We start from the raw sequence: 72,089 nt of genomic DNA, 5'->3' as shown, positions 1-72,089 counted from the left end.
GACGTTGGATGTCTTATGCTTGCCACTATGAATCCTAAGCTTCAGAAGCAACATGAGGACATGGTTGCTTATGAAATGATTGAGCACCTGAAAGAACTTTATCAGGGGCAAGCACGGCAAGAGAGGTTCGACATCTCTAAGACCCTATTCCAATGTAAGCTGGCTGAAGGAAGCCTAGTAGGACCTCATGTCCTTAAGATGATTGGCTATATTGAAAGCATGTCTAAGCTTGGGTTTTCATTGAGCCAAGAGTTGGCCACTGATGTTATTTTGCAACCGCTGCTGGATAGCTACAGCCAGTTTGTCCTCAATTTTAATATGAATGAAATTGATAAGACTCTGCCATAGTTGCTCAGTATGTTACGAACTGCTGAAGGCAACATGAAAAAGGTTGGACCTAATCCTATACTGATGGTCTGTAATAACAAGGGCAAGGGAAAGGCCAAAGTTCACACAAAGCCTAAGGGCAAAGGTAGGTCCAAGCCTAGAAAAGTAAAGGCTGCATTGAAACCTAAAGGTGGGGTGTCTAAGGAAGGAAACTGTTTTCATTGTGGTGTGACTGGACATTGGAAGCGGAACTGGCCTATCTATCTTGAGGAAGTCAAGAAGGCCAAAATAAGTGGAACGTCTGCTTCTAGTATTTATGTTATTGATATTAATTTATCAACTACTACTTCATAGGTGTTAGATACTGGTTGTGGTTCTCACATTTTTACTTCTGTATAGGGACTACAACGGAGTAGGACTTTGGCTAGAGGAGATGTGGACCTACAAGTTGGAAATGGAACAAAAGTTGTTGCATTAGCTGTAGGAACATATAATTTATCTTTTCCTAGTGGACTTGGTTTATGTTTAGAGGATTGTTATTATGTGCCCAGTTTGACTAAAAACATTATTTCAATTTCTTGTTTAGACAAAATTGGTTTTGAGATAATTATTAAGAATAATTATTGTTGCTTTTATCTCAATAATGTTTTCTATGGTTCGACACAATTGATTAATGGCCTTTACATTTTAGATCAAATGAATCTCATTTACAACATAAATACTAAAAGATCGAAAATAAATGACTCAAATCAAACTTATCTATGGCATTGTCGTTTAGGCCACATAAGTGAGGAACGTATGTCCAAGCTCCATAAAGATGGCCTCTTGGATTCATTTTTTTTGAACAATTTGAAGTATGTGAATCTTGCTTATTGGGAAAAATGACTAAATATCCTTTTACTGGTAAAAGTGAACGAGCTAGTGATTTATTGGGCCTAATACATTCTGATGTATGTGGGCCAATAAATACACAGGCTAGAGGAGGATTTCACTACTTCATTACTTTCACTGATGACTTTAGTAGATATGGGTATGTTTATCTCATGCGCCAAAGTCTGAGTCCCTTGAAAAGTTCAAGGAATTCAAAAATGAAGTACAAAATCAACTAGGAAAAACTATCAAGACACTTTGATCTGATCGAGGTGGGGAGTATTTGAGCTTAGAGTTTAATGATTTTTTGAAGCAATGTGGGATTGTCTCACAACTTACTCCTCCTGGTACTCCTCAATGGAATGGAGTTTCTGAGAGAAGAAATCGAACTTTGTTAGACATGGTTCGATCCATGATGAGTCATGCTGATCTTCCGACTTCTTTTTGGGGACATGCATTTGAGACAGCTGCTTTCACACTAAATCATGTTCCATCTAAATCGATTTAAAATACGCCATATGAGATGTGGACTGGGAAATGTCCCAGTATGTCTTTTATGAAAATTTGGGGTTGCGAAGCTTATGTGAAACGTTAGACGTCTACTAAGCTTGAACCCGAATCGGAAAAGTGTGTTTTTGTGGGGTATCCTAAAGAAACCAAAGGATATTATTTCTTTAATCCCACTGAGAACAAAATACTTGTTGCTTGGACTGTTGTCTTCCTAGAGAGAGAATTTGTTTCTAGAAAAGGAAGTGGGAAAAAGATTGAACTTAAAGAAATTCAAGAATCACAAAATATCACTGAACTAGAGATAGAACAACAGCAAGTTCCACAAGGAATTGAGGAACAAGTAACTGCTGTAGGAACACAACCACCGCGTAGATCTTTAAGAGAACGCCAAGCACCTGAGAGATATGGATTTCTCATTACAACGCATGGTGACGTTCTACTTATAGATCAAGATGAGCCTAGGACTTATCAAGAAGTGGTGACGAGCCCAGACTCTGAGAAATGGCTTGAGGCCATGAGATCTGAGATGGATTCCATGTATGAAAACCAAGTATGGACTTTGGTTGACCCACTCGAAGGGATTAAACCCATAGGGTGCAAGTGGGTTTTCAAAAAGAAAACTGACATGGATGGTAATGTACAAACATACAAGGGGCGATTAGTCGCTAAAGGTTTTCGCTAAGTTTATGGTGTTGACTATGATGAAACCTTTTCTCCTGTAGCTATGTTTAAATCCATCAGGATCTTGCTTGTTATAGCTGCATTTCATGACTATGAAATATGGTAGATGGACGTCAAGACAACTTTCCTTAATGGGAAACTTGAAGAGGATGTGTACATGACACAACCTGAAGGTTTTGTCAATCCAAAGGATGCTAGAAAGGTATGTAAGCTACAAAGATCCATTTATGGATTAAAGTAAGCTTCTCGAAGTTGGAATCTTCGTTTTAACGATTCAATCAAAGAGTTTGGTTTTATCAAAAATGAAGATGAGCCATGTGTTTACAAGAAAGTTAGTGGGAGCACTATCACATTCTTGGTATTGTATGTGGATGACATACTTATCATAGGAAATGACATACCTACCTTGCAGTCTATTAAGACTTGGTTAGGAAGTTGTTTTTCTATGAAGGACTTGGGCGAAGCCACTTACATCTTAGGAGTGAAGATCTATAGAGATAGATCAAGACGACTACTAGGTCTAAGCCAAAGTACATACATAGATAAAGTACTGAAAAGATTCAGTATGGAAGAATCTAAGAGAGGATTCCTACCTATGAGACATTGTATTTCACTCTTGAACGAAATGTGTCCTTCAACTCCACAAGAGAGAGAACGCATGAGTAAAATTCCATATGCTTTTGCTATTGGATCTATCATGTATGCCATGTTATGTACCTGTCCAGATGTCTATATGCCTTAAGTATGATGAGCAGGTACCAAGTAAATCCCAGTGAAGGTCACTAGACCACAGTCAAGAATATCCTTAAGTACTTAAGAAGAACTAATGATACGTTCCTAATATATGGATGTGAGGAAGAGTTAAGTGTAAAAGGTTACACTGATGCCAGCTTCAAAACCGACAAGGACGATTCTTGATCACAATCAGGTTTTGTGTTTTTCCTTAATAGTGGTGCTGTGAGCTGAAAGAGTTCAAAGTAAAGTACAGTAGCTGATTCTATAACAGAGGCCGAGTATATTGCAGCCAGTGAGGCAATAAAGGAAGCGGTTTGGATCAAGAAGTTCATTACTGAACTAGGGGTTGTACCTAGCATATCAGATGCTATAAAACTTCGATGTGATAACAATAGAGCCATTGCACAAGCTAAAGAGCCTAGATCTCACCAACGATCCAAAGATATACTTAGGCACTACCATCTTATTCGAGAGATTATCGATCGAGGTGATGTAGAGATATGCAGAGTACCTACAGATGATAACATTGCTGATCCCCTAACCAAGCCTCTGACACAGCAGAAACATGATCGTCACACTAAGTCGCTTGGTATTAGATATATAAGTGATTAGTCTTAGTGCTAGCGGGAGATTGTTAGAGTATTCCCAAAGATCAATCATGAGATGATTGTAATAACATACTTGATTTATCATGTTTATTAATATAAGGCGTTACCATTATTATTTCAGTTTCTTTTCTGTGTATAAATAAACTATTTTATAATAATGTCCTGAGAGTAATATGATTATTCTTAAAAGGTCCTTAGTCAAGTATTATTGTTGGATAGAACAACAATAATGCATTAAGACTAACATGTATTTGATTGATGATAAAGAGTTGTCACTAATATGGAATGTCAAAATTGATGCATGAATATGTGTGTTAGAGAATAACATATGGGACTGACCCGTTATGAGTATGTTTCTTGGATTATTACGTAATTGTCACAACATTAGTCATAGTGATTAATATGTATATGATCCTCAGACTTGAGATCATCATAATTCCAACATCGTGAGTTGTATATTTTGATACAGTCAAACGTACACCGTAACTGGTTGTTCTATAAAGGATGATGTTAGATATACCACGATCTATGTAGAGGGGTATGGTTGATCGATATAGAATAAGTCCCTCCTACATAGTGAGAGTAATATCTTAGGCCACTTGATTAAGTGAGACTAGAAATGCATGGCCATGCTCAAATAAGCTGATATGAGATGTCATACTTATTTGTATATCATAGTCTACTTAAGATATCAAGGAACATGGAATGGACTATGCAAGTGTGACTATTCCATGACTTGTGTCCAATCCAGAGATAAATGACTTAAGGATTATTGCATGAAAGGTTAATCATAAAAAGGTTATGTCGAATCACGATTTCTTGTGACTTAGGTAGCAATGATGCATTGCTAGGTGCCACTCATTGTTTGTAACATTGGAATCGTTCTAGTATTACTGCTAACGTTACAAGAACCTATAGAGTCACACCCTATAGTTGAAATGAATAGAATAAAACATAGTTGGTATTGTGTTTGGTTGTCGCTTGAATTAAATTAGTTATAGAATTAATTTAATTGGATAATCAAATATCGAACACATTATGTACAAGGTTGTTGTACGCATAATGAGAACATGAATTTGGTTAGTATATAAATTCAAATAAATATATAGTTTACCGAAATCATTATTATAATTAATGTAATTATAATTTTCGGTTTAAAGCATAGTTATATTTATTTAATTTCTAGAAACCTTAAAAATAGATATAAAAATCTCATTTTTTCTTTGCTTGGGGTCTAGCAGCCGTCAAAGAAAAGTTTTTCCAAAATAGTTTTGGGGATTCCTTCCTTTCATTGTCAACTAGGTGGATTACGTAGAGGCCGGAGTCACGATAGATTACGGCTTGGTTCAATAGTAGATCAGATTACTCGTTGTTGAGGCGTTGTTTTCTACTCAGAATAAAGATTCGGTAATTTCGAAACCTTTATTTCACCCCTATTCGTTCCTCACACATGGATCCATGGTTAGGATCGCCGAATGTTTTAATTTTTCGCTGCGCCGTAGAGGTGCCAGCGTTCTAACACACCTATCATAAAGTTTTTTTAAAATTCAATATTAATCATGAATCAAACATTTATATCATTAACATTATAACAATCAATTTCATGTTCATTCCACAATAATAAACCATTTAAGAATTATTCAAGTCTCTTTCTGAAGTTGATCGACTCATTTGTATTCATTTTAGCCTTCCCCAGGGCTCATTTCCAATTTATCCATACAAAAGTTCATGTATTTACTTTATAATGATCCACATATATAAATGTATATATTCACAATTGATTCCATAGCATTATACTATTTCATTTTGATATCTTTTATCAAGTCACAAACTCATATAAATTTCACATAACTCATTTCATTACCATATTTTATTGTCAATCTATTTCATTACATTTTCAAGCTTCCAAATCCAATTATTATATCATGCTCGATGTAACCATTCATATTTTTACACATGCACAACTGTCAAGACCCAACAACCTTGATTGGATGGTACTAAACAAGTTAGGTTGCAAGAATAATAAACCAACCATTAAGAAAACCATGGAGGCCATCACTCTAGTATGGTCAAACAAACAATCAACAACCATTTATTGAGAAATTCCTTTGGTATCCTGTGCGCTAATTATAAATACTTAGTTACAAATCTTATTCCAAACATTTATACTTTCAATCTCTTATTATCTTAAGTTGCATCATTTTTATTCCTAAACTTTACCTATTGTTGACTTAAGCATTAAAGTATAGTTCAAAACACAAGCTTCCATACCCTAAAAGTTTACATTTATCTTGTGAAAAACCTAAACTCTAATCTAAATTTACTATTCCCAAACAACTATCTCTAGGTCAAGTTTGCAACAAGAAACCAAGTGCAAGCCTAATCCAAAAGCCACAATTAGGTGTGAAGCTAGCAAATAAACATGATTTTTCGCCTTGTTTTTGGAATTCTTTGGTATTTCAATATTACTATTCCACATAATCTAACATTTCTTTAAATACTTTTATTTTTATTATTTCAATTATTACAATGAAATGTATCAAACAATATGAGGCACATAATCTAACATTTCATTTATGTTCTTTAATTTTTGCAACAACTAATACAATAATTAACAACAAAACTATAAAAATTGATTAGTTGGACAGTCGATAAATAGCACGGTAGATTAATTCATTCATTTTCCTATAGTTAACACGAATTTTTCCTTACTTTCCAATCAAAGGCATAATGTCACCCATCTTAATCATAGACTTGCCGAAATCAACCCAAAAAGCATCAAGATTCTTGCTGTAAGTCTCTACAAGTTTATCGGTTGACCCACCATTGAAAAGTGCTTGATCAGAGGTGAGTAGTCCCTTTTGCTTCACAAGGTTTTTAAAATATGCACTGTCAAAACGTGCAAGGGTTAGGTCAAAGGGAGTGAGATTAGTGTTCCCTTCGGTGCATGGGCAAGTTGCTCTACGCTCTTTGGCAAATGCAAGATCAATATCTGTTGCATTGTAAATCCTGTTCCTAAAGTAACACATTGTGACAATCCAATGGTGTGGCCACCGGAGAGAGCTACAAGATCTCTCTTGTTCAAGCCCTGGTTCTTGAAGTTGCTGATCAGTGCAGGGAGATCCATTGATGCGGATGGTAGGGTACTGTTTGCTAAATCCTTCCAATCTCTAATCGAGTCTCTCCTACCCAAACGAACCTTCCATGTCGGACCTCCAAGCTTCAACAATTTATTTTTCATTTATAAATGACTTTCTAGGTGTATGAATTGATAATTAGACAATAAAAAAACCCAAAGTATTGAATATTACCGCAACTACTGAATCTCGGGCAGCCACAACTAAGATATCAGCACAATAGACTATAGGGCATCCATAAAATCTATCCATTCCAGCCTTAATTTGGTCAACAACTTCAAACCCTTTAACAGAAATAAAATTTCCACGAACAATTTTTTCAGTTTCAAAAGATGTAGAATCCAAAAGAAGTGAACCGTCACAACCCTACAATAGAATGAGGAATAGTTCTAGATCGGAATATATGCATGGAACTTAGAAAGTACTAGTATAATATAATATAATATCATTGTTTCTAAAATGAATGAACATACATTAACGAGTCATTCATAGAAGTGAAGATGAAGTAAATAAGCACCCATGTGGTGCTCTTTATGGACAGCGACCTCCACTACTCTTTTGATGGTAGGTAAAGCTTGGGGACAAACTTTGTCATAAAATTTAGGAGATAAGGAGAAAACGGTGACTACAAGAGCCAACCAAAGGAAGGCGTGAGGAAGGAAATTAGTGGGGGAAACCATGGCTTAAACTTGCTTTATCATGATGAGGTTGGTGTTGTGTTATGTTTTTTGTTGTGACTTTGGGTGATGGGCGTCCTTGGTAATTTATAGATAAGAAACTTACGTATAGGCGAATGATCATGTTTTGGAGGGATTCATATATAATTTGTCAAAGGGCTCAATCACCGAAATTCGTTGTTACCTACAAGACGTAGGATTCTTGCATGCGTCTCGTATGTTTGGGGGCTGTAAACTTGATCCTACACTCATCAGCGTGTTGGTGGAAAGATGAAAGCCCAAGACACACACTTTCCATCTTCCATGCGGTATGTGTACAATCACATTGGAAGACATAACTTTACAACTAGATTTATCAGTGGATGGTCCAATAGTCACAAGGTCTACAATCATTCTCGATAAAGAGGGCCTTTGCGTGACATTTTCGGGAAAGGTCCCAAATAAGTTTGAAGGTGGCCAGATATTGATGAATTGGTTGTAAACCAATTTTAAGGAGCTTCCTCAAAACCTGATCGATGTCGTCAAAGAATAATACGCCTGAGCAATCATCTTGAGGTTAATCAAGTGCACTTTAATGCGCAATAAATCTCAAAATTTGTTGCATGTAAGGTGGCAACTACACCTAGCTAACTCCAAAGAATACGAACGGCTGAGTTGGGGATCAGCTATTTTGGAAAGGCTGTATTGAGAGTTATGTTGAGCGACACAACCAAATAAGATGTCAATCAGGGGTTGCTTGCTCTTACTACAGTTTTGGGCTTGGTGGCAACTACCGTTTCTACGTCCTCGAGTGAATGACCCATACATGTTCCTGCTGGTAACAATGTGAAAATCACGACATGATAAATATGTAGTTTGTATAGTAAACATTGTTTATTTATTATATGTTTGAACTAACATATCTGTTGTGGAACCATAGGCCGTGTTACGTGGGACTACCTGACCAACTCAAAGATATCAGGCAATTGTTAGATCAACGTTCAGAAGCTGAAGTTAGTTACTTTTCCTTTCCAACCTATAATGATTATGCAATGAATTGTAAAATAAAATTTTGTACATAAAAAAATTTATAAGTATGCACTACAGTTTGAATGGATGCCGTACACTGAGGAAGATATCATAGAATGCGTCGCTCTGGAAATTTTGGACAATTAGAGTATGTGGGACACGAAGGTGATGTTGATAGTGTACGCGATAGTGGAAATGCACGAATCCGATCGAGTTTTGCGGTAGTTTGGGTAGAGGCAACAAATTTTACCACCACCGCAAAACATGGATGAACAACACAAGGTGGACCTGTGGGGAAGAACGACGTGAACTGGTGAGACATTAACGTTGAGTACATCGACACTTGGGATCATAGGATAGAGTTTTTACCCATCCACGGATCCTTGTTCTCATCAGACACGATAACCTGTTTGGAGTACATGTCATGGTTTAGAGTCGTTGGCAAATCGTATCTGCTATCGGTTGAGGTGAGGAGTAGGCAACTTCGTCGAAAGAGGGAATGACGATAGCCATAATGGTGTAGGTCCAGACGCAACCGCACGACTGGTTCATCATCGGATCCAACTAAATTGAGACCGTCGCTTGTGTCTACGCAATATCCAAGTCAATTCACTCCGTTTATTCATGTTCATTTTACTAGCTCTGTATCTTTTTCACAACTACTACACTATGCAACACTGCACGTCTCTGGCAATACCCCTTCCATAGGTAAATAATTTTAGGGATCGACGTCCCCTGCATTTTTCACCCTTATCCCAATTTCAATGCCGACTCATGGTCCATCACTGATAATGACATCGATACCACCACTGATCTAGTCATCAATGCCAGTGTCGATGCCAGAGTCAATGTTGACGTATACGGGTTTTGCGACACCATACACTTCCATGTGTATAGTGGAAAGTGCAGCCAGCTAGGCGAGCTTTCTTGCCATGTTAACAAGGAAACTCGCTCAGCGGGGATTGCTTTCTCTAATATTTTTCTTACAAAGGAGATTAAAAGTACTTGACCTATCGTACTTTTCAGTCAATTTTAAGCATGTTTTTAACATATTCGTCGAAAATGCTAGTCGTGTGGCGCGTTTTTGACCAAGAAAATTTTCTACTTAGCAATCAAACCTTTCCCTTGCACCTATAAAATGGGTCTCCCACTCAAACCTTCATCATCCCTCAAACAATTTCTCCTCAAGCCTTTCCATTCCTCTACTATAAAAAATTTCTCAGTCTTAAAAATTTCGTTCGCTAAAAATATTTGGTTCATGTTTGAGGTGTTCTTGAGTTATCGGTGATGCGATATCACTTCGAGCCATACATATTTCATATATCATGCCGAGATGGAACCATTACCTCTGAAGCCTATCCTGGGAAAGTCGAGTTCTGTGGTAATTTGGCTTTGTACGGTTACATGTGGAAGTTTACGTGGAGGTCTCAATCGACGATCTTTATGTGGTCATGTATCTAGGTATAATGAGGAGCCAATTGATGGTCGTTATGCGATCATGAGCTCAAATTTTTGGATACTTGAAAATGTTGCCTTACAAATATCAAACGGAAGTTTAAAGGTATAATCATATGGAAAAATTGTGAGTCTTCCCACTATAATCGGTGTAATGTTTTTCTCCATTTCCAGGTAGTCGGTACCTTTAACATTCCTTTTTATTCGAAGGTTGGCACTATCATGGACGCAGGAGGACTCTTAGGCGGGGAGCAACTGTTTCGGTGGAGTAAAGGTGATGCTCCTTTCGGGCCGACGATGATTGCTGTTATTAAATAATCAATTAATAACTACAATAGCTACCGTGTCGACTTGAGTTTGACCTCTACTTCCGTCGAAACATCCATTATCCCTCTAATAGTCTTTTTGTTTCCATCTTGGTGTCATCCTTCCGATAAGAATGAAATGTTAAAGATATCGACTGCTTGGAAATAAAAAAATACATTGATTAAACTTAAAATCCCTCCGTTTATCCCTATTATTATGACCTCAATCTTATGTATGATATATATAAGGCATCATTTGCAAGGTATCCAAAAAGTTTGAATTCATAGCTGCATAACAATCGTCAACTGGTCACTGGTTATACTCAAACCCGTGACGGCATCACGACCACCGATTGGGACTTCCACCTAGATTTTGACCTTTTATCATATCAAGCACTGTGATCCCAAACCTTGATTTCCCCAAGGTGGGTTTCTTAGGTGATGGTTGTAACACCCCTAACCTATATCCGTTGCCGAAATAGGGTTACAGAGAATTACCAGAGATTTCAATTCAAAACAATTAAAAACTTTAAAACATTTAATTCTCATTATCAATCATAGCAAAACCAATCAAAGATATACATATTGTCCTCGAGGACCTAAAAACACGTTAGAAACAAGTTGGGACTAAATCAGAATCATATAGAATTTTTTGATAAAAGATGAAAATTTTCAAACTGCAGGGGTCACATGGCTAAGACACGCGCTCGTGTCTCAGGCCGTGTGGACGTTCGAAGTAGGGACATACGGTCATGTCCTAGCCCGTGTCTGTGCCTGTGTAACTCACTGACCTGGGTCACACGGCCAAGCCACACGCTTGTGTGCCAAGCCATGTACCCTTCGAAATGGCCTCACACGACCGTGTGCTAGGCCATGTGCTAGACCGTGTAACAGCTTGACTTGAAACCCTTTGTAAGCTACAGGGGACACACGGCCATGTCGCCTGGCCGTGTTGACGAAAAATAGGCCATTTCCAAGCCATTTTTCTCACCTCTTCAAGCACATACCTACAACCAAATTTCCACATATAAACAAGCCTTCCAATTACACTTCAAACATGCATAATCAAGCTATCCCAATAAGGTACATAAGCATTCAACCAATATGCCTAAAGACACTTCAATCACAACATTAAAACATGTATAACCATATGCATAATTGAACCAAAATTTACCACTTTGTTCACATATCAAATTCACATTCACAAGTATCAAATATGCCATTTAACATCTAGCACCAATAGCTATATATGTCATCTATAACAAATAAACCACAACACCACATTCAAACATATCACAAGACCATTTATAACATACATTTTTAACTACCATTCCATCTTCTATCATGCAAGCATCATAAGCCATGATATCAACCATTATAGGGCCAAATATATACATGCCAAAATTAGCACCATTTCACCATCCAAAATGCAATAAACACAAGCCAAAAACAAATGGCTAAATCATCAAACAATAACACCTATACATGCCATTATAACCAAAACTTAAAAACACCAAAATCTACCGATTTAGCCAATGGATAGTTTAACATGGGATAATCCAACCACAACTTAGCAAGTTCATATACTGTAAAACTTAACTTACCATTTCATCACATAAGTAAATAAGTTTAACATCGAATAATCCAACCACAACTTAGCCAAAACCTAAGCATTTACACCAAACATGTTAGCCATCTAAACATGTAACATATCAATATATCATCCATCTCAACTTTCATTATTCTGTATATCACCAATTCAGTGCAAATCACGTCTGTTCATGTATTAGTTCATATCAAACCCTTACCACTTTCTTTCATATCATGCCCATTGAACCATTTAGAATACCGTTGGATACCCGGGATAGCTCACACATAGTGTGCTTACTCATAACTGTAATCTGTCAATTCCTGTACTTGTATGCTCAAACGAGCTATGAATCAGAATCCGTAAGGTTATCTTCAAAAGCTAATTTCACCACATCTACTATTCCTTCAGCTACTACCTCTCATATCAAGTAATACTTCTGATCAATGTGTTTGGTCCTTTTGTGACTTCTAATTTTCTTGGTATTAGATATTGCAACACTGTTATCGCAATACAATACAATAGTTTCTTTCCATACTAGGAATGAGTTCAAGATTGTTTAACAACTTTCGAAGCAATATCGCTTCTTTCATTGCCCAAAAAGCAGTCACATACTCGGCCTCCATAATAGATTCAGTAGTGCAAGTTTTTTTACACTTCTCCATACTATGGTTGTACTGCCTTGGACAAATACACTTCCTTCCTTGAATCTTTACAGGTTTGGGAGTCTAAGTCTATGTATTCAATAGGAGTAAGGTTCTCCACAGAATACACAAGCATATAATCTTTGGTTCTTTTAAGATACTTAATATATGCTTTATAGCTTGCTAATGCCTGAGACCAGGATTCGCTTGATATCGACTAACCATTCCTATTACGAAACATATATCTAGACGTGCGCAAAGCATCGCATACACAAAGCTTTCAACTATTGAAGCATATGGAACATTACTCATATGCCCTCTTCTTCTACTATCTTAGGATAGTAATTCAAAGAAAGATGAAAACCCGATGCAGTCGGCTAGGCACTTAGCTTCGCATCAGTCATTACAAATCGTTCTAGTACCTTATCTATGTATGAAGCTTGTGATAGAGCTATTGTTTTATTGTTTTGATCCTTAAGGATTCAAATTCCAAGAATATAACTAGCTTCACTCAAGTCATTTATGCTAATTGTTGAGATAACCACATTTGATCAAATCTTTTAATCCATGCGTGAGATGTCTACTTAAGTCCATAAATGAATCTTAGCAATTTGCAAACTTTCTACTCCTTTCCTTTAACAACATACCCAATAGGTTGAGCCATGTAAATGGTCTCATCAAGATAAACATTTAAGAATGTTGTCTTGACATCCATTTGTCATATCTCGTAATCAAGAGTAGTGACAATAGATAAGAGTATGTGAATAGACTTGAGCATGACTATCGGAGAGAAGGTCTCATCGTAATCGATGTCATCTTTCTATGTGTAAACTTTCCCTACGGGTCTAAGTTTATGTCTTTTCACTTCTCCTTTCGTATTTCTCTTCTTTTTGTAGATCCACTTACACTTTATGGGTTTAATCCCAATCAGTAAGTCTACAAGTTCCCACACCGTATTGGATTTCATAGAATCCATTTCGACATCCATTGCCTATTTTTAGAGCTTGGAATCAACGTCCAACATAGTCTCTTCGTAAGTGAGTGGATGATCATTCTGATGATTCGCTTTCGTATTATAAATACTACCATAATGGATGAAGAAGTTCAGTTTCTTAGAAACTCTCCTACTACTATGAATTCCCCTATATTGTTGATTGTTTGTAGGTCTTTCTACAACTTTATCGAGAATTGAACTTGGTGATTGTTCTACAACTCCCAAAAGTTCCTCGAGTACCATTTTACTTTGGGATTAAAGTTATCCATGTAGCTTTCCTCAGGGAAAGTAGCATGAGTAGAACTTTAATCGTATTATCTTTCGAATTGTAGAATGATCCACCCTTTATTCCTTTCGGATATCCCATAAACATGCCCAATTCTATCTGTGTATCCAACTTCTTTGTATCCTTATCCAGAACGTGTGCTGGACAACCCCATATTCTAAAGTGATTTAAAATGAGTTTTTTTTCATATCATAGTTCATAAGGTGTCTTTCAAGCAGAATTAGTTGACACATTATTCAGAATATAGCAAGTCGTTTGTGTTGTATATCCCTAGAAGGAAGTAGGGAATTGTGAATAGTATAATATCAATCGAACCATGTCAAGCAAGGTTCTATTCCTTCTCTCAATTATGCCATTCTGTTATGGAGTACCAACATAGTCAATTGGAATAACATCTCATTCTCTATAAGTTACCCTAAGAACTCGTCAAACAAGTATTCCCCATTTCGGTCAAACCAAAGATTCTTTATGGATAAACCTAATTACTTTTCAACTTCTGCATGAAACTCTCAAAATTTATCAAAGGTTTTATTTTTGCAGTGCATTAGATACACATATCCATATCGAGAATAGTCGTCGTTGAAAGTCATGTAATAATCGTAAACTTTTTGGGCACTAATGTTCATGGGATCACATACATCAATGTGCACAAGTTCTAAAGGTTGGTTGGACCTTGTACCTTTCACATTAAAGTATCTCTTAGTCATTGTGCCTTCCAAGCAAGATTCACATTGTGAAAGACTAACTTCCTTAAGCATAATTAAAGTCACGAGTCTAGTGATATTTTCTTGGTTAATATGGTCAAGTCTTAAGTGTCAAAGGTACCCCTAATTAGAGTGAGAAGTTTTAAGCTTCTTATTCACCATTTCAGTTTGAAGCATCGAGTAGTTATTTGGTATGATAAAGTAGTGATTCTTTTCCATCCATCCATTACAGAATAAAGAATGATTTCTGTGAATAACAATCCCTTTATTGACTGTCACGGAATAGTCGTCATAAAATAAATATGCTATTGAAATTAAGTTCTTCTTAAAATGAGGTACATAAAACACATCCTTTAAAAAATCTTCCTAAAATTATCAAAATGTAAAATCATTTTTCCCATTGCTTCGGCTGAAACATAGCTCGCATCTCTGGTACGCAACGAGAGGCACATGTCACGTACACTTCTTGCTTCGCCAAACCCTTGTAAAGAAACACACACATGGTTAGTGGCTCCAAAATCGATAACCCAATTGTCAATTGATTCTTCCACTAAGCAAGCTTCAAAAACAAAGAGTTTCATACCTTTGCCCTTTTTGGCTAGATAATCCAAATACTCTTTTCAATTTGATCTGAAGTGCCCTTTCCTGTTGCAGAAGAAACATTTGATCTTTATAGGTTCTTTTGACTTCTTAGTCTTCTTCCTATCCACACGAGGTGGAACGAAAGACTTAGTCGCTTTCTTCTTTACCTTAGCTTTTTGCTTACACTTAGAAGATGATGGCTCACAACTAAGTTTTTCTTAGGTTTCTTCTAAACCGACTTACCACAATTCATCATCAATTCATAGGATTGTAATTCCTTCATGATCTGAGTCAAGATAAGTGCCTTGTTCCCCAAGTTGTAAGCGGCCCCAAAGTCTGCAAACTCCTTGGTCAAGGATTTAAACACTATTTCAATCTGGGTGTTTACGTCTAGTTCAGTCTCACTGTCCTTCACTTCCGTAAAGAATCCCATAAGCTTAAGCATATGTTATTTGAACAGAGTGTAGTGTTTTTGTTGGGAGTTCATCAAATTTGTAATAGCAAATTGTCGATCCAATGCGACTTAACCTTCAAGCAAATCCTCTAAATTTGTCATGATCTCTTTAGTAGTACGAAAATTCTCGTGTTGCTTTTATAGCACACTACTCATGCTTGCTAACATATAACATTAAGCAATCGAGTTAGAATCTCTCCAGGATTTCTCACTTTAGGCTGAGTTTTAGGTGGGCAAGGTTCGCCAATGATGAATTTGTATATCTCATAGTTGAGAACTATCAACAAGTTCTGTTTTTATTCTCAAATGTTATCCCAATTTAATTTATTCTTAGTAAGAATGCTAGTAAGAGGAGTAGGAGATATATTTAAACTGAAAACAATAAAGATTCACTAATTACTATATTTGTATTAAGAAATTGTTTTCATTTAAGCAACATATCAAAAATGCAGTATAATGCATGCGTCTTGTATTAAAACCTTGAAAAGCATTTTTTCTTTGCTATGATCATTCTCACACCCATCAATCATGTCGCCTTAGGGTATCATGATTAAATAGAAAGAACATGGATTACACATCTAATCAGTTTGTGAATCTTAATTCTCAAGACTCTACACGAACCAACGACTGTTTAACATTTGACAATCATCTCTAGCTTAAATATCGTTTCTTGGGAAACTATTTAATAGGAGATGATCTTGATTGTCTAACCATTAACTCAACAATCATCATAAACATGCTTTCATTTACGAGTCATATTGGGACAATATCACTAAGAGTCATGCATGACTAGTTGTCTTTAAAAGGAAATCACATCCAGTTAACCTACATGATAAGGTTTACCTTGGGGTGTGGCCAAGGTAGGAACCAACTCGAACCTTTGTTATGCTATCACTTATGGACCATGAATGGAGGCCGTAGGTCTTGTTCAAGGACATTTACCCACTCAATATTTTAAAAAAATGTAAGGATTTTATTCTAGATTTCAAGAATGATTCTACAGTAGTCCTACTGACATTTTTACCTAATATTTATGACATGCTATGATAATTTTATAATATTTACATTCATTTATTCACAAGAATCAATCAATCATAAAAACAAAAAAATTTTGATTCTCCATAGTTTTTCTTTAAGGGAAAAATTGAAGAAGTGAATGTGAACCATGCACCAGGTAGGGTCTTAAGAAAGGGAGGTGAGTCATATTTGACGACTTAAAAACCAAGTCTTTCCTTGCTAGATCAAATCCTAGACATGCTCCTTTTCATTACCACACGTCTTATTTTTTTAATCAATCAATTGTGAATCATCTCATACATATGTATCAAAATTGTAATATAACATAATATTAATATTATAAACAATTATAAAATAGATATATAGGAGATGAGTAATTAAAATAAAATTTCCAGCTAAGGTTTCCATGGTTCTATTTTTAGAAAATAAATGAAAAACAAAAATTATACAGTTTTTCACCACAAGGCATTCCTTGGGTCTTCAATTGCCATCGCTCCATCTTATCCTCGTCATGGACTCCTTTTGGAAAAATTACATTTTAACAACTATATAAAAATATATAATATCACATCCATTCCCATATATAACACAAAACATGCATAAGATCTAAAGAATGTTACTTTCTATGTAATCAAATTATTCAATAAGAGAAATTTATTTTGATTATCTAATTATACTTATAGATAGAGCACAAATTGACTCTGATGCCAATTGTTGGAAAATTAGATTTGAAAAACGGAGGGAAAAATAAGTTTAAGGGAAAAATCAGAGTTAAATTTTTTTTCCAAAACCAGAACTTGGTTTTTGATATCTAAAGTAATAACACTCGATCAAAATTGTACCTTTATGATTCATCTAAGATGAACGCTTCGATCGAGTAGTCTTCTCCGCTATCCTCAAGCTCACGTTTGTTAAGTGTGGCATCGTTACGAATTAGAAAATTTTCCACAAAATAACTAGTGGGGCAATTTAGCAATTTCTCTAAACTTCTAGGTCATGTGTAGATAAGAAAAATATATTTACAAATCTTCTACAATATTTTCTTTAGAGAATTTTCTATTTACAACTTACTCTTGAATTCAAGTGTGTGAAAAATAATGACCCATGACTCCCTTTATATTGGGAGAGTTTACAAAGTTCAACTATGATTAAACTTAACCTATTTAATATTAAATTAATAGAATACTTATCAAGATAAATATTAGATTAAATATAATATTAAATCTATTAAACTAATAGAATATTTTTCTATAAGATAAATATTATATTAAATTAAATTTAATATTAAGATAATCACTTTAATATTAAATTAATAAAATACTATTAAGATAAGTATTAAATTAAATTTAATACTAAATCTATTAAAATAATATTATTTTTGAAATAGTTAATCTCGAATCAAATTATTTGGTAGAGCCTTAGTAGTAGTGTGATCCATCCATTGCTCAACAGCCGAAGACCACCTATCGACCATCGGAATGTCGTCATCATCGCTGCTGGCACCGTCATGTTCGAAGGTGCGATACTCTCATGACACCTCGAGCCGATTCGATCCGAGCCTAGTGACAGCCCGACCAGTCCAGTCTAGCCACTAGTAGGACCGTCGACTCGGTTTCACATACTAGGCTTGGTTCAACCAGTTTTTGGGTCTCGGTCTTAATTTTGGATTCTTGAGCGCAATTTTTTATCTCAAGTCCAATTTTCAAGTTCAATTACCCATTGGGCCAATTATCCGACTTAAAAATTAATTTTCAAAAATATCATATTTATTTTAATTAATTTGATTAATTTACTTTTACTTGACCAAAATTAATTTTCCCAAAAATCACTTAGGTTTTCTAAATTAATATTTCAAGAAAATTCTTTAATCAAATTCTCTAGTTGAACAATTCTCACGACCACCTAATTTAATTCAACATCGAATAAATCGACTCAATTAAATTATTTCCAAAGTCGTAGAATTTTATTTTGATTCAAATGCACTTCGATCGAACTTTTGTTAAGCTAGTGAGGGGGACCAATCAGACATATACAATTAGGCTCGAGTAATTGCAAATATGTTCAGAAGCATCGTTTCGAAATTCACAATTTAGTTAATTATGAAGTCAATCCACAAGAAATATCATGATTGAAAACTCCTTACTGTATACTCTTTAGAAAGCAAATCATCCAACTACTTTGTCCAATGACCTTGTCGTGTGTGTGTTACCCTCATATGATATTCCTTGATTCCTTTGAGTTAAATTTGCTTACTCAATGTAATCCTATTTTTATCTCATTGTCACCATTGTGTCTTCTTAATGATTAATATGATCATTGTTAGCAAGTTACTGTGATGAATTACTTGTTTGAGAACAAGCAACCCGTGGCCACGTTCCATATTTATCAATCCACGCAATGTCAATGAGAGGATATCATTAACTCTTTAATAGAGCTATGACTTCTATTGTTTCTAGTAAAGCCATGTCATACATAAGTCATGTATCCAACATATCAGCCATGTAAATCACAACATGAATGTCACAAATGAATTAATTCACAAACGGATTCAGAATTAATTCATCTTAGGTTTAGTCCAATGTATCATTCTTCCAATGAATACATCTATGTCTCTACCTGTGGAGTCAACTGCTCTAATAGTCAGGACTAGCCATCTCCCCAATTGGAATTGTATACGATATAATACTCCTTCTAGGAATTTGAATCAAATGTTCACTTTGATTCTTTTACAGGATTACAGACTCATTTAGATTATCTACAAAAGTAAGTTATCTTTCTCGCAATGTAAACATTCTTACAGTGTCACTTATCATCAATTTGAACTTAAACAATCAATGAGCTAATATTTGCTTGTCACAATTTCGCTATACATGCAAAACACGAAAGACAAAAACACAAAATATATAATAGTGAAATGTGAAATTAACTTGATTTATTTTTTTCATCATAAAAATACAAAGAAAAAAATGATATGTTTACTACAATATGAACACATTTCCCAATGATATGGCCGTTAGAATCTGATCGTTACAATATGACTGTTGGAATCTGATCGTTGCAATATGGCCATTGAATTTTTTGGAGCACTTTTCCCCTTTGAGAATCCTATAAATAGGATTCATTTCTCCTTATTTTTTACAAGCAACAAAATTAGAGCTTCTCTTATTCTTTTTGATTCTCTCATCTTTCTTTTCTCTAATACTTTGGTATCTTACTAAAATTACATTAGAGGAAATTTTAACTAAGTGATTGGATTTTATGTGGGACCATCTGTGACCCCTCAACCATTCCTGACAATTGAATCTAGTGTAATTTTTCTGACCAATTTTTCTCAACCAGCTTTAAAGCTTTATTTTTATATTATTTCCCGATTCATTATGTAACACCCGGCCCGACCGCCGGACCCAAGAACCAAGATGCCACATCAACCAGTGTAACTGTCACATATACACATAACATACAAGCAAGGTCATTTATTAATAACTTAAATACTTACAGAGGTGTTCACAGCTAAACATTCAAAAAAATAACATTAGAAACAATTTAAAAACATGCTTTAGGACCATTTAATAGTTTCCCAAATAAAACCATGTAGGTATCAATACACAAATGCAGGTATCGATATTTTGGGAAAAAGGTATCAATAATGGTAAGAAAATCAATACCAAACTAGCATTCTACCAATTTTAAACAAAGAAAATTTACCTAAACATGAGCAAAGGTATCGATATTTTTACCCAAGTATCGATACTCGTTATTGGGTATTGATACCAAATTGAGCTACTGACTTGTCAAAAACACTTTTCAACTCTGAGGTATCGATATTTATGTCCCGAGAATCAAATTTTTTTGTGATAAAGTCTTGAACGAATAAATTAAGTTTTGAACTTAGCTGCTTGGATTTATATCTTGTGATTGGTCATTGAGGAAACCTAAGCCCATCTCCATTACGACCTTTGAATTGGACCAAGCTGCTCATATCATTCTCTTCTTTCTCAAAAGGATTCGCCTTCGAATTTACAATATTAAAAGGAGAAGGGTCAGCAACACTAAAAGTGGCACTTATATTATACTCATTGGGAAGATCAATTTGATATGCATTATTGTTAAAACACTTGAGTACTTGAAAAGGTCTACCACCATGTGGGTACAATTTCATCTTGTGTTTAGTCAGAAGTCATTCTTTTCTCATATGAAACCAAACCCAGTCATTGTGCTCAAAGATAACTTGTTTGCACCTTTTGTTAGCTTTGTTGGAATTCATCTCATTTGTTTTTTGTGATTCATTGTCTTCCTTTCTCATGTATGGATTTCACTAATTCAACTTTCTTCTCACCATCTAAACTAGAAATCTTTTTTATAGGAAAAGGCACAACATCAAGTACAATTAGTGGATTAAAACCATAAACAAGTTCAAATAGGGAATAGCCAGTTGTAGAGTGAATAGATCGGTTATATGCAAATTCAAAATATGGCAAACATTCTTCCCAATTTTTAAGGTTCTTACCCACAATAGCTCGTAGTAAAACACCTAAGATTCGATTAACTGCCTTAGTTTTTCCATTGAATTGTGGGTGACATGTGGTAGAATATAATAATTTAGTACCAAGCTTAGCCCAAAACACTTTCCAAAAGTGGCTTAGGAACTTTACGTCTTTGTCAGATACAATGGTACGAGGTATCCCATGTAGGCGTACCGCGTCTCTAAAGAATAAGTCAGCCACATGTTTAGCATCATCTGTTTTGTGACAAGGAATGAAGTGAGCCATCTTTGAAGACCTGTCAACAACAAAAAATATACTATCTCAACCTTTTTTAGTTTGTGGTAAACCAAGAATGAAATCCACGGATAAGTCTACCCATGGTGAAAAGGGAATTGGCAAAGGAGTATAAAGTCCATGAGGCATTACCTTAGGTTTTTTTTTGTTTTCAAGTAATACATTTAGAACATACATTTTCAACGTTCTTCTTCATGTACGACTAATAAAAATGTTCATGTAAAATATCTAGTGTTTTGGTGACACCAAAGTGTCCCATTAAGCCTCCACTATGTGTCTTACGAATTAATATCTCTCTCATGGAACATTGTGGAACACATAACCTGTTTAGGCAAAAAAGGAACCCATATACAAGATAAAGCTTGTTAAAGGCACCATTCCCACAATTCAAAAAAAACATTTGCAAAATTAGCGTCATTTAAGTATAAATATTTTATATCTTCAAACCCTAAAACTTTAGCATTTAATGTAGTTATCAAGAAATATCAACAAGATAAGGCATCAACAACAACATTTTCTATACATGTTTTGCACTTAATTGTATATGGAAATGTCTCTATGAATTCTACCCATCGAGCGTGTCTCTTGCTCAACTTACCTTTTCTCTTTAACCATTTTAGGGATTCATGATCTGATTAGATAATAAACTCATTTGGTAGCAAGTAATGTTGTCAAACTTGTAGAGCTCGAACTAATACTACAACTCTTTGTCGTAAGTTGAGTAGTTTAATTGTGCCCTAGTCAGTTTTTCACTAAAATATGCTATTGACCTTTTTTCTTGCATCAATATGGCACCAATTCCAATACCTAAAACATCACATTCAAGTTCAAAAATATTATAAAATTAGGTAATTAAAGAATCGGAGCAGAACATAACTTATCCTTTAAAGCTTGAAAATCCTTTTCTTGAGCTTCATCCCACTTAAAATCCACAGACTTTTTAATAACTTAGTTAATGGAAAGACAATAGTAAAGAAATCCTTAATAAAAACGTCTATAAAAACTTGCTAAACCATGGAAAGGTCTCACCTCGGTAATTGATTTAGGAGTGGGTCACTCCCTAATTGCCTTTACTTTGTCCTCATCTACATGAATACCTTGAGCACTTACTATAAAACCTAAAAAAAATTATCACAATAAAAATGCATTTATCAAGGTTGGCAAATAACTTTTTAGCTCTCAAAATGTCTAAAACAGATTTAACATGGAAAACATGATCATCTAAAGAAGTTGAGTAAATCAAAATATCATCAAAATATACTACGAAAAATTGACCCAAATAAGGTCTCAAAACATAGCTCATCAATCGCATTAAAGTACTAGGTGCATTAGTAAAACCAAAAGGCATGACTAGGAATTCATATAAACCGAACTTAGTTTTAAAGGTCATTTTCCATTCATCCCCCTCTTTCATTCGTATTTGATGGTAGCCATTTTTTCAATCAATCTTTGTAAAGATACAAGCACCATAAAGTTAATCAAATATATCATCAAGCCTTGGAATAGGATATCTATAATTAAGAGTAATTTGGTTAATTGGTCTACAATTGACGTACATTTTATACGTACGATCTTTCTTTGGCACCAAAATTACTGGCACTGCACAAGGACTTAAACTTTCACAAATGTGACCCTTCACCAAAAGTTCATCCACTTGCTTTTGCAACTCCTTCGTTGTAATACCCAAAAAAAAATTTACTACAGTAAGAAAGTAATATAATATTCCTGATATAGTAAAATAAGGAAATAAAGTGATAAAAAGGGTAATTTTGAGTTATGCCAACATTGAGAAGTATATTATGACATATTAATTCAAGAAAGGATTAAATCGCAAAAGTGAGAAAAGTTTTGTGGCCCAAGAGTAAATACTCAAAATTTAAGAGGTTAAAGTGTAAATATGAAAAAGTTACAGGACCAATAGTACAAATATTTTAAGGGTAGAATAATCTAGAAACCAAGGAAAATGGATGAATTAGGACCAAATTGAAAAGGTGAAGAATTTTGAGGGACTAAATCATAATTTTACAAAATTAAGTGATGACTCAAGGATGGAATTTTAAAAGAACATGAAGGGCAAAATGGTCAATTAGAATAGAGAGAAATCTAGAAGGCAATGATATGTTGGTGATATTTTAGATTAATTAATTAAATAAATATTAGTTTATTAATATTTTAATTTGATTTTTAAATGATATTTTATTATTTTATTATTAATTTATTTAGTATATATATATGTGGAAAGAAAGATGAAAAGCAACCAACCCATCATCTTCCATGCAACCAATGAGGAGAAGAGAGAAAGAAGGAAAGTTTTGCTTTCTTTACAATTTGGTCCTTCCTCCAAAAACTTACCATTTTCACCTAGAAATCAAATGAATTTCCATATCCATCAAGAGAGAAAGATAACAAGGAGACTATGGGGAGCTAGAATATCAAGTTGGATTCAAGAAATTAAAGTTGGAGGAGAGATAAAATCAAGTTAAAGATTGAAATTAATAGGACAAGTTAAGAACATTGAGATTTTAGTATATTTTTAAGTTTGATATTATTGAAATAGCAAGGAAAAGGTGTTATAGTAGAGTTTTCTTATATAAATTCTTATGTTCTTGATATATTAGTGAAGATAAATAAGTGAAAATGATGGGAAATATTATAGAGAAAGGGAATAAGGAAGTTATAAACTTAGTAATTAACATTTTGCACTAAAACAGTTTTAGACAGCAGCAGTAGGTTAACTTTGAAAAATCACCATAAATTGTGGAAATGAAATTAGAGGATGAACAAAATATGACATTAAATATTACTGAGTCTAGTTTCTCATGGAAGAAACTGTGTAAGTAATGGAATTGTAAATCATGATATATAATGTATTTTGTGAGATAAGGTCAGAATGATTTCGGGTTCCCCTGTTCTGACTTTGGAAAATCATAAAAAATTGTACAAAAATAATTATGGGTTATAATTTATATGTTTAAAATCATTAAAGAGTATATTTTCAACATAAATAAACAAGGATATCATCCACATTTTTTACAATGAGACAATTAAGTTTTAGTGAAGAAGGGTCAGAACTATCAGACAGCAAAATAGAGGTGAATTTAAAGAATAAACTGTACTTATTGGCTAAACCAAAAATTCTAAAAATTTTATGGTAAGAATATATGTGAGTCTAGTTTTATATAAAATTAATGGATCTCAATTTGGATTTCTGTAGCTAAAGATATAAATAATTTAGTGACTATGACTCAAGTGGACAGCTTTAAATGAATATATAAATAAATGGTAAAATTATAGATAATGTTACATATAAGCATGTTATATACATTAAGGATGTGGAATGGAGAGGAGGAGGAGGAAAATATATGATTATTCAACTAGCATGAGTTTTCATTAAAAATGACCAATTTACATGTTTTAGGTTCAGGGACTAAATTGAACAAATGTGAAACTTTAAGGGTAAATTTGTAAAAAAGTCAAAAAGTGACCAAATTGCATGAAATGAATTGTTTTATTATTTAAATTAGTAAATTGAATGAAATATTAATTTAGATCAAGATTGGGTGGAAATTCGAGAAAAATAGAATTTTTCCAAAATGTCCCTGAATTTTGCTATTTCTGCAATTTAGCCTGGTAAGTTCGTATGAACTATATTTTGTATAATTTTAATAGAAGTGAATGCTATTTGGTAATGAATATTATATATATATATGTGTGTGTGTGTTTTATTATTGGAATTGAATTATTATTGGTAATAGGTATAATTATTAGATGTTTTGAAATGATTATCGGAAGCTCGATTGGGTTGGAAGCTTGTTGGAGATATATCACATTATCCATTAGTTCTATTGGTAATTTTGGATGATTTGATTCTAGTTATAATGACTTGTATAAGTTAAATTGGTTAATGTTAGCTTATAGATGTTTTGATTTTGATTGGTCATAAATATGAATGCTTGATGAAATGAAATGTCTGAAAATTAATTTGTAAACTCCGGTAATGCTCTATAACCCTATTCTGGAGAAGGATATAGGTTAGGGGTTTTACATTCGTCTCCTCGGGATTGCTTCGATAAGCTGGTCGATTTGGAATTGTTAACCCATGTACTAAGTTAATTTAATGCTCAATGCCCCTCAAAGGTGGCAATCCTTTAAGTGCCTCTTCAAAAATATCTTCATATTCCTACAAAAGAGACACAAAACCACTAGGCAAAAAGTCATGAAGATTAGTCAAAGGTAAACAACTTTGCCTAAATCGAACAAGGATGTAAGGTTGTTTAGTGAATAAGGTTTGTCACAAATCTTTTCCACTCACATAAAAATTGTGAACCACTCTTTTTTTTCTCACAAGAGGATGAACTCACCATTAGGCCATCATTAATTTAGCTATTTTTACTAGAGGCTGCTTTTCTCTCAGCCTTTTTTAAATTTTGCATCTTACTGCCTATAACCTCCTTATAGAATTTCATCATCTTGATCATTGTGAACATCTTTCAGATTCAAAGGGGCCAAAATGTACTTCTTCCCTTGAAAAAAAAGGGAATATCGATTTAATTTACCTTGGTGAATAACATCACAATCATACTGCCATTGTCTACCAAGTAACAAGTGGGTGGCATGTATGTGAATGACATAACACCAAACTTCATCAATATAAGTCCCAAGTTTAAAAGTGAGCAAGCACTGTTTTACTACACAAACCTCCGAACCTTCGTTAAGCCATTGAAGATTGTATGGTGTAGGGTGTTTTCTACATGGCAAATCAAGAGAGGCAAATCAAGAGAGTCCACAAGGTAGTTGCTCACAGCGTTAGCATAACTTTTGCTAACAATAATAGGTGAGCAAAGTTTACCTTTAATTAAACATTTCAAATGGAATATATTTGTCATTTGAAGATCATGATCATCCCTCAATTGGATTTTGAGGGTGTGCCTCACAACTAGACAATGGACATCATTTAGTTGGTCTACCAACACCTCCTTACCATAAAACTCACCTCCATCATCAACATAACCAATTAATTTGGGCATATCTGGATCTATTTTGTCTGAATCAGAGGTATATTCACCATCTTCTTTGATCAACAAAAGTCTCATGTTGGCATAATCACGGCTATAGTGCCTACACCCTTTACAGTTAAAATATTAAATTTCATGAGCTTTTTTTTGTTTTAGTAAAGAATTAGTAGAAGTGGGTTGCTTAGAAGATGTAGAAGAAGGTCTTGTAGGTGCCCCACTTTTCCACTCAAAACGTTTAGTCTTATCATGTTTTGGTAGCAACTTATTAGTAACATAAGGAGGTTTCAAATTCTTGAAAGTAGAATTAGAACTCATACCTTTATAATATTGTGATGCACCAAATAGATGAGATTAACGTTGCTGAAACTGCTAGTCAATCTCAATTGCCTTGCGTACCGCGTCCTCAAGATCAATGTAGGTTTGAAGATTAAAAGCATTGACTATCGAAACGTTCAAGCCATTTACAGACAGCACCATAGTAGTCTCTTCATCTTCTCGAACATTTTCTCTATGCATAAACATCTCCATCTCCTTAAAGTATTCATCAACAGATCGATTACCTTGAACAAGGTGTTAAAGTCTTCATTTAATATCTCTTTAATAGTGAGGTAAGATAAAATGTTTTCTAATTATTTATGTCAACTGTTCTCACAAATCAACATCCATTCATGGTTCATTTGGTGATTCAACACAAGTTGAGTCCACCAACTCAATGCAAAATCTGAAAATGCTAATGTAGCCAATGAAACTTTCTCCTCCTCCAGACATCTATAACAATGAAACATGATCTCAATTTTAGCCTCTCAATCACAATATGCATCTAGATCATTCTTCCCTCGAAATAGTGGAATGTTGAACTTTGGTTTAGCTACAGAAGGCTGGAATCGATTAGGAATACTCAAAGTTTCATCAATGTGAGGAAATCCTTGTCTACCTGTATTAGAATGAATACAAAGTTGTTCATTGTCCCTATCATCATCACTATCACGAGCACGAGATTTTCGGTTTGAAGAAGTCTCCAAACATGCAAAAGCTTGAGTTATCATTTGAATTTGATTGGTAAGTTGATTGGAAAGCTGATTAATGTTCTCTTGTAGTTCTGTTCGACACTTAGTCAAATTGGCTTGTAGTTCCGTTCGTCACTTAGTCAAATTGGCCTCAAATGTATCACGTACCTCTTTCAATTGTTGATGTTGAAATTTGACCATCCCCATAATATTCTCAAATGTAACATCTTTTTCTTTGTCATCGAATGGTATCTCATCATGGTTTTTATGGTTACGAGTGTCACGAGTCATTATGAAAGCCTGGAAAAACACAACGCTCAAAAGAAATATTAAGCAAACCTCACCTTATGCACTCGGAAATAAAATAAAATTCTCAATAATGTAAGAATTAATCTCGTGAGTCTTTTAAAAATGTTTATATCAATCAATCAGAATGTATTAGAATCAAACTAATAAAGCAAACCTAGTAGCACTATGAGTCCAAAATCGGCTAGACACCAAAGAATTATGTTGCACGGAGAAAGGAATGTGCAACATGCTTTAACCTATTAGCAGAAGAAACAATAAAGTGTTAGAATGCATAAAGGAACAATAAAAAGAAAAATATAAATGAAAACCTAAGGCTAAGAGTAAATGAAAATTCCTGAAACCCGAATAACCGAAAATTTGTGAAGCAAAATTGAAAAAATTCGTTAAAGGTGTTCCTAATTTCAAAAAATCACGAAATTTAAACTGGAATATCCTCAAATAATATAGATTTGATTTGGAAATTTTTGGGATGAAATTCAACCCACAATTTTTTTTTTATTTTTTTATTTTTCTCATTTTTTTTACTTTTTAATACCTTTTTCTATGGGAAATAATTTTTATATTTTAACATAGTGCCAAGAAACAGTATGTAAAATTTTAGTTCATATGAAAAATGTTTACCGACTAAAAAATATCTTTTTCTGAACACTTTCTGGGTAAAAAAAATTATTTTGAGGTTGTTTGCCAGAAATCAATTTATAAGAAGAAAAGACATCTAAAACACCCCAAATTTGATGCTAAATGATACGAATGAGGCGGATGAATGCAGAAGCAGATCATAAAGTTTGTTCAGGTCGCAGATTTGACTTAGGGCTCTAGACATTCTAAAAGAAATTTGGATTTTGACACAACCTGAGCACAATCAAATCCAAGTCAAATAAAATAAATAAATAAATAGAACATTGGCTAGAAAAATCTAGATTAAGATATTGGAACACAATGATATGTAGAAGTCCTAAGAAGCCTTGGAAATACAAAGAATCCACAACCCCCTTCAAGCAGCTCTAATTTCCCCTCCAAGATAGAAACATTGGCAAGAAAAAGTTTGAAGATGATCCCCAAAATTTAAAAACAGTGTTAAAACTCCTCTAAAAGAAACTCAAGAACAATTCTTTAAAAGAAAAACTCAAAGAGAATTTGAATAATAATCAATTGTATGAATTGTGTACAATGTAAAGACCTTTATATAGGCTAGTTAAATAAATCTAAATAAAACTCTTAGTATACTAGAACTCTAATTAATCTAAATAAGAAGTAGTTTTAAACTTAACTTTCTTATTGAAATAAAACTCCTAAAGAACTTAAAATACTTATAATTATAAAAATAAAAAATAAAAAATTATAAAATAGTAAAGGTTGATAAATACAATATTGGGCTCATATGTAATTAAAATTAAGCCTAAAACCTGAACCCAATTTAAAATGCTTAAGCTTATGGGATTGATTGAGTTCCTTGAAAGGAAACACCTAAGCTTGTTAACATTTTCCACATGGGTTTGTTATCATATATTGAGAGTTTATGCCTACGAACAAAATCATTCTCTTCTATTTAATCCTCGCTCCAAAATCCATCGTCTTGAAGTTTCAACTTTTTTTCTCAAAATTTTTTTTTATAAAGTCTTGAACGAATGAATTGAGTTTTGACTTTAGCTGCTTGGATTTGGATCTCGTGATTGGTCCTTTAGGAAACCTAAGCCCATCGCCATTATGGACTTTGAATTGGACCAAGCTGCTCGTATCACCTATGGCATGCCAACTATATCCAAAGGTCTCAAAAGGTCACAAGGTTAAAGCATCCACAAATTTTCACAAATTTTTTTTTACTGTTTTCTGCACACTTTCACTACTCATTTACATTATAAACACATCATCATCACTATCATTTGGCACATTTAACATGCTCACAACTGATGCGTTTCACAAGAGCTAACATACACATATCACATGTCCCATTAACGCATCATTTTACTCAATCCACAACATAGTCACAATTTTTCAAGATAAACAAGAGGAGTAAAAAAGCTTACACTTGGAACTTAGGATAGGGGTTTAGGCTACTCCTAAGCTCCCGTATAACACTATGAAATGTGTTTAAAAGTAACAATTCCAGAACACTCACTATTCACATTGTTCACGCTTTCGCCAATTCATCAAAAGCTTAAATTAGCTTTTCTTTGCCTTTCGCTTTACTCGAAGAAGGTCCTAACGATTCTGAAGCTTCACACATAACAACCACATAATATACACAATTAATTTACAGCTATAAACACACCTCAATCAATTAAAAACGTAGGTCTAAGGTTAGTTTCTCTTGGAACTGAAATATTCGACTAGCTTAGCCGAAACACAAATATCTTAATCCTTACTCACTCACATTGCTCAAAATCGATGCTAATAATCTATTTACTCATCTAAGAATAATTCTCAACCTTCAAATCACCAAAAATTTCTCAGATTCGTGGTTCCAAATATTCGACATATATAGCCATTTTTAACGAAAACTCATCAAAACCTTCAAATCTTTTAACGAAACTTTAAAGTGAGTTTAAAAAACTTATAATCACATCAAAACAAGTTGAAAAACACATTGAATAGTAATTTCATTCAAAATCCTGAATTTCACCATTAATGACTCCAATTTTGACTTCTTCACGAAATCTTTGATTCAACGGGTTAAAACTTGATTCAAGTAGTTAGACTACACCATAAAATATTAGGAAAACAAATCGTTACCTTAATTGAGGGGAAAACAAAAGTTTTATGGAAAATCTGAGAAAACCCACAAGTTGAACGATAATAAAATTAATGGTGTTCTTGATGCGTTTTTCGAAATTCTAGGGAGGTTTAATGTTTGGAAGATGATGAAATCCAAAAGGATGGAAGTATTGGATATCAAAATAGGTGAATGATATTTGGGAATTTCAAGGGACGACAAAGAGGGTGTGGGGAGAATGAGTGTTGTGAGTTTCCTGTAGATGGAGGGGGAAATAGGGTATTTTTAAAACTTTGGTATTATTGCTTTAAAGTTACCCTTAAATTAAACCCTTTTATAGAACAGTCCCATTCTAAATTTAAAGGTCTATTCCATATTATTTTCATAAATTGGTTTAATTTTCAAAAAACCATAGACGAAGATATTTTCGGGCTACCACGTTACGAATTTCCAAACTCATTTGAAGCCATAATTCCAAAATTACCCTCGAAACTTCTATATCCAATTTCAGGATGTGACACCTCAGAGAGAGTAATATCAATTGTGTTCTATCTTCCTCATTCGGGTGTACGAATTTGGATGCATTGTGCTAACCTTAGGGGCAAATCCATTTCCGATTACACCGATCAGGGTGAAATCGCTTCTAAGGCAGTAGTTCTCCACAGTGTAGTATTTATTTATTTATTTTCCTCTTATTATTTGTACTTATCAGTATTAGCATCTTTGTTTTCCAGTAGTAATTTTCCAACAGTAATAACATGAAAAAACTTATATCATACATCTGTGTTTAAAATAGATAGACATAGAATTAAGAATAATTAATACAAGTTTAAACTTGAAGTTAAAAGAATTGGTAAAATTTATATAAAAACTAAGGTCTCTTCAAAATAAGCAAAAAACAAAAAACAAAAATTCTCTTTACCACAAATAAGTCGTGTAAGTGGTTAAAAGTTATCAATTACAATTAATTTACAACTAACTCATGACTAAATCATGTAAAATTTAAACAAACTATTTCACGTAATTAACTTCGACAAACCAATTCATTTAAACATGTTTTAAATAATGGTTCATAGGTAAAACTTTTTTTTTAATAATGCTTTTTAACTTATAATACAAAAACTTTAAATTATAAAAAAATATAAAAAATAAATAAATACAAATTTAAGTTTTGGTGTAAAATTAACATATGAATACATATAAACATAAACATATGTGCTCAAGGTGTCTTCAAAATTGACCCCTAATAGTATATAGTGAAGAGAGGAATATCGAAATTTCTTCTTAGAAGAAATCATTGAAAGAAGAAAAAGAAAAACAGTTAAAACGGAAAAATTGGAGCTGCCAGCAGCCAAAGCTTAAGACAGCCTCCAAGTACATAGTTTAATCAGTACATGCTCTCGCCGTTGATAACGAGGAACAACGCAGATAGAGAGACATAAGTACGAAATACATTAAAGAATGGTATGAATTTGTTACTTTTGGACATTGCAAATTAATTAATGAATTTGTTAGTTAAAATAATAATAATTTTGTTTGCAGAAGTCAACACAACTCATCCATCGACAGTAAGTTATTATTACCCAAAAATTTATGCTTCTCTTTTTAAATAAAATAAAATTTAAATAATGATAACAACAATTGTAAATATTAATTCCTACTATTTGTGATTCATTATATCTAACAATCAACATGATTAAAAACTATAATATTTTAGAGGAGAATGGAGTAGCGGCCTCGTACGTTTTATTGAAGTTTAAAAAATGGTGGGCCAATATTTGTTGTGGCATGCTTAAACAGACAGCAAACCCTATGAGGTAGTAAACTAAAGCATCATTGATTTGCACAAGTTCAAAACTAACAAATTCATTCATGCATGCACTTCTTCCATGTAATTCCTGCCTCCTACGTACGTTTCTTATCTATAAATTACCAAGGACGCCCATCAACCAGAGTCACAACAAACAACATAACCAGGGCCGGCCTGGGGCTGTTTTGAGGTGCAGCCCAGACCCAAAGATAAAAATACCCAAAAAATATTTATTTTATTAATAATAAAAGCGGTTTAAGAGATAAAAAATATCTTTAAAATAATATTTATTTTAGATAAAAAGGTTCTTAAATATTATTTATTTTTTGGTATAAATAATAGATTTTTAGTAGGGTAATTATTCTGTCCAATATTAATGAAGTAAAAAACTCAAAACGCAGATCTAAACTAATGCCAAGTGTTTTTTTAATTATTATTTTATTATACTCTAAAAAAATAACATCAATCCAGATAGAATTATTTTTACTCCAGTAAAAATATATAAAATAATAAAATTTTAATAAATTCACAATTAAATTGAGATTGAATTAATTCATCATATAGTTAACTAAATTTCTTAAATAATAATAGTATGAATATATTTTTTTTCTTACCTAAATACAGAATTTATATTTTTTTGACGCATTAAAATAAAAAAATTATGATTTATTGTGATAACCATCATGCCATATCCACTTATAATTGGTTTTTTTATATAAAAATCTAAAAAAAAATATAATCTACTAGATTTGTACAACGGTGACCTATGTGTATCTAAAATAGATACTATATATATAATAGCTTAAAATATGCTTTTAAATCCTTATACTTTTTGTATATTTGAAATTTAATCCTTTTATATTTCATGTTTTAAAATTCGGGTTCAATTGTTAACTCCATCCAATTTTTCTAATAAGTTCACTAATATGATATTTTAAAATAAAAAAGATACTCACTTAATAGTCATATATAACGTTACACATTAGACCAAAATTCGTACGTAGTTTTGAGTTTTGTCCCTTTTATTAGTAGCAATGAATTTTAAAATAAAAAATCGAGAATGATTTTTTGGGAAAACATTGATGTTGATGTTATCATTAATGATTTTGCATCTCAAAATGCTTGTAGAGCCCATTTTTTATGAATTTTTTTTTGTGTTTTTGTAGTTGATGACATAGGAGTAGATTGAATAAAAAAATTATTTTTTTATTTTTTTAGAAAAATATATTATTCCCTTAATGCCATAAAACATATTATTTTAATGAAATTACTAGTATATGATTTTATTGTATTACAAAATGTCAAGAACAGGCCTTAGCATAACAAAACACCAACCTCATCAAGATAAAGCAAGTTTAAGCCATGGTTTCCCTCACCAGTATCCTTCTTCACGCCTTCCTTTGGTTGGCTCTTGCAGCCACCACTTTTTCCTTATCTCCCAACTTTTATGAAAAGTTTGTCCGCAAGGAGCGTCACATGGGTGCTTCTTTACTTCGTCTTCACTTCCATAATTGCTTCATTAATGTATGTTCATTCATTTCAAAAACAATGATCTTATATTCTATTATACTAGTAATGTCTAAGGTCCATGCATATATACTGATCCAGAACTATTTTTTGTTCTATTGTAGGGTTGTGACGGGTCACTTCTTTTGGATTCTACATGTTCTTCCGAAACCGAGAAAAATGCTCATGGAAATTTGAATTTTGTAAGAGGGTTTTTAGTTATTGACAAAATTAAGGCTAAAGTGGATAGAGTTTGTGGACGCCCTGTAGTCTCTTGTGCTGATATCTTAGTTGTGGCTACTTAAGATTCAGTAGTTCTGGTAATATTCAATACTTTGATATTTTTGACCCAACCCCTGCACGCTTTGACACCGCATACTTCAAGAACCTAATGAAGGAAAGGGAACTACTCACCTCTGATCAAGCACTTTTCAATAGTGGGTCGACTGATAAACTTGTAGGGACTTACAACAAGAATCTCGATGCTTTCTGGATTGATTCCTGCAAGTCTATGATTAGGATGGACAACATCAAGCCTTTGACTATAAACCAAGGAAAAATTTGTGTCAATTGTAGAAAGGTGAATTAATGAATCTGTTGTGCTATTTATCGACTGTCGAATTAATCAATTTCCATCATTTTGTTGTTAATTGTATTAATTGTTGCAAAAAATAAAGCACATAAAACAAATAAAAGAAATGTTAGGTTATGTGTCTCATACCGTTTGGTTCATTTCACTGCAAATTGAAAATTAAAAAAATAAAAATAAAAATAAAAATAAAAATATTTAGAATATTTATTCTTTTTCCTTTTCAACTAATTGAAGGACTAACGTTAAAATATGAAATGAATACAAAGTACTTTCTCATTTTTAGGAAAAAAATTGTCACATAAAAAACAATTTTTTAATGTCACATAAAAATTGATTTTTTTAATGCATTCCTTTTTTATTTTTAAAAGTTTGAAATTGAATTGATAAAATGCAGGAATACTTACCCTTATTGCTATTTCTAGCTAATAATAATAATCTAATGTGACCATACTCCACACCTTTTGTCATAATCACCAAATTTGTACTATCATCAACATCCATGAAAGTTCTATATAACCCTGACACTTCAAAAACCCGTATTAAGCTATGAGAGAGATGTAAGGTTGTGTCACCATGTTTGTTAACAATCTGTTGTTAGATTCGTAAACCAATATCTAATATAAAACTTAACAAATTAGGATTTGTCATGTAAAAGCATCAAAAATAAATCAAGAACAAAACTAGATTTAGAAATGCACCTAAATCTATCTATTTCTTGAAATCTTCGAATCTTATGGTTTTGACCTTCCAAATTACTACACAAGTAATTCAAAGAAGGTGACTCTCTCTTTTTTCACGATGAGATATTAGAAATGTTGCGTATGTGTAATTTGGGAACCTTAACCCTAATATATATAACTTTTGCAAATTAACCCTAATTTCTAATCAGCCCATCATCAATTAGAAATTAGTTACTAGAGTATCTACACATATTTGACCCATACATTATTTAATAACTAAAACCCAATAAACATTAACCAAATTAGATCACTTTTAATTTGGGTAAATAATATGTACTTACTTTTATTATATATGTGATGCACATATTTTCTAAAAATCTCCCACTTGCACCACATATATACTAATTACTCTATAATTATATGTAACACCCCAGACCCGACCTAAACGTTATGGTCGAATCCGACGTGTCACATTGAAGTGTCTTTCAAAAATAGAACTCGTTGGCAAAATTTGTTTCCAAAACTAAAAAAAACCTCTTTGTTAGTGTTTAAAAAACATCCAGTCAAAAAATGTGCCATGTTATCTGCTATTGTTATAAAAGGTTGATCTTAAATCGCGGAAGCTTTTGAAAACTCTAATGTTTAAGTTTCATGGCTTTGCAAATAGTTATCGTTTTGAAAACTCTTCTTCTACTAAACTAGAAGTAAAAATTTATTTAAAAGCAATGTAGATAAAAATTGTAAACAAACATAAAAAGGCCTTATTACAAAAATAAAACCCAACATAAACTTTAAATTTATTTAAAAGCAATGTAGATTAGTTGCAGTTGTGTGGCCACCTCCGAGTCCCTCATAGCGCCAAACCGCCTATGGCTGAGGATTACCTGTACAGTAAAAAGGAAAGCGTGAGTTTACAAAAATTCAGTGTGTAATCCCCTAACAAGCAAACAATCAATTAAACAGTAGATAAGTGCAATTTGAGCCTGAGCCCGTTATAGTAACAGTCCAGTTCAGTGTGGGCCTAAGCCCTTTTTCGTAATAGTAAATGATTGGGCTTGAGCCTATCACAATGCCAGTAATTAGTAGGGCCTTTGCCCAATTCCAGTAATAGTATCAATGGGGTCTTGGCCCATAACAGTAACAGATATCAGTCATGCAGTGAACAGTATGTAATATCATTAATCGATGCAGTAACAGTACAAAATCATTAATCAGTGCAGATATGCAGTTAGAAATCTTACCCAATCCAGCCTCTACACACCACTCTGTCCCGCCAAACACACCATGTGGGGATAAAATCAACCCACCCAGCCAAACACACCAAGATTAGCACCGGTTGCAGCACTAAACAGTATTGCAGCAAAGCTCCCAATAAAATAAATGGCATATAGCCATCAGTAGGTCCACAGTCGTCTTGGGCGACCCGTGCAACCTTATTAGTGCGGTACACTTCCTCCAAATATAACAACCCATCCCCATATAATATATCGTGACATAATATCATACGTGTATGCAAAATGTCATGCTCAATCATAGTCATACATATCATAGAGCAAATTAGTCATACAAAACATAAGGCCATAACAGTCATTTCATCTCCTAGGGGTATAACAGTCCTTTTACCCTATGGGGGTATTTCAGTCATTTTACCCTATTGGTGTATTTTAGTCATTTTACCCTATAGGGCTATTTTAGTTATTTTACCCTATAGGGGTATTTTGGTCATTCTACCCTATGAGGGTATTTCGGTCATTCTACCCTATAGGGTATTTCGATTATTCTACCCTATGGGAGTATTTTGATCATTTTACCCTTTGGGCGTATTTCGATCATTTTACCCTATGGTAATATTTCGGTCATTCTACCCAATGGGGGTATTTCGGTCATTCTACCCTATGGGGGTATTTCGGTTATTCTATCCTATGGGGTATTTCGACCATTCTGCCCTATGAGGGTATTTCGGTTATTCTACCCTATGGGGGTATTTTAATCATTTACCCTATGGACGTATTTCAGTCATTTTACCTTATGGGGGTATTTCAGTCATTTTACCTTATGAGGGTATTTTGGTCATTTTACCCTATGGGGGTATTTTTGTCATTTTACCTATTTTGGGGTCTAGGTGTAAATATCGACCTCTTGAAAGGTCCGGTGTCGCCTCGAGCGACTCAGGTAACCTAAATGGTCATAATAGTGTAAATGGGCCCAAGGCCCATTACTCGGCCCAAGTGGGCCCACACTTGTCATTTTACCTATTTTGGGGTCTAGGTGTAGATATGGACCTCTCGAAAGGTCCGTAGTCAGCTCTAGTGACTCAGATAACCTAAATGGTCATAATAGTGTAAATGGGCCCAAGGCCCATTACTCGTCCCAAGTGGGCCCACACGCTCATGTGGCCTGTTCAGCCCAGATTTCACCATGGCTATGAGATCTACATAGCCCAGTCTAGTGTTTTCCAGAAATCGTAGATTTCATCTATGTGGGCCCCACGAGCCCATTGAGCCCACACGGCCTATTTCGGCCCAATGTGGCCTATTATAGCATCAACCCATAAATATGCTCATGGAAGCCTCCATAGTCTATCGCCCATGATTCGTGGGTTTGGCTTACCACACGAGCGATCGCACGCTCGTGTGGTCTCAAACGTCGTATATTCGTCTTTTCGGCTTTTGCCGTTCTACAGTTATAGTGGGGTGTTTACACACTTGATTGTGAAAAATGCACTAAGATCCACGAGCACCAAAACCTATATTCATACAAAGCTTCCCATTAGTCGCTGAACAATAGGGTTAATCTCCCCCCTTTTTACACCCTTAACCAAAACTAAAATTAACACTTGCCTCGATTGTCAAATGTGGCTTAGCCCACTTATACCACTGACAAAGGTTGACTACAATCTCCTTAACGGATATCTGCATTACAAACGGATTTTATTAAACAGGTTTGTATATTCATGTGGTTTAAATCCACACATGATATCTTACAGAACCACAGAAAGAACTTGGCCTACACTTTAGAATGCTAGACTACATACTTACCTTTGATCGAGTGATGGGAGAAAGGTTTCGAAAACTTTAATATTACTTGATACTCCTTCACTCCTCGAGGAATTCAAACCGTCAGAGAATTGTTGTCAAGTCGGAAACAAAATTGAAGAGATGAAAACGGAGAGAAGGGAAATATTCGATAAACAGTTGATGAAAATGGATAAAGGAAGAAGAGCAATTCGGACGAAAGATGCAACACGAACTACTTCAACACTATTCGGTCAAGGTTTGGAAAAGTGGAGGAGAGGAAAGAAGCAACAAAGAGAAGAGGGAAAAGAGAAAAGAATTTGGAAGAGGAGGGAACCCAAAAAGTTATTCGGCCAAAACAGAAAAAAGGATAAAAGGAAGAGTAGCAAAAGAAAACCCGAGAAGTACTCGAAATCTTAGCGAAAATTTGGCACCAAAAGGAAAAAGAGGGAAAATATTTACACTAAACAGAAATGAAGAGTATACCAAAATGAGCAGTATACCCCCTTTGGCCAAATTTCCTGAGTATCAAAGTCTACTTTCGGTACACATCTCCTCAACCCTCACTTCCTTTGATTTTCTCCTAATATCTCTCCCTTTATCCCTCCTTAAATTATTCCACCGATTTCTTCTCAATTCCCCCAACAACTCCATTCAAAGAAAAATTTTGCATAAGCCAAGGCTTGAACCCCTGACTTCTCAAACACTTCCAAACACTCCTAAATCACTTAACCACTGAAGTAGACATTCATTTATGTCACTTCCTTGCACAACTAAATATTTATGTGCAGTCTCCTAACTATTCCCTTGTTCAAAACCTATTTCTTCTAGGCCCAAAATTCAGGGTGTTACAATTCACCCCTCCTTAAAGAAATTTCGTCCTCGAAATTTCCAATTATTAGATCAGTCGCATAGCACAGACTCCACCCCTACAGTTCCGTTGCACACTCTAGTTCCAAATTAGGTATATGGCCAAACGACAAGGACCCAACTCGAACACCTCCATGGCCTCTACCATAGCCTCTTGTACCTCGTCCGTGTGTGCCTCTTGTGCTCATATCAAATAATGTATTATCAGTTTAAGAAGTTTTATGTATCAGTTTGTAATTCCAGTAATTATTAATAGATGTCTTATGAAAAGCAATAATCAGAGTTTTGTTTTCGCAAATCAAGGTCTCCCTACAGTCTCCAGTTTCCTACAGTCTTTGTTTACTCTAACTAATGAGTTTCAGTACAGTCCTACTATCTATAGTAGTCTGTTAGTGTATTTCATTTTAAGCAGTCTACAGTATAAAGAAAACTTACAGATTCGACGCTGGAGACTCAGTGTGCCACACTTGTAAACCTTCCAAAACACTTCAAGAACAGTTTTTCAGAAATTCTAAATATTTTCAAAACCCATTCCACAGCCGTGTTTTGCAACTAGGCTCAGATATCACTAAATGTAAAATCTGACATGTCACATTGAAATGTCTTTCGAAAATAGAACTCGTTGGAAAAATTCATTTCCAAAATTAAAAAAAACTCTTTGTTAGTTTTAACAAACATCCAGTCAAAATGTGTGCCTTGTTCTGCTATTGTTATAAAAGGTTGATCTTAAATCGCGGAACCTTTTGAAAACTCTAATGTTTAAGTTTCATGGCTTTGCAAACAGTTATTATTTTGAAAATTCATCTTCTACTAAACTAGCAGTTTAAAATAAGTAAGTAAAAGCCCAATTAAAAATTTTAAACAAACATAAAAAGGCCTTATTACAAAAACAAAACCCAACATAAACTTTAAATTTATTTAAAAGCATTGTAGATCAGCTGCAGTTGTGTGGCCACCTCTGAGTCCCTCGCAGTGCCAAACCACCTATGGCTGAGGATTACCTATACAGTAAGAAGAAAAGGGTGAGTTTACGAAAGCTCAGTGTGTAATCCCCTAACAAGCAAACAGTCAATTAAACAGTAGATAAATACAGTTTGGGCTGAGCCCGTTACAGTAATAGTCCAGTTCAGCGTGGGCCTAAGCCTTTTTTCCGTAATAGTAAACGATTGGGCTTGATCCAATCACAATGCCAGTAATCAGTAGGGCCTTTGCCCAATTCTAGTAATAGTATCAATGGGGCATTGGCCTATAACAATAACAGATATCAGTCATGCAGTGAACAATATGTAATATCATTAATCGATGCAGTAACAGTACAAAATAATTAATCAGTGCAGATATACAGTTAGAATCCTACCTAATCTAGCCTCTACTTGCCACTCCGTCCTGCCAACACGCCATGTGGGGATAAAATCGACACACCCAGCCAGACTGTAACATTCCGATTTAGGGCTTAGTCATAATAGTGGTTTCAGGACCACAAATTCGATGAGGAAAAATTTATTTTTACTATATTTTTATGGCCTACAATTTCACGGAAAGATTTCTCGAAAATTTCGTTCAAAAATTTTGACGTTTGGGCACTCAATTTAGTCAAAAGGACTAAATTGTAAAAAGTGCAAAAGTTGAGTTTTATATGTTAAAGGTATTTAATTGTTATGGAAATATAAATTAGGGGTCCTTATATGGTAATTAGACCATTACTTAGTGATGGACAAAAATGGACTTCAGATAAGTGAAATAGGATTTTTTTTAAGTAAGGGCATTTTAGTCATTTAGTAAATAAATAGAATTAAAAGGGAAAAAGATGTAAAAATTGTGTTCATCATCCTTGCTTGCTGCCAAAACTTGAAGGAAGCCATAGCTAGGGTTTCTTCACTTTCTCAAGCTCATAGTAAATGATTCCAAGCCCCCTTTTTAATGTTCTTTACATTTTTGGAATCTCGGTAGCTTAATTTAGCTTATTTTAGCAATAATTTAACCTAGGGTTCATATTTGGAAAAATACGCATAGGTGAAATATGTTTATTTTTATTTTTTATGGTAGAATATGAAGCTATGAATTATGTTAAACAACTTTTGCTAGTTGATTTTAAGTGAAAACGAGTATATTGACATAATCGGCAAAAATACCTAATGTTCATAAGTAAGTGTTAGAGTAAGAATTTGATTTTGTCATAGAAGGGAAAAATGTCCAGCATGTTATAAAACATAAGAATAAGAGATGAAGTTTAATTTCCGAGCTTTTGGGAAAAAGTGTGAATATGCAAAAGTTTAGGGGCAAAACTATAATTTTTCCAAAATTGTGTCAAGGGCTATTTTGATGAATGTGAGTATTAAATAAGCTAAATTTGCTATTATAGATCAAGAAGAATGAAATCTGGAGCTAGACTGGGGAAAGAAAAAGATTGAGGACTAAAGTGTTAGATTTGGTCACATTTTTGTACCGAGGTAAGTTTACGGTAAATAAATGCAATATTTAAATAATAATTATTAATGCTACTATTTTCTAGCAATTATGTATTTATTTCATGAAATTATTTAATGTTGGCTTAAGTATGAGATGACAGAGAATTAGTGATAAAAGCCCCGTTGAAACATTAGGAGTGTATTGGATACAAATGTCATGACATTTGGGTAAAGAGATCCCATGTAAGACCATGTATGGGACATGGCATTGGCATCATTGAGATTATGAGAGGTCCCATGTAAGGCCATGTCTGGGACATAGCGTTGGCACCGAGATGAGAGGCCCCTCGTAAGACCATGTCTAGGACATGACATGGGCACGAATATGAGAACTCCCATGTAAAACCATATCTGGGATATGGCATTGGCAGTACAGGAAACATCCCATGTAAGGCCATGTCTGAGACATTGTTTTGGCATGTTATTATCAGATATGAGACCCAAGTATCATTATTATTCCAATGCGGCTCAACGGGCTAGAAAACAGATTATGTTCTATGGAAGTTCAAGTAAAAGTATAATTAGCAACTTCAGGTGAGTTATAAGAGTTAAGAATATGTTATGCTATCAGTGAGAACCAATATTTTAGCAGGAGAAGAGTAAGTTGTAATCTTAAGTTATCTAAATAGGTAAGTAAATAAACAAGTAAATGAGAGTAAGTAAAGAGGAAACTTAAGAACATGATACTTGCATATCATTATTTGTGTTAAATGTTGTTATTTATTTACTTGTAAACTTACTAAGCTTTATGCTTACTTCTTTTATTTCTTTTTCTTTCATATAATATTATCAAGCATAGTCGGGATCTTGAAGACGTAGGAGAGCGTTCACACTATCAACCATCACAACTCGGTATTTTAAGACGATAAATGTTTCAAGCTATGGCATGTATAGGGACTTAGTCATTTTGATTGTATATTCTTAAATTATGACCAAAAGATGATATGTAAATATTTGATGATGAATAGTTATTAAAATGGCTAAGTATGAAGATGTTTGTTGTTATAAAAGTCTAGGTGATAAATTATGAATAGAAATCATGAAAAAGTAAAAATTGGTAGTGAATCAGTTTTGAGACAGTAGTAGTGACGTGATTTTGAAAAATCACCAAGGATAGTAGAAAATTAATTAAAGGGTGTATGAGATATATAATTAAATCTTATTGAGTCTATTTTTATATAAAAATAACAGTGTAGAGAAAGAAGTTATGTATTTTGAGATATTTGCATTTTAGTTAGACAAGGTCAAAGTGATTTTTAGAATCTCCTATTCTTATTTTGGAAAATCATTAAAAATTGTATAAAAATATTTATGAGTTTTAATATATATGTCTAGATTCCTTATTGAGTCTATTTTCTATAAAAACAAGTTAGAACACCATATGAAGTTTTTACAATGAGATAATTAACTTTTAGTGACAAGAGGTCAGCACAGTCGATCAGTGAAACAGGAGAGAATTTAACTAATAAACTGTACTAATTGGCAGAACCAAAAATTCTGAAAATTTTATGGTAAAAATATTTATGAGTCTAGTTTTAGGGAAAATTTACAGATCTAAATTTTGAGTTTCGTATCTCAAGTTATAATTAATTTAGTAACTGCTGCGTAGGTGGACAACTTTGTTGTGAATAGTGAAATTAATTTCAAAAGTAAAATTTTATGCCCCGAACTTTTAAGTTAAGTCAAGTAACGCCTCATGCTCGACTCCAAAAATGGTCTTGGGTAAGGGGTGTTACACAGACACACCAAGATTAGCACCGGTTGCGGCACTAAACAGTATTGCAGCAAAGCTGCCAGTAAAATAAACGACATATAGCCATCAGTAGGTCTACAGTCGTCTTGGGTGACCCGTGCAACCTTATCAGTACGCTACACTTCCTCCAAATGTAACAACCCATCCCCATGCAATACATCCTGACATAATATCATACGTGTATGCAAAATGTCATGCTCAATCATAGTCATACTTATCATAGAGCAAATCAGTCATGCGAAACATAAGGCATAACAGTCATTTCATCTCCTAGAGGTATAACAATCATTTTACCCTATGGGGGTATTTCAATCATTTTACCCTATGGGGGTATTTCGGTCAGTCTACCGTATGGGGGTATTTCGGTCATTCTACCCTATGAGGGTATTTCAATCAGTCTACCCTATGGGGGTATTCCGCTCATTCTACCCTATGGGGGTATTTCAGTCATGTTACCCTATGAGTGTATTTCAGTCATTTTACCTTATTGGGGTATTTCGATCATTTTACCTTATGGGGGTATTTTGGTCATTTTACCCTATAGGGGTATTTTTTTATTTTACCTATTTTGGGGTCTCAGCGCAGATATCGACCTCTTGAAAGGTCCGCAGTCGCCTCGAGCGACTCAGGTAACCTAAATGGTCATAACAGTGTAAATGGGCCCAAAGCCCATTACTCGGCCCAAGTGGGCCCACACGATCGTGTGGCCCGTTCAGCCCAAATTTTGCCACGTCTATGAGATCTACATAGCCCAGTCCAGTATTTGCCACAAATCGTGGATTTCATCTGTGTGGGGCCCACGAGCCCATTTAGCCCAGATTGCCCATTTCGGCCCAACGTAGCCCTCTACGGCCTAAGCACATGAAAATGTTCATGGAGGCCTCCACAATCTATCACCCATGATTCATGGGTTTGGCTTACCACACGAGCGATCGTACGCTCGTGTGGTCTCAAACGTCGTATTTCTGACTTTTCAGCTTTTGCCGTTCTACAGTTACAGTGTGGTGTTTACACACTTGATTGTGAAAAATGTACTAAGATCCACGAGCACCAAAACCTACATTCATACAAAGCTTCCCATTAGTCGCTGAACAATAGAGTTAATCTCTCCCCTTTTTACACCCTTAACCAAAACTAAAAGTAACACTTGCCTCGATTGTCAAATGTGTCTTAGCCTACTTATACCACTGACGAAGGTTGACTACAATCTCCTTGACAGATATCTGCATTACAAACGAATTTTATTAAACAGGTTTGTATATTCATGTGGTTTAAATCCACACATGATATCTTACGTAACCACAGAAAGAACTCGGCCTACACTGAATGCTAGACTACATACTTACCTTTGATCGAGTGATGGGAGAAAGGTTTCGACAACTTTAATATTACTTGATACTCCTTCACTCATCGAGGAATTCAAATCGTCAAAGAATTATTGTCAAGCTGAAAACAAAATTCAAGAGATGAAAAGGGAGAGAATGGCAATATTCAACAAACAGTTGATCAAAAGGGATAGAGGAAGAAGAGCAATTCGGACGAAAAATGCAACACGAACTACTCCAACACTATTCAGTCAAGGTTTGGAAAAGTGGAAGAGAGGGAATAAGCAACAAAGAGAAAAGGGAAAAGAGAAGAGAATTCGGCAGAGGAGGGAACCCAAAAAGCTATTCGGCCAAAACAGAAAAAAGGATAAAAGGAAGAGCAGCAAAAGAAAACCCGAGAGGTACTCGAAATCTTAGCAAAGATTCGGCACCAAAAGGAAAAAGAGGGAAAACATTTACACAAAACAAAAATGAAGAGTATACCAAATTGAGTAGTATACCCCTCTGGCCAATTTTCCTGAGTATCAAAGTCCACTTTCGGCAGACATCTCCTCAAGCCTCACTTCCTTTGATTTTCTCATAATATCTCTCCCCTTATCCCTCATTGAATTATTCCACTGATTTCTTCTCAACTCCCCAGTAACTCGATTCAAATTCTTTTCAAACTCCCCTTAGTTGTGTTTCAGTCCAACTCCACTACCTACACAGCTCAAGCAGCAAAATAAATACTCCATTGCACAACCCAAGACTTGAACCTCAGACCTCACAGTTACACAACACGCCCCCTTGCCACTAGACCACAAGAACTTTTTGTGTCATATTTTAACCACAATAATTTAAGAACCCACTATCTAGATCCAAGGATTTTATTCACTTAAAATAAAAATTTTGCATAAGTCAAAGCTTGAACCCCTAACTTCTCAAACACTTCCAAACACTCCTAAATCACTTAACCACTAAAGCAGACATTCATTTATGTCACTTCCTTGCACAACTAAATATTTTTGTGCAGTCTCCTAACAGTTCCCTTGTTCAAAACCTATTTCTTCTAGGCCCAAAATTCGGGGTGTTACATTACATGTCATTATATAAACTTATGAGCTCAAAAATTTACTATCATATCCAAAAGGAATTCCAAACAATCACGTCCATTAATTATGTTAAAATAGAACCAAGGTGACTTTCGTTACATATATCATAATTAAATCCATCCCTAATCACGTATATTAACACAACCAAATGACATATATCAAATATTGATTTGCAGCATGAAAATTACATGCAATATGATCGAAACATGTCTATTTCCAATTAGTCCTCCTTAAGCCTTAGTGAGATCAAACCTTACCAAAATAAGAGTGTGAATAAACCAAATAAACATTATTTTTGCAAAAAAAAAAACTTTAAGTTGAAGTAACTGAAAATTTTTCTATAACAGAAAAACATTTAAAATTACAAACTCCCATTAAAATTGAATATCCTAGAATGACATTACACTCATATGAGCAGCATGCTCTAATAAAACCTTGGGTATAGTCTCTTTTACTTTAACAATCAAGAACTTAAAGTCTGTATGCTTTGACTTTGATATGGTCCTATTGTTATTGGAATAAAGGACTACCAATTGTTGTCACAATTTGCACCACAATGACAAAAGTTTGCATCAATATTTCATCAAAATCGGAGTTTGTATACCTAATGGTATCTAACTTATTAGACTTCCGATATGTGAGCATGTAATCTTTTATTCTCTAAAGATACCTCATAACTCTCTTGGCTTCTATCCAATGGTCCAATTAGTGTTGCTTAAATGTCTACCTAACATCCTAAAAATGTACGCATTATCCAAATGCGTACATACTTGAGCCTACATTAGCCCCCCAACAATTGATGCATAACGAATCTTTTCCATTTCCTAAATTTCAAGGTTACTTTTAGGGCATTGAGTAAGATTAAATTTGTTTCCTTTAATAACAGGGGTGTCACCTGGTCTACAACCTTACATGCCAAACATATTGAGTACTTTATCGATATAACTCTTTTGTGACAATCCAAGAATACCCTGAGATTAGTCTTGATGTATCTGAATTCCTAAAACAAAAGAGGTGTCCCCATGATCTTTCATCTCAAAATGCTTAAATAAAATCCTTTTGGTTTCGTGCAATAAGCCTATATTATTAGTGGCAAGCAAATTTTCATCGACATATAAAACCAAGAATATATACTTACTCCCACTGAATTTGAGATACACACAGTCATCAACAATATTCATCTCAAAATTGAATAAGACAATTACTTGATGAAACTTGTGGTACCATTAACGAGAAGCTTGTTTGAGTCCATAGATGAATTTTGTTAATTTGCAAATCATATTCCTTGGGGTCTCTTGACTCAAAGTTTTCTAGTTGTACCATATAAATTGTTTATTTAATGTCTCCATTGAAAAACATAGTCTTAACATCCATCTAATGTAACTCAAGATCAAGATGAGCAACAAACGTCATGATTGTCCTCAAAGAGTCTTTCGATGAAACTGGAGAGAAAGTCTCTATAAAATCAATGCCTTATTTCTGTGTATATCATTTAGCTACAAGATGCACCTTATACCTCTCCATATTACCATTTGCATTCCTCTTGTTTTTAAATATCTATTTACAAACAATTGATGTTGCACCTTTAGATAATAGGAAAAGTTCCCAAACTTTATTGTCTTGCATAAACTTATACTCTTCTTGCATAACATAAATCCACTTTTGAGAATTAAAACTTTTCATGGCCTGAAAAAAGTTGATTGGATCATCTTCCATCATTCCATTGTCATCCTCATGTTCTTGGAGAAATACAACAAAATCATCTATTCTCCTCTCTCTTGTGGAACTCCTTAATGACACTTCTTCTTGAGTTTGTTCTTTTGAAATAATTACCTCATCTTAAATAGGGAGTTTTTCAAAATTGTCTTCTTGAGGTTCTGGATTTACTTCTTGATCATTGATAGGTATGAGAACCTAAACATCATCAAAAGTGATACCAGGAATTGAGTTAGAATCTGATTCATTCTCAAAAGCAATGTCTCTAATCTTATTTCTCCCTCCAAACTCAACATCCTCAAATAATGTTGCAGTTCATGTCTCAAAAATATTCCTAATTGTGGGTTTATAAAACTTAGACCCCTAGGTTGCTCAGAATAACCAATAAAGTAGATACTCACTGTTTTGGAGTCCAATTTCTTTTAATGTGGCCTATAAGGCCTTGCTTCCACTAGACATTAAACGCTTCTAAATGTGTTATCGTTTAGAGTAAAAATCGTGCAAATAAAAAAATAAATATTTAAGTGTGGTATTTGCAAGCGTACATGTCAAAAGTGTAATATAGAAGTATTACAACGAAACATCGGTAAGTATTCTGAGGATTGTACCCAAGGGATTGCATATTGGAGAAACTATTATTAAATTAATTACAAAAAGTAATTACTAATCTAATCGAGTCACGAAGTAGTAGTGTTAATCCAAATTGAAATATTAATTAAACTATTAATTGACCTAAATTAACCTAATGGATTTTCCTATTCCTAGTTTTGACAATGCGAGCCTCTAGCTTATGATCGATTAAATCTCTAATTATCTAATTAAATAATTAATTATCCTTAATTGAGTTATTTATCACCCTTAGCTAAGAATACACTTTCATTCTCATCTTCACTAAGGATTACCACCTAAGTCACCCTTCCGGTCTCTTCCTATGCATACAAATACCCTCTCGATCTCACCGCTTGGCACAACTTAGACACGACAGGATACCCTTCGGGTCTCACCTGTCTAGATATTTTATCAGGGGCATCACTCCTATATTACAAATGTTAATACTTACCGATAAAAGAGAAGAGAAAAGAGAATTGTAGCCTCCCAAATCCGACCTATATGTTATGGCTAGATTGAGAAGGCTACATTAACCACCGAAATGGCTATGCTAACTTATGCACTTTTGAAGACCTTAAATAAACTCATTTTGAAGAAAACCGTAGTTTTAATTTGAGTTAGCTTTAAAGCATTAATTCATTGGGTCATGTATACTTAGGATTCATTTTATTGTTGATAGTGCTGTTTTAGAAAAATCATTTTCTTGCCACTCTTGTTTTTTTTAAAAAACTCAATGTTAAACTAATGCATTGGAAAAAAAAATCATTTTTCAAGTCATTTTGAAAACTTAGTTGCCTTATAGATTTGTTTTTCAAAAATGGCTCATTTGCAATACAGTAGAAACTAGGGAACAATATCAAATTTCACTTAAGTCTGGTATCATGCATTATACGATTATTATGCTTGAGTAATCCATGCATGCAAAAATCCCAAAACAAAATTTACCAAGACATAGACCAGAAGTTATTAAAAATTACAAACCAAAACCAATAAAGACTGATTAATACTTATTAAAAAATAATCTGAGGTCTAAGGTGATTCCTCGAATGCTAAGTCTAGTCCTAATTTCGAGGTTTACCTGAAAAGTTATACACTATTGGGGGTGAGCATATGAAAGGCCCAGTGTGAGTCAAACAATTATTTAAACAAAAATAAATGTCGAATATAGTGAAACAAATTAGCTTTAACAGATTAAAACATAACCATCATAGGAATTTAAAATCATTACATAGCCATTATCAAATTGATGTCAAATGGTGTATGATTTTGGGAAATCATTCATTCGAGTAACAATCATTAATTTTGATACCATTCAATACAACACAATATAACACATATCATAAATTAATAACATTCGAATATGTCATGAACATGATGCAACGCAAAAAGGATTCTACCCATACCATCCGCTACACACCACGTGTTCCCCAGAACCTGTCATCCGAACTCCAAAACATTATAGGCTTAAGCCCGTTGTGGTTAAAACAACTGATAACAATATGCAGAAAATTCTGCTAGTAAAAATACAGACAAGCTGCCAATAAAAATGCAATAAATCGCCATTCACCTCGGTACTCCAAGTGCAGTGCACTAACTATGAATAATACAGACTTAATATGCTGTCGGTACTCCACGGAACTCCTCTGTCAACCACAAAATCCCAACCCAATGCATATGCAATATGTCACACAATCTCATACATAATCCTATCTCAATATTTTTCACATTCATTTGACATGCTCAAAATGTCCTCAATAATCACATACTTTAAGTAAATGGAAACAATTTCCAATCTTTCAAATTACCATTGTGTTGGTATTAATCAATATAGTTCAATTTCACATACTTTACGAATTTTCATTGTGCATAAATAGCACCCTTTTCAGAAATCTATATAACAAATATCTCATGCATTTAAATCATACATAAGCTTAATATCTCAACACATTATATCATTCAGTCAAACATTCTCATATCTCATAACTCAAATATGCAATTACAAACTCAATCAAACATTCATACTATCAAACTAGAAATTTTGCCAACATGTCAATCCTTTAAGGCTCGAAACATACCTAGTTCAACCACTCACAAAATCAATAATTTGGCTATTAAGACAATCTAATAAGCAAGGTAATTTATCACATATAACATGATATTTAACATTTTAAAACAATCTTATGAGTATAGGACTCACACCTTACTTTTCGCTTCCTCGCAGCACACTAATGAATCTTTCAGTTTGCCTTAGTAATTCCTTAAACAAACCTAAACCAAAATTTAGTATAAATTCAATCAATTTACCATTAAACCATCCCCCAAACACCCACTTATGAGTTCAAACCAATCATTAAAATTATAACTATTTTATGAATCCAAACTAGCTAGATTCCTTACACTGTATCGATGCGAACCGTACGTACAATCGTTCTTTGCCTTTACAGATGATTTGGGGCGTTCGGGTCAGCACCTAATTCAATAATATACTGGAAAATTAGTATCAAATTAAGGATTAAATTCCTTAATTTAATGAATTCATAACCTTTACCCAACAACTATGTTGAAATAACAAACTAGTTATCCTTAATTGCATTTATGCTTCACAATTTGTGGGATCCAATTGGCTAATTGATCAAGACTGTCTCTCCCTAATTAACATGTGATTAAAGAATAATTAGGAGGGTTCAAGAACACAATTTAATTCTGTAAAAATATTGGCAAGACCAAAGAAACAAAACAACCCCCTTTCTTGCACATAGGTGCACGCACCACCATCCGTAGTGGTCAAAATTGGGGCTGAATTTTAAAATGGTTTGAGATCTCATTAAAATCTAGAAAAATACCTTTGAAATCATTTAAAACCCCTCAAATTCCTGATCTAAAATTTTTTGTTTTTAATTGACAAGATTAATCAAGAAATTGAAGAGAAAAGAGATCTTACCCAAGCTAGTTGAGAGAAATGGTAATGGCACTTTCGTGGAAATATTCGGGATCGATCTTGGGGTTCAAGATTTCATATTTAGGGCTGACTTAGATGAATATAAATGGTAGCAATAGATTAAAGGTGAGGATGCATAATCTTGATGTAAAAAGAACAAGAAAGAGATGGTAAAATGGGATGTGTAGGCGATGACAACAATGGGAGAAAGAAAGAAAATTGAAGAGAAAAGAGGATAGGAAGAGGATGAACGGCTAGGGTTTGGAAAAATTGAATTAAAGGCTGAAAATATAATGAAAAGTTGTATTTATACTTAGGTTTCAAGGGTATGGATGGCACACACAAAAAACAAGGGATTTTGCAAAAGTGAATTATTTCGCAAGGGAAAGGATTCAAACTTGGGACCTCATTTAATTTACATGATTTCTCACATTGCTTTTAACTATTAAGCTTTTTCCTCATTCTTGAAATAACTTTTCAATATTTATTTTAAAAACAAGGCATGTCATATACTAGGGTTTAAAAACAATAAAAATATTGCGAAAGAAGGGATTCGTACTTAAGTTTCAAAAAACGTTTCACTAACACTTATCCAACAAAGCAATATCTCATTTATTTCCTAAAAATGAATAAAAAATCTCAAAAAATTAAGTCATGACCACTCTCTCTCGATTCACAAACTCGATTCTACTAACCCTCGATTTTTAAGATGTTACAAGAATGCTCGTGAATAAATATATTGAAGCACGGTGTTGGAGTAATCTTCACTCAAAATTCTCTTCACATCAAAATAGAATATTTTGACTAAGCAAACATAAAATAAAAGAAAAATAAAAATGAATAAAATTGTCTCCATCTAAAACTGTGCTAATTTGTGTACGAGAGCCTCTTATTTATGGCTAAAATATGTGCAATTTATGTCCGATATGCCCCTGATACTTTGGGTGCAAGTAAGAAATAAAATCTATGAGAATCTGTGAAAATACGGTTGCTTATGTTATCATTACTTGTGACCCCTATTCAAGCTACGACTCAACATAGGTTGCTATCTCCCAACACAGAGGTCATGTCGCACCATAGACTTTGCATATCATGCCATAACAATCATTTTATGGCTTTAGACGCTCATGTCATCCTTTTACAGCTCAGAAATCTTGTGCAACACTCATCCCAAGTTCCTACGTCAATTGGGCCTAAAATTAAGCACCCTGCACACTTTAATACAAAAATTAAACCTACTAAGGCACATGTCGGCTTAATAGGTTACTAACACTAAAAAATGTTTCAAAAACACTTATTTTATTTAATTTTACTACTTAGATACTAACTACTAAAAAGAAATAATTAATTATAAAATGCCTAGAGAAAAAGCTCCTTAGGTACGAAAATATCCCAAAATAACTACTACATTTGACGTTACGTCAGACATCCCCAAATGCAAAAGCGCTTTAGACTAGGCTTTCGACCTGTCCAAATTTCATATGGTGTTTTTATAGTTGCTTTAGTGGGTACTCTATTTAGAATGCCAGATGTTGTCTTTAGAGGCACTGACCAAATAAGCACTTGCAAACTTATCATGCTTCATCCTTTCTTCCTCTTGCACGCAATGAGAAATGAGCTCATTTAGAGTTCATTTCTCCATTTTATAGATGTAACTAATTTTAAATTTGTTAAATTATGGAGGAAGCGATACCAAAACCATAAGACTAAGCAATTCCTCTAAAAGCTCAATCTTAAGTGCCTTAAGTCTTGAAATAATATGGAACATTTCCACAATGCACTCCCTCACATTTCCTTGACCCTTATACTTCGCAGGCATTAAAGAAGTCAGAAGTGACGTCATCTCAACAATATCGTTTTTGGAAAAAGGTTTCTCAATTTCGTCAAGAAAACTCTTGACCTAAGTAATCTCTTCAGATTTTGTACCCCTAAAGGCTTCTAGAATGTTGTGCTCATGATTATTAGACTCGTACATTTTGAACGATCCCAATTCTCAAAATCCCTTTTAGCATCAGGGTGTTTGCCATAGTGAGAAGTGCATGTTTTTCTTCCCTTAGTACAAGGTCTATGTCCATACAGCCAAGCACTATAAGTAAGTGTCTTTTCCATTCCTTGAAATTAGTCCTATTAAGCATGGGTATATAATTTATATTAGCAGATACTGTGGCAGCTGAAGATCCACTAGCTAAATATAGAACAATATAGATAAAAACAAGCTCACGTGAATATTCATAAGTAGACAATAAATTCAAAATAATGGCTAATCTCATCTCAAGATACCAAACACAACTTTAATATCAAGCCTTTGGATAATAAAATTAACAATAAGCAATACTCTTGTTGTAGCAATTAAACATTGACAATAAATTATGTCAAACAATGAATCAATCTTTGGACTGACTTATTGCTCACATAAAGTACCTTATTATTCTCACACATTTATCACCACAAATGTCGTTGAAATCCTACCAAAAATTAGCTTACCTTTGGGTGAATTAATAACTGTATGAATCACAAAAACATATAATCATCTTGATATTTTAAATAAACTAATCTACACAAAAGATGTCACTTTGGTGGCATTTTGTTTCAACTAGTTTATTTAAAATATTAGGCATCCTTAGTAAAATCTCAAAGCAAAAATCTAAATTTATTTGTTTCAAAATATTTCAAATTTAATCCAAAATAATTTGAATAAAGGTAAATCACATCTTAAGATATAGGGAACTCCATTAATTTTTCATCTTTGGACAAAAAATATTAACTTGTAAGTGATATATTATTGTAGTAATCAAATACTGACAATAAAAACATGTCGAACAATAAATCTTCCTTTGGGCCAATTTATTGCTCACATTGTAACATCTCAAATTTTATCTTAAAAGAATATAGAATTATTTCAAAGAAGAGTAACTGACCCAGTGGTTAAGAGAGAAATGAAAAGACAATGTAAATAAATAAAGGTCCCTAGTTCGAATGTCTTCCCTTGCAAATTGGCTTAATTTTTTGCTAAAATTTCTCTTCTCCTTATTTTGTGCTGCCCAAGTCACCCTAGCATTTCACCCTTTTTCTCTCTTTTTCCTCTCTCAGTTTTCTTCCCTTTTTCCATCATAATACCACCCATCAAGCCCTCTTTTCTTATCGTCCTTCCTTCTTCCATTGATAGTGAAGTTTTGGTTGATTTCCTTATCTCTGCTGCTTTTATTTTCATCAATTTTCTAGCTTTAGATATTCCCATTTTTTTCACTCAAAATTTGTGATAGCCCGAAATAGATCGGAATAGCGGTTTTGTAACCACAAATCCGAAGTGAAATAGTTTAATTTTATAAATTTTTATTAGTTACTGATTGATTGAAATATTGTGTGAAAATATGGATAGGAAATTTTAATGCTTTAGTGCTTAATTGAATTTTTAGGACTAAATTGAGAAAAATGCAAAGTGTGTCTAATTAGTGATTAAATGACTTAATTGAATTATTGCATGAAATTGGAAGTGTTTATGTGACAATTAGACCATAAATTAGTGTTATGGACACAAAAGGGTATTTCTAGAAAAATATCTAAGTAATGGGTTAAGGGCATTTTTGTCCAAATTGAATAAAAGACAAAATAAAGATGAAAACAAGTGTTCATCTTCTTAAAATCAGACGTTTGCTGCCAAAAAAATTCATGTCACCATAGTTAGGGTTCTTGAACTTCCTAAGCTCAATTGTAAGTGATTTCTTGCCCCGTTTTTAATTATTTTCGTATTTTTATGCTTATTGAAGCTTGAATTTCATGTTTCTACCATTTAATTTAAATGAAATTAAAGTTTAAAAAATTGACCCATTCATGATATAATTGTAAATTGATTAGTGATGTTAGATAATGAATGTTTGAAGTGTTAATTACAAGTTTTACTAGATGAATTTCAATGAAAATGTTGAAAAAGGGCTAAATTGTGAAAGATGGTAAAGTGTGCATAAAGTTGTGATTTTGTAAAATTGAGGGCTGTTATGAGCATGAAATATGATTTAGTGAAGTTTGAAATTTAAGAAATTTTTTTATTTTTACGAGCTTAGGGACAAAAGTGGAATTTTTGAAAAGTTATGGGGAAAAATGTAAATGTGTCAAAATGTTGTGTATGAATTGTATTTGAATGGAATATTGATAAAATGTATTAAATTGTGTTAATATAGATCAAGAAAGAAGAAATAGTGCAAGTGATCGGGGAAAAGAGAAAGTTATCGACTAAATTACAAAAATAGTCGTTTTGCATCCGAGGTAAGTTATATGTAAATAATAGTTATATTTGTATAAATTGTGAATTATATTTGATATGTGAATTAATATTGAATGTGGAAGGAAAATTGTTCATGAATTATTCAAGTGATAAAGTGTTGAAAATAAAGTGTTAAGTGTAAATTCCCGGTTGAACTTAGGAATAGAATTGGATACAAGTGACATGTCACTAGAGACCAGTGTTACAGTGTTACAGTGTTACAGTGAGTCCCGGGTGCTGGGTGATCTAGCATGTGTTGCAGACACCTGACAGCTTGTGTGAGCAGGCCCGTGGACATTTCCAGTGTTATTGATCAGTGGTAGCTTCGGCTACATTTCAGTGGTAGCTACGGCTACATATCAGTGGTAACTTCGGCTACAGATCAATGTGGCACTTATGTGCTAAATCTCTACGTATCCGTGTATATTCCAAGTGTTCAACGGGATTAATAATGAATTAAAGTGAATATGAAATGTTAAGTGTGAAAATGTATATGCAAGTGAATTGGTAAGATTGTGCATGTGTAAGTGATTGAAATTGCTAAGAAATGTTTTGATTAGTTATATGTTAAAAGTGTTAATTATTAAATGAGTAATTATTGTTTACATGTAACTTACTAAGCTATTTATAGCTTACACATCTCTTTCTTTCCTTTGTTTTATAGTGATTTGAACTTGATCGAATAGTGGACCGTCGGAGCTCGTATCACACTATCATAGCCATCTCGGTATTATGTGCTTTTCAAAATGTTTAAACTATGGCATGTATAGAGTCTTAATCATTTTGAGCATGTTCAAATGATATGGCTAATGTTAGCTATTGAAGTAGTTATTAAAGAATATGTTTTGGTGTTATGTATGTTTAAATGGTAACTAATTCAAAGAAGCAGTTTCTTTGACAGCAGCAGTGACGTGAATGTGAAAAATCACCATAAATAGTAGAAATGGAATTAGAGGGTTAATGATATATAGAATTAAAGCTTATCAAGTCTATTTTTATATGAAAGAAACGGTGTAGGCGAAGGAATTTTATATTTTGAGATATTTGAATTTTAGTGAGACAGGGTCAGAATGGTTTTTGAAGTCCCCTGTTCTGACTTTAGAAAATCATTATAAATTGTACAGAAATAATTATAGGTCATAATTTATATGTGTAGATTCCTTAGTGAGTCTATTTTCAAAATAAATAGAATATAACCTTATATGAATTCTGTACAATGAGATAATTGATTTTTAGTGGCAAGAGGTCAGATCTGTCAAGCTGTGAAACAGGGGATATTTAATGAATAAAATGTACTAATTGGCTAATTAAAAAATTCTGAAAATTATATGGTAAGTGGGAATATGAGTCTAGTTTCAGGGAAAATTTATGGATTTAAATTTCGAGTTCTGTAACTCGAGCTATAATTAAATTAGTGACAGTCACGCAGGTGGACAGTTTTGTTGTGAATAGTGAATTTAATTTTAAAAGCAAATTTTTATGCTCCGAATTGGTAAGTTAAATTGGATGACATCACGTACTCGATTCCGGCGACGGTCTCGGATAAGGGGTGTTTCAAAATTAGCCTTCTTTGTTACCACAAAGTTCTCTGTTGCCACCCCTTAGCATCTCTCGAGTAAGTGACTCATTTATCTATTTTTCCCTTTCAATTTTTTTCGTAAAATATTCATCGTTCTAGATCTAGAATTTTGGAAACTTTCTCTAATTTAATTGATCAATTTCCAGCCATCAAACTCGTCACTTGATCCGCCTAAAACAATCTCTAAAACCGTTATCGTTGGTAGTGGTTGTCACCCTAAAGTTTCTATTTTAGTGGCTTCTGATTTTAGCCCTAAAACCAAATAAACCAGTGATTGCAACCTTTATTTACACTTATTTTCAATCCTAAAATAGACTTTTTTTAGCCCTAAAACAAGTCTTTACAGTGCTTTTCAAAACAACCCCCATTGTGGCCAACTTTGGTGGTTTGACGTCCTTAGAACCACATAAAAGGGCTACTGGTTTTTTGTACATTCACCACCCTTTTTACATAAAGGTTTTAATTCATAATACGTCATTCTAATTGACCTTTGATATTTTAAGTTATAGTAAAATTCAATTTTATTCGTTCGACAACTTAGATCTGACGAATCAAGAAGCGTAAGTGTGGTTGTTTGCGAGTTAAGGCGTAGTTTCGACTTGATTATTAGGGAAGGTGTTATTTCATTAAATTAAGATTTTAAATGGATTACTAGATAATTATTTTTTAGTATTTTATTGTGTTAGGAACTGCTTTAAATGCTTCAGTCCAGCAGTGAAGCCGTTAGTTGTTCATGCACAAGTCTCGCATCAAATCAGAGTAAATAGTCTAGTCAATTTGGATCTAAAATTTGGAATGGTAACACTGATTTGATTGAAATATTAGAGGATTTTTTTAGGCTGATTTGGCAGCGTCTTAACTCGATAAATATTGTAATTTTATTTAGGTTCAATTTAAGTCTAAAAGAGGAATCACTGGTTTCGTAAGTAGTGCTACGGTTGTGCAAAACTAAGTTGTGGGTTCTAACCTATAAATTTAAATGTTTAAATAGTATTTTAATACTTAAAATGATGTTTAAAATTTTTGGTTGGGCTTAGATAAATTGCTAAGTAAGTGGTTTTAAGGTGGCCGGATTTGGTACGTTTTGAGCCCCAACTAAATGTCATGTTTCGCAAAATTGCATGAATGGCCAAATGTTTGTATAAATGGTGCTGGTATGAAATAATATGTATGGCTTAATGATATGATGGATGTTGGTTGTATGTATGGCATATAATAGAATGAAAATAAATATTGAATGTCTGAAGCGTATGTTTGGGTGCTATGCTATGAAATGTGTTGAATGGAAGTCTACTTTACGAGAACTAGAACAATTGTTAATAAAGTGATAATAAAACTATGGTATGTTAGAATGTCACTGCATTGATGGTGAAATTGAATGTTTGATAAGTGATTAATTTTGAAAGAAAGTGAATGATGTTATGAGGATGTGGGATTATGTGAATGACAAAGGAGTTTCATGGAGTAATGGTGGCATATTAAGTCTGCATTTATATTCTCAGTGCACTACACCCAGTGTAATGAGGAGAATGGTGATTATATCACATTTTATTTTAAATGGCAATATAATTGCATTACATAGAATGGTGGTTTAACCAAATCGAGCTCAGCTCACAATGTATTGAGTTTAGCAAATAAGTTCTAGGGAACTTATGGTATGTAGCAGATGGTTGGGATAGGAAATCTTTATACATTATTTTATGTCCATGGCACTTTCAAATGATAATGTTTATGCTATGTTGTGTAACAATATTAATATTGGTGATTGATATGTGAAAGTTCTTTTTTTTATTAGACTCACACTGAGGTTGTTAGCTCACCCCATAGTTTCAACCATCTCAAGCAATGCTCGAGACTAAGATCGAACATGGCATGAGACATACGACAAATTTCAGACTTACAAATTATTTTGCTTAACTTTTACCTAAATTTATTTGGTTTTTAGACTTTAAAGTTATTTGGACTATGGTTTGGATTTTACCCTACTTTAGGGTATTCATTCATGCATACTTCACACATTAAATTGATCTTATAAGCATATTTTGAGATTGGACAGAGCATGATATTCGACTTAATGATTAATCGGTTATTAATTGAGTTTTTATGTTGTAACAAAAGATAACAAGGTATTGATAAGAGCAACGATGAGCAATGTGTTCTCTAAACCATGCTAATGCTAATAACATGACTTAAGAATGGTTGATTTAATTAATGAATTATTTTCCCAAAATAACAAAGGTGAACCACAGTTTTTCTTAAAAGAGAATTCTTAAGGTTTTCAACAAACAGTAGGATAGCTTTGTCACATAGATGACTAATGTAATCTTCACGATTCGGCCATAACGCCTAGGTTGGGTTTGGGAGGTTACATTTAGTGGCATTAGAGCAAAGGTTCAAAACCTCGGAATGAATTTTGTTCTTTTCCAAATGATACTACATAGATGCATACATTAAAACAAGGGGAAATTTTGGGAAAAACAAACCACAGTATTTTGAAAACTATTTTTTCAAGAAACGACAAAGTTCAAAGGTCTGATGTCATGCCCATAAAAATAATATTGAAACTGTAGAAAAACACTAGAAATTATTGCATAAAACTGTAAGCAAACAAATTATTCCATAAGACATCAAAATGAATACCCATAGAATGATAACTCATGGTAGGAAGGGTCATAGGGGGCACCTTATGATGGCTCCAGCTGAGTCGTTTGCATCACAAGATCCCATACAGAATAATCAACCTAGTGGGGCCATTAGTGAACCCACTATTGAGGGTAGGAATATGGATAATTGGAATTATGATAATGAGCATGATGGGCATGATCCAGTAACACATGCTTTGTTAAGTGCCTTATAGAGGGTCGGTGGGGCCTAAATTAGTAGTGGTAGTCGTTGGACAATTGCTAAGAGTCTCCACTCAAGTGGGGCAAAGTTGTTCAAAGGTATAGTGGTCAAATATCGAATGATCTGGACTGCACCCTCTAGCAAAAGCTTAAGGGTGTTATATCCTTATTGAAGGATGAGGAAAACATGTGGTGGGAATATGTGGTTAAATGTACACTACCAGAGCGTATTGGTTGAGCCTATTTTCAAGATGCTTTTCAGGGTAAGTTTGTAGGTCACCTTTATGTTAAGGCTCGATGATTAGAGTTTATAGAGCTTAAATAGGGTGACATGACAGTTTCTAAAAATGGGGCAGAAGATTTTAGGTTGAGTCACTTTGTACCTATTACGGTGGCATCAGAACAAGATAAGAGCTTTCATTTTCAGAAAGGCTTGAGGTATGATCTTAAGATTCAAGTAGCTCTACATCAAGAGTGGGTATTTGAGGCTCTGGTCAAGAAGACAAAAATTATCGAAGAGATTAAGTGTGACAGCCCAAAATTGACCCTAGTCGGGAAATGGTTTCGGGACCGCTAAACCGAGTCACCGAAATGTTTGAATGTGATATTTATTGTCTAGAATATGTAATTATGAATGTGTGAAAATTTCAAGCTTCGATTTAGTCGATTGCATGTGAATTTAGTCAATAGGACTTATGTGCGACATTTTTGAAATGTGATAGGTCGAAGCATAAGGACCTATTAGTGCATGAAATAAAAGGGGGGACTTGCATGTCAAATTTCCCCCCCTAATTAGTAGTGGCCGGCCATGACAAGCATGGTAGACCAAGTGTGATGGGCAAGACATGTCATAGACATGTTGTGTTGGTGCATCATGGGTGGAAAAAAATAAAATAAGGAGCATGGGCATAAATAATGAAAGGGAATATGATGAAAAAAAATGTGTGGTTGTTTCCCCCCCCATTGCCGTGAGTTAAAGAAAAGAAAAGAGAAAATTTTGTTCATCCTTTTTCATCTTCATTTGGCCGAAAATTCAAAGGAAGGAGGATGGAGTTCTTGCTTCATGTTTGGTTTGGAAGAGGATTAGGAGGAGGTTTGGCCATACTTGTATCTAGATCAAGGTATGTTTGAGGTTGTGCCATGAGATTCATGCATGTTTTTAGTTGCTAGCTTGAGTTCTAATTAGCCCATGGTTCAAATCTTTGCTATGTCATGGGGATGATATTCGGCCTAGGTAGATTTTGTGTTAATGCCATTGCATGCTAAATATGAAGCTTGTTAATGATGCATGTGATGGTGGATTGATGATTCTTGAATCTTCTTTTTAGCATTTTTGAGTGAGCACATATGTGCATTGGTTGCTAGATGGAGAAGAATCGGCTAGCAAGTTGTGTGCTAAGGCCGAATATAATTTTTGTATATTAATGAGTAATTCATGTGTTAAATTGATGGAAAGGGAGAGGATGCTTTACTAGTGTATATATGTGTGTATTAGCCAAGTTTTGAACTTGAAACAAAAGGGTGTTTAGTCAATACAAGTGACCATACTTGTAGAATGTATTACGTGTTGAAATCGGCCCCAACATAGACATGCATATTCGGCCATAAGAAGAAGATTGGTGTTGCATGTATTCGGTTAGAGGCAAGCATATTGATGCTTTTGTCTTGGCTTAGAAAATTCGGCCAAGGGGGAAAATTAGCTAAAACGTTGAGTTTGATTCATGATTCCGTACATATGTGACTTTAATGTCTAATGTATAAATATGGGCTAAGTGCCTTGTGTTCCTCTTTTCGATGCTCAAATGATTAAATCAATTTATTTTTTTAATTAAGCTCAAGAGCAAAGGGGAACTAAATCCGATAAAGGGAAGGAAAAAGTGGTCGAATAGCTATCGGAATCGTTCGACAACACCCGAGGTAAGTTCTTGAGTAAAAGAGCTTAAATTATGATTTGATTAGATCATGTTTTAAGCAAATTAAAATCATGCTCTTTGTGTGGCTATTGAGCCGAAATTGCAAGAATGATAAATGTCTTGTGTTTGAGTTTTGCTAACGAAAACGAAATACGAATGTGCCATGATTTATTGTTAAATGTGCATGGTTATTTGAATGATGTCCGGGCTAAGTCCCAAAGGCTTTGTGCTAAGTGACCATATCCGGACTAAGATCCGAAGGCATTTGTGCGAGATACTAATTCCGGGCTAAGCCCAAAGGCATTTGTGCGAGTTACTAAATCCGGGTTAAGTCCCGAAGGCAATTGTGCGAGTTACTATAACCGGGCTATGTCCCGAAGGCATTTGAACGAGTAGCTATATCCGGTTAAATTCCGAAGGTACGTGATTTGGGAATGAATGATCTTGCTGTAAAAATTTCAGTAAATACTCTAGAAACATCCCAAAATTGAGGTATGTTTCGTATGTGCTTGAATTTAGTTGAGCCCTTACAAATAAGTATTCGCTCAGTTGATAAACGAGCTACCGGCCTTTGGCTAAGTTGATCTTTTGTGTATGTACATAAGGGTTGGTAATGTGAAGCAAGTATGATATCGAAAATTTGTGCATATGAAATTATTCGTTTAGCTATATGAATGCTATACTTTTGCTGTGCTGGAATTCCTTGCTCAAAACTTACTAAGCATAAATTGCTTACTCCGTTTCTTTGATCCTCTATTTTATAGATTTTGGTTCTCCAACTATCGGACTCGGGATTTTGAAGTCGAAGTCGCCCACACTATCAAAGCCCCCCTTTTGGTACAATTTTGGTTGAACTTCGAAATGGCATGTATAGGACTACCCATTTGTTGTGGGTCATGGACCCTTTGGACTTGTATAATTTTGGATAGCCATGCGAAAATGGCTTATATATGTTTGAGTGTAATGTTATAATCATTTGGTATGGATATGGTTATTGAGAGGTGTGGATAGGCTTGACAAGGATTGGCCATGGGAATGGTTAATCACTATCATAAATTGTGCTACTTATGCAAAAAGGGCTAGTTGAATCATGGAAACTATGAAATAGGAAAAGTCTACCTTAAAGGCAGATGCTGACAGCAGCAGTGATGTAGATTTGGAAATTCACTAAAAATAGTAGGAATGGAATTAAATAGTTAATAAATTATGTAAATGAACCTTGATGAATCTATTTTCATAGGAAAGTAACGAAACAATCATACGGACAGTATGTTAAGAGATATTCAGGTTCTTGTGAGACAGGGCCAGAACGGTTTCTGGATTTCCTGTTCCGACTTTGGAAATTCATTATAAATTAACCAGAGACAATTAGGAGTCAAGCCATATATGTATAGATTCCTCTCTGAGTCTAGTTTCTATAGAAACAAACGGCATCAGTATTGAAGCCCTGTACAGGGAGATCTCCAAGTCGAAATGCGCAAAGGTCAGGGAAGTTGATCCCTGTAACATGGGATACTTTGACTAATAAACTGTACTAATTGGCCCAACCAAAAATTCTAGAAAAAAATATTTAGATGGGAATATGAGTCTAGTTTCAGGGAAAATTTACGGAACTGGATTCCGAGTTTCTGAACTCAAGATATGATTTTTAAAGCGACTATTACGCAGATTGGCAGTGTCTGGAAAATTTTTAAAGTTTGTTAACACCTCATGTTCGACTCCGGTGACGGTCTCGAGTTCGGGGTGTTACATTAAGCGTGTAGAGAGCGAGAAAAAGAGAAATAGAAAGATCAACCTAAGAGGGTGGTGGGCTCTATTGGCCCAAATTTGCATCCTGTTAAGTAGGCCAGAGAGGCTAAGCCACCGTAGAATAGGAAAATAGTGAGTCTTAAAGAGGGACAGATTTAGGTATGATAGTATTATGAAAAGTGTCTGTTGGAGAAGAATAGGTGTGTCTCTAATTTGTGGCTTGATGGAGCACTGAATTAAAGATCATCCTCTTCAGAATGATCAAATGCAAGCTCCAGTTAGAAATCAAGGCCTGGTTAGGGGTCAAAATCAAAGGGATAATCAAGTTATTCAGAGGGGTCGTAGTCAGAACTAAAATGGGAATGGTAATTAGGGACAAAGAGCACCTACTCAGGGTGTGAATTGGGCTGAAGCTAGACAACTTGCTTTGGTATATGTGGCTAGATGCCAAGAGGATAGAGATGCAGTCGACGTCATTGCAAGTACTTTCACTATTTATTCGGTACCTTATTTTGCATTAATTGATATAAGATCTACCCACTTTTATATTGCATGTGATATGGTTGTAAAACTAAGGATTGGGGCAGAGAAAGCTGATAATACTGCTACTGTAGTCAGCCCTTTATGGTCATCTGTGTTTGTAAATAAAATTTATAGGAGATGTGCTTTAGAAATTCAATAGGAGATTTTTCCCGCCGACTTATTGGAACTTCGTTTCAATGAATTTGATTTGATTCTGGGAATGGACTGATTGGTTGAACACCAAGTCCATTTGGATTGTGCATTGAAAAGGGTAACTTTGATGATTGAGTCTGGAAATGAGATTGTCGTGATTGGGGAACGTCAGAATTATTTACCCTATGTGATCTTTGCTATGGTAGCAGAGAAGATGGTTCGAAATGGTTGTGAAGCATTTCTGGCTTATGTGCGGGATGTAAGTGGAATTGATCCTTTTATAGATAGTATTTATATAGTAAGGGAATTGCCTGATATTTTTTCCAAGGAATTGCTAGGTTTACCTCCAGATCGGGAAGTGGAATTTGGTATTCAGTTGTTGCCATGAATATCACTAGTGTCATTTGCTTCTTACCGCATAGCACCTAAAGAGCTTAAGAAGTTGAAAGTACAGTTGTAAGAACTGTTAGATAGGGGTTTCATTAGAACTAGTGTTTCACCGTGGGGCACACCGGTCTTGTTCATAAAGAAAAAGGATGGAACGCTTCGATTTTGCATCGATTATAGACAGTAGAATAAACTAACCATAAAGAATAAGTATCCTCCACTAAGGATTGACGACCTATTCGATCAGTTCATATGTGCAACTGTCTTTTCTAAAATTGACCTGAGGTTTGGGTATTACCAACTAAAGGTGAAAGAATCTGATGTTTCCAATATTACTTTTAGGACTCGTTATGGAAATTAAAAGTTCCTTATCATGCTTTTCCTTGATCAATTTTTTATTGTCTTCATCGATGACATTTTGGTATGTTCCAAGACAGAATCTGACCACGATGAACATCCGAGGGTGGTCCTACAGATATTCGTAAAAAGCAGCCTTTCGTTAAACTCGGTAAGTGTGAATTCTGGTTGAAGGAGGTTATGTTCTTGGGTCATGTGGTATCAACTGAGGATATCCATGTGGATCCCAAAAAGGTTAAAGCCATATTGGATTGGAAGCAACCGAAGAATGTCTCAGAGATTCAAAGTTTTCTAGATCATTTTAGGTATTATCGAAGGTTTGTTAGGGTTTTTCCTTGATAGCATCCCCATTGACTAAGCTGTTAAGGAAAAATACACTATTTAAGTAGGAAAAAGAGCAGTAGGCTAGCTTTGAGATATTAAAATCTGTGTTGGCTGAAACTCCTGTTATGTACAGCGATGCTTCGCATGTTGGGCTTGGATGTGTTTTAATGTAGGGTGGTAAGGTAGTAGCTTATGCCTCGAGAAAGCTTAGGCCATATTAATACAATTATCCCACTCATGATTTGGAGTTGGCAACTTTCTTTTCGCTCTTAAAATCTAGAGACACTACTTATATGGAGAGATGTGTATTATTTACACAGACCACAAAAGTTTCAAATATCTCCTTACCCAGAAAGAGCTTAATTTGAGGCAGTGCAAGTGGATTGAATTGTTGAAATATTATGATTCCACGATTGAGTATCACCCCGGAAAGCTAAAGTAGTGGTCGATGCTTTGAGCAGAAGGGAATGTCTAACTTAACGACTATTTTTACTCTTTTGAGTCTGCTTGATGATAGGGGTAGTTTGGCTGAGTTGCAAGTAAAGGCTGTTTGGGTTCAGGAAATCAAAGATAATAAGAGTCTGGATGAATCTTTAGCACTTCGATTTAAGCAAGTTGAGGATGGGTCAACTAAGGACTTTGGGATTAATTCTGATTGAATAATGTGTTTCAAAGGCAGAAATTTTTTACAAACCATCAAGGTTTGAGACAATCTATACTACAGGAAGCACATAACAGCCCTTATGCTATGCATCCTAGTAATAATAAGATTGTATTATGACTTAAGGGAAGTGTATTGCTGGTTGGGTCTTAAACGGGTGGTAACAGAGTTGGTGTCGAAATGTTTGACTTGCAAACAAATAAAGGTTGAGCATCAGTTTCCATTTGCATTACTAAAGTTGATTCGTATTCCATAGTAGAACTGGGAGAGAGTGACAACGGACTTTGTTAGTAGGTTGCCCTTAACACTTACAAAAAAAGATTCAATTTGGGTTATAGTGGATAGATTGACCAGGTCCGCCCATTTTATTCTCTTCCGCACTGATTATTCTCTTCAGATGCTAGCTGAGCTTTATATTTAGAAGATAGTGAGACTGCACAGTGTGCCAGTGTAAATTATTTTAGACTGAAATCCTCGCTTTACAACTCAATTTTGGAAGAATTTGCACGAGGATTTGGGTACATAATTAGACTTCTGTATGGATTTTCATCCGCAGTCAAATGGACAGTTAAATAGGGTTATTCAAATTTTAGTGGATATGTTGAGGAGTTGTGTGATTGATTTTCAGGGTAGTTTGGATGAGCATCTACCGATGGCAGAGTTCGCCTATAATAGCAGCTATTAGTAAAGTATTCAAATGGAACCTTACGAGGTTCTTTACGGTCGTAAGTGTCTTTTTCCCTTTTGTTGGACTGAGTTGGGTAAGAAGAAGTTAATGGGTCCGGGGTTGGTTTCAGAGACTAAGGATCAAATTCGATTAATTCGGGATAGGTTGAAGGCAGTTTCAGACAGATAGAAGTCGTATGCCGACTTAAAGCTCAAGGACATCGAATTTCGTGTAGGAGATTTGGTGTTTCTTAAAGTCTCTCCATGGAAGAAGGTTTTGAGATTCGGTTGGAAGGGCAAGTTGAGCCCTAGAATCACTAGACCTTATCAAGTACTTAAAAGAGTTGGTCATGTGACATATCAGCTTGAGTTGCCTCCTAATTTGGATCACATTCATGATCTATTCCATGTCTCGATGTTGAGGCGGCATCAATCTGACCCCTCTCATCTTGTTCCAATTGTGGAGATCAAGTTAGACCAAATTTAACATTTGAGGAGGAGCCTGTTTGGATTTTAGACCGTGAGGTTAAAGTTTTAAATAGGAAGCATATTCCTTTAGTCAATGTGCTTTGGAGAAATCATGGCATTGAATAGGCTACTTGAGAGCCAAAGGACTTAATTCAACTTTAGTATCCTCGCCTATTTGAATCAAGTAAATTTTGAGGCCGAAATATCTTTAAAAGGAGAGAGTTGTAACATCCCAAATTTTAGCCTAAAAGAATGTAGAACTATTTCAAAGAATAGTAGGCAACCCCATGGTTAAGAGAGAAATGAAAAGACGGTGCAAATAAATCAAGGTCCCCAGTTCGAATCCCTTCCCTTGCAAATTGGCTTAATTTTTTGCTAAAATTTCTCCATCTCTTTATTTTGTGCCGCCCAAGCCTTGAACCCTAGGTATAAATACAACTTTTTATTTTATTTTTCAACCTTTAAGTATATTTTTCAACCTTTAAGTATATTTTTCCTACCCTAGCCATTCACCCTTTTTCTCCATTTTTCCTCTCTAAATTTTCTTCCCTTTTTCCATCACAATGCTACCCATCAATCCCTCTCTTCTTGTCGTCCTTCCCACCTCCATTGATAGTTAGTTTTAGATTAATTTCCTCATATCTACTGTTGTTATTTTTAATCAATTTTCCAGCTTTAGATCTGCCCATTTTGCACTTGAAATTAACCTCATTTGCTGCCATAAAGTTATCTGTTGTCACTCCTTAGCATCTCTCGGGTAAGTGACTCATTTTTCCATTTTTTTCCTTCTGATATTTTCGTAAAAGATTCATTGTTCCAGATCTAAAGTTTTGGTAACTTTTTTCTAATTTAATGGATCAATTTCCAGCCATCAATCTCATCACTTGTGCCGCCTAAAACAATCTCTAAAACCGCCGTCATTGGTGGTGGTTGTCACCCCTAAAGTTTCTCTCTTAGTGGTTGCCGATTTGAGCCCTAAAACTAATTTAAACCATTGATTCCAACCTTGATTTACATTGGTTTTCTAGCCTAAAATAGACTCTTTTCAGCCCTAAAACAAGTATTTACAGTGCTTTTCAAAACAACCCCGTTGTGCCCAATTTTGGTGGTGTGACGCCCCTAGAAACACCAAAAAGGGTTGTTGGTTTTTCATACATTTACCACCCTTTTTTTAGCAACGTTTTAATTCATAAAACCTCATTCTAGTTGAATTCTGATCTGTTACATTATAGGATAATCTAATCTTAGCCGTTCGGCAACTCAAATATGACGAATCGGGAAGCATCACGCATTAAACAAATGGTAAGATATAATGTCGACATAGATTCATACAAGTAAACTACTATAAAATCAAGAACCTTCGAAAAGAAGTAAAAAAACTAATCAGATGCAATAAGGGTTTCCCAAACCAATATCCAACAAAAGCACCCCTCAAATAAAACACTTCAAAGCCAATGTATTTGTTCTTTTTACTGATCACCCGAAAATTCTTCAGACAAAGTTGACCAAACAACCAAAGCTTTGTAACAAACACGACTAAAGATAATAAACGCACAAAATATCAAATTTAAACCAATGATTTAGTAACTTAAACACGAAATTTTACATCAGTACTTGGGAAAAATTGGAACTTTCGATTAAACAAATTTAACTTAATATAATAATAGAAACAAAATTATTCAAAAGAGAAATGATCAGAAGTAAATTCATAACAAACCCAACTCACACATACAGTCCAAAAAGAAAGAAAATCAATTCCCAATTATTCAACATGACTAGGCTCGGATCCCACTTGTTAGAACTGTAAAACAAGATCTAATGTAAAACGTAACAAACCAAGATCTGTCAAATAAAATCATCAAGAATAAATCAAGTACAAAATTAGATGCGAAAGCGTACTTGAATCAATTGATTTCTTAAAATCTTCGAATCTTATGGTTTTAATCTTCCAAATTAGCACACAAGTAATTCACAGAAGGTGACTCCTTTTTTTAAAGATGAGATATTAGAAAAGTTATGTATGTGTAATTTGGGGACCATAACCTTAATACATATAACTTTTGCACATTAACCCTAATTTCTAATCAGCTCATCATCAATTAGAAATTAGTTTCTAGAGCATCTACACATATTTGACTCATACTTTATTTAATAACTAAACCCTAATAAACCTTAACCAAATTAGATCACTTTTAATTTGAGTTAATCTTTTATAATAATAAATAATAACATATAATTATTCTTATTATATATGTGATGTTTATATTTTCTAACATCTACCTCGTAACGTTTAACAAAGAAGATTGAGGTTGATTTGTTGTAATTATGGGAAAGTAATCAATACTTTTATTTTGAATAAGATGAACGAAAGAGTTAGAAGAGTTGAACCCAAGATTTGAACCCTAGAACGAAGATAAATTTTTGTTGTAATTATGGGAAAGTAATCAATACTTTTATTTTGAATAAGATGAACGAAAGAGTTAGAAGAGTTGAACCCAAGATTTGAACCCTAGAACGAAGATAAATTCTTGGACAGAGTGATTGCTGCAGGATTTAGTGGTCATTTGTTTCAAAATTATGATAAAGTGTAACACCATGAAAATTTCAGCATCACTAAAAGTAGTATTTTGAGAGATAAAAAGGTAAATTTTTTGAGAAAGTAAAATTTATAGATAGAATAGTGATAGTAAAGTCAAAAGTTGGCATCGGGAAAGAAAGTATGAAATAAGAATTCTTAGTAAGGACTAAACATAATTATAGTAAGTAAGAAGATTAAAGTGCAATTTAAACATAAAAGGGAAATGATAGAAAAGTATATAATTATTTTATTTCAAAATATCCTTGGAAATATATTGATATTCAAAGATGAAAAATCAGGGTATAGATTATATTATAATTGGAAAGAGGTGAGAGGGACTTAGAGTGAATTTTACTATTAGAGGGATCATGTGTGGGTTTATTTGATTTTATTTTGGTTCAAGTATAACCACATGTGAGTTTCGTACAAATATATTTTGATTATTAATTTGGTTGTGTAGTGTAAAATTTAATTTCAATTGTAGCTATCCAAATGTATTAAATATGATTGTAATTATAACTTAAAAAGAACACTTGGATTTTTATTAAAAAAAATAACATTAACGCAAAAATATAGAGGTTATAAAGACAAAAATCAAGTTAGAAATTTATCCCATTATTTTATAAAGTCATAATAAATTTCCCACTTAATTTTATTGTATTTTTGTATTTGTATTGTTCATACTTCTGAGGTGACTGATATGTGCATCTCATTTTGCTAACTTTGGTTAGTTTCACATTGTTGGGTCTTTTAATAAAATTTTATGTTGAATAGGTAACATACTCGTAATGAACATCCACGATCAGAAAGATTGAAATTTGTAAAATGAAATTAAAAAGGAAAAACATAACCGTTAGAAACAAAAAGCGTGACCGCGGAAGCCGCCAGCAATCGAGGCTGAAGAATCAACTCTCAAGCCTCCAACTATTTATTTAATTAGAATAGCACATTGTTTCACCATTGAATTCGAGATTCAGCTAAATATAATCTCTCTTAAAATTATAATTACTCTAAACTCTAATTTGGTATCGAAATTGTGATTGAGTCCGACTCCAAAATTTTATGATTATAGTAAATAGAGGGGATTGGAGCAGCAGCCTTGTGTCGCTTAAACTTTAAAAAAAAAATTAAGAGATGAATACTAGTTGTAGCTTTGTTGAACAACCAGCCCTTCTGAGAAAGTAAAAAAAAGCTCCTGAAAGAAGCAGTCTAATCATTAATTTGCAAAAGTCCAAAACTAACAAATTCATGCACTCTTCCATGTAGTTTCTAGATACTTCTCTATCTAGAAATCATGACACCCACCACCACCGCAAGGCTCACAGCACAACGCAACAGAAACCTCATCAAAACCCATCAAGATTATGCAACTTTAATTATCCCATCTTACGCACACCTCCTCCTGGGCATGGCTCCCCGCTTTAACTTCCTGCTTCATGCATTTCTCTGCCTGGCTCTTGCAACCACCTCTTTCTCCTTTTCTCCCAAATTTTATGACAATGTCTGTCCCCAAGCTTTGCCTGTCGTCAAAAAATAGTTGAGGCTGCTGTCCACCGGGAACCCCAGATGGGAGCTTCTTTACTTCGTCTTCACTTCCACGACTGCTTTGTTAATGTAACTTCCTTCTTTCATACTACCATTCTATATATGCCTTACAATGATCTTGAGCTAATCTTCTTTGTATTCTAGGGTTGCGACGGTTCACTACTTTTGGATTCTACGTCTATTTTGGAAACCGAGAAAAATGCTCGAGGTAATTTCAATTCTGTGAGAGGGTTTGAAGTTGTAGACCAAATTAAGGCTGAAGTGGATAGAATATGTGGACGCCCTGTGGTCTCTTGTGCTGATATCTTAGCAGTGGCTGCTCGAGATTCAGTAGTTGTGGTAATGTCAAATTCTTTTTTTTATTGTCAGAAATGTGTTTGTTGCGTTACGTAAAAAAAATATTTCTAAATAAAAATTACATGGTTGTAGCTCGGAGGACCAACATGGAAGGTTCGTTTGGGTAGAAGAGACTCAACCACAGCTAGCAGGGCATTAGCAGACAACGTGCTTCCATCAACATCAATGGATCTCCCTGCATTGATCAACAACTTCAAGAACCAGGGCTTGAATAAGAGAGATCTTGTAGCTCTCTCTGGTGGCCACACCATCGGATTGTCACAATGCATTATCTTTAGGAATAGGATTTACAATGCTACCAATATTGATCCTACTTTTGCCAAAGAGCGTAGAACAACTTGTCCACGAACCGGTGGAAACACTAACCTCGCTCCTTTTGACCCAACGCCTGCTCGATTCGACACTACATACTTTAAGAACTTGGTGAAAGAAAGGGGACTACTCACCTCTGATCAAGCACTTTTTAGTGGTGGGTCTACTGATAAACTTGTAGAGAGTTACAGCAAGAATACTGATGCTTTTTGGGTTGGTTTTGGAAAGTCTATGATTAAAATGGGTAACATCAAGCCTTTGACTGGAAACCAAGGACAAATTTGTGTCAATTGTAGAAAGGTGAATTAATGATTATGTTGTGTTATTTATCGATTGCCCAATTAATTAATTTTCATCGTTTTGTTGTTAATTGTTGTATTCATTGTTGTGGAAATTAAAGCACATAAAAGAAATGTTAGATTATGTGCCTTGTATCATTTGAATCATGTAATTGTAATCATTGAAAAATAAAAATAAAAGTATTGAAAAATAAAATTAAAACTTCAAAAACAAAGAAATAAATTATGAAAAAGAAAATCAACCAAAAACTCACACATGCAACAAATGAAATAAAAAACCGATAAACATTCAGGTTGCCTCATTGGAAATGCTTGTTTAAATTCTAAAGCTCAACTTTC

At 34.1% G+C, this 72,089-nt stretch overlaps 2 protein-coding genes, 1 long non-coding RNA gene and 2 pseudogenes across 3 annotated transcripts; 3 read left to right on the top strand and 2 right to left on the bottom strand.

The window, feature by feature from the left end:
• Window positions 1-6,367: 6,367 nt before the first annotated feature.
• LOC107956183 (peroxidase P7-like) lies at window positions 6,368-7,548 on the bottom strand (annotated as a pseudogene).
• A 26,028-nt stretch (window positions 7,549-33,576) lies between these two features.
• LOC107956182 (peroxidase 34-like) lies at window positions 33,577-34,025 on the top strand. The gene is made up of 2 exons (XM_016891911.1): window positions 33,577-33,738; window positions 33,846-34,025. Exons 1-2 carry the CDS (start codon window positions 33,577-33,579, stop codon window positions 34,023-34,025), a joined length of 342 nt encoding a protein of 113 aa, XP_016747400.1.
• Window positions 34,026-49,887: 15,862 nt separating this feature from the next.
• Window positions 49,888-51,027, bottom strand: LOC121219061 (uncharacterized). The gene is made up of 3 exons (XR_005915642.1): window positions 50,780-51,027; window positions 50,236-50,308; window positions 49,888-50,106 (listed from the first exon to the last, which is right to left on the bottom strand). It is a non-coding gene; the product is annotated as an uncharacterized lncRNA (long non-coding RNA).
• Window positions 51,028-63,995: 12,968 nt separating this feature from the next.
• Window positions 63,996-65,523, top strand: LOC107956181 (uncharacterized mitochondrial protein AtMg00860-like). The gene is made up of 3 exons (XM_016891910.1): window positions 63,996-64,164; window positions 64,659-64,857; window positions 65,382-65,523. The coding sequence occupies exons 1-3, from the start codon at window positions 63,996-63,998 to the stop codon at window positions 65,521-65,523; spliced, it is 510 nt and encodes a 169-aa protein (XP_016747399.1).
• Window positions 65,524-70,461: 4,938 nt separating this feature from the next.
• Window positions 70,462-71,845, top strand: LOC107956180 (cationic peroxidase 1-like; annotated as a pseudogene).
• Window positions 71,846-72,089: the final 244 nt, after the last annotated feature.

This window comes from Gossypium hirsutum, chromosome D07, assembly GCF_007990345.1.
Source record: "Gossypium hirsutum isolate 1008001.06 chromosome D07, Gossypium_hirsutum_v2.1, whole genome shotgun sequence".
NCBI classification, from domain to species: domain Eukaryota; kingdom Viridiplantae; phylum Streptophyta; class Magnoliopsida; order Malvales; family Malvaceae; genus Gossypium; species Gossypium hirsutum.
The sequence above is the reverse complement of the archived record's forward strand: the minus strand, read 5'-3'. Positions and strand labels throughout refer to the sequence as shown.

Coding starts and splice junctions, on each gene's coding strand:
- LOC107956181 (XM_016891910.1), top strand. CDS start 63,996: ATGGTAGCAGAGAAGATGGTTCGAAATGGTTGTGAAGCATTTCTGGCT. Junction 64,165..64,658: donor AGATCGGGAAGTGGAATTTG/GTATTCAGTTGT, acceptor GTGGTCCTACAG/ATATTCGTAAAAAGCAGCCT. Junction 64,858..65,381: donor CATTTTAGGTATTATCGAAG/GTTTGTTAGGGT, acceptor GCTTGATGATAG/GGGTAGTTTGGCTGAGTTGC.
- LOC107956182 (XM_016891911.1), top strand. CDS start 33,577: ATGGTTTCCCTCACCAGTATCCTTCTTCACGCCTTCCTTTGGTTGGCT. Junction 33,739..33,845: donor TCCATAATTGCTTCATTAAT/GTATGTTCATTC, acceptor GTTCTATTGTAG/GGTTGTGACGGGTCACTTCT.